The sequence below is a fragment of the Microtus oregoni genome, unplaced genomic scaffold (genome assembly GCF_018167655.1).
Source record: "Microtus oregoni isolate MIOR12 unplaced genomic scaffold, Mior012 000024F_ref0000369, whole genome shotgun sequence".
NCBI classification, from domain to species: domain Eukaryota; kingdom Metazoa; phylum Chordata; class Mammalia; order Rodentia; family Cricetidae; genus Microtus; species Microtus oregoni.
This window is the reverse complement of record NW_024543083.1, coordinates 26,366,917-26,439,005: the sequence shown is the minus strand read 5'-3', so window position 1 is coordinate 26,439,005 and position 72,089 is coordinate 26,366,917.

Below are 72,089 nucleotides of genomic sequence, written 5' to 3'. Positions count from 1 at the left end.
TGCCCACATAAACTACCCTTCACAGAATGGACTTATATCCATCCTATGTGAACAGATCTCCACAGATGTCCGTAAATGACAGGCTCACGCACTTGCAAATGATACAGGGCAGGCACTCAGCACGGTGTGACCTAGCGCAGTACGAATAGCAGCATATAAAGATTCTAGTCACTTAGGTCGCTAGCACGGTGAGTTTTGTGGATGCCATGATGACACAGAAGGCACATAAGGAATTATCTGAGCATGCTCACTTATAGCCTCTCTTCCCCAGCTTGGGTCTAGTGCACATTTTAGCATTCCTCTTTTTATTTTATGTGCAGGCAATGAAATACTGTTTATGCTGGCAACTTAATGCATGCATATGATATATTTTAATCATACTTCTTTTCCCTCACTCATTCTTATCTACCTGACACCCCACCTGAACCCCTTGTACCAAGAAAATCCACTCTAAATGTATGTTTTCTCCGTGGCTCAGCGAAGACAATGTTACTTTTGTTGCATGTGATAGTGGTCTAGAGAGAAATTGTGACATCATAGGGAATGGTGAGAGGAACAGGAAGGGTGGAGTAGAAGGAAGGTCATTTGGCTATGTACACATAAAGACAGGAAGAGGAACTGCTGAGTGAGTCCTGAAGCAAGGAGCATGACGTGTTGAACATTTTGCTGCTGTCAGTTTACCTCAGCTCCACATCTAAGGATGGGACACAATGCATGTCTGTCGGGCATCCTTGGCCCTTTTGCTTGTTCTCCCGAAATGTTCAAGCAGGAAGGGAACCATCTATAATTTTTATGTGTGACTGAAATTAAAGCACAATAGGGAAGGAGTAGCTAGCATTTATAGCAAGTACCGGCTGGAATCTGTACCTGCGAACCCTGAGCCCGAGGGAGTGCCCCATCTCCATGCCATCGTGCTCCATTAAGTACAGTTGGATCAGAATGGCAATTCGACGAGAAAAAAAAAAAAAAAAACACTTTGACTTTTCTGAGAGTGAAAGACGCATGGTCCCAGTATGAAAATAATTCATTTAAACATACAGTAAAATCATAGGAGAATTAAATTGATGGAGGGAAAAACTTAGTGCTAAATAGAACATTCTCATCAAGACATTAAGAAAAGCAGCCTGAGTAAGTAGATGACACACAACACTGATGTCTCTCATGTCAATGATTCACAAGACGTATGGACCATTAAGTACACTATTTACTGATAACGCAATTTAAGAAGAAGGAAGAGAAAAAAAGATAAAATCCTCAAAAAAGTAAAAAGACCCAACACAGTCACCCAAGACCAAGTAATGACATGACAGATAAATTTCTCAAAGGAAAGTGCAACGCAACATGTATGTGTAGCTGACATGCGTGAGCATCTACATATATTTTGTTTGATGGGCCATGTATTGCTCCTGCGTTTGTGATGAATTCCAAATGATTTATAAACTTCTCAAGGCATATAAACATTCGTTTTTTTTCAGAACTTTGTAAAAAAATTCATTTCCTATGAAACAGCTGTTGGAGGGGAAAATTTGTCTCTGCAATATGTTAATAAATATTAGTCCACATGAATTAAGAAGTTTAGCAACACAGTGCAATATGGCGACTGTCCTCACGCGCCATTCTCAGAATCTGTCGTATGCTCACGGTTTGGTCCTGTGTTTGCTTTTGTCACTTCTTTCACAAATGAAACAGCAACGAGAGGGGGAAAAAAAGACAACAACAACAAAACAGTCCAGAAATGTGTCAAGAAAATTGCAAGCGTTGTGAAGTGGGAACAGCTCCTCCAGAAGAGAAACGGGAGCCGTAAATATGTAGAGACGGGGGCAAGCAAGAGAACGTTACCGTGGGAAGTGCTGTAGGAAACAAGAGCAGTGTTAAGAAAACAAGTGGAGACCCTCCTTTTCTTTTCTCAGTACTGAAGACACGGGGAAGGCGCTGAGGGAAATCAACCAGCATCAGCTCTAAAGAGAAACAGACACAGAACACTGTGTCTGCAATTCCACTGAGGTTCCTGTTTGGATTCAGTTTGCCTCAGACACTTGGAAACTGTTGAGAAAAGGCATCCGCGTCACTCTGAGTTCTGGCAATCTATTGTCAAGAATAAAATTACAAGGGTACTCGATTCTGTTGCTCTGGGGCATGTGCTGCAGCTCACCAGCGGGTAACTGGCAGGAACGTACCCCTGTAGCCCCCCCCCCCCCGTGTATGATGGGGACGGTTACGTGTTCTGTGGCATGCAGAACTGGCTTGACTGGGGACCAGGGTAGCAGACTCCCGTCTTCATTGGCCTGCTCCAGTATAGCAACTCTTATGTACGAACAATGCTCCTTTAGGTTCATAGGAGTGCAGCTTTATAAAGGCCAGAGTGGGGACAAGGCTCTAGTCCCACTGCCACCACAAAGTTTACAGGCATTATAAAGACAGATTGAATTTCTGAAAACAAAAGGGTTTCCCCAGCCCTGGGTGAAAGTTGATTCTTCTGAGTCACTCAGAAAACTTACATCTAGTGCACTTACTGGCCTCAGCTGTCACCTCCTTTGACAATGCACTTGGAGATGCTGACCCAATACAAAGTGCCTTTACCTCCCCGAATAAGATCTGTTGGCATGTGTACAACTTGATGTCGCTAAGAGTCTACAAGCATATTGAATGATATCTTTGGGATCCATTTTCACATGTGGCCAGCTAAATTAAACACTATTGCTTCCCAGTTTATAAAAGGATTTGGATTTCCCAGGGATGAAATAACAGAGCTCTTCTGAGTTCAGTGAACACCGGACTGTGAAGATAAACCTGGAACTTTCTACCTAGAAAACTAACTCTAAACTTGAGTCTTTCTGCATAATAATAAGAGATTGAGGTTCCTGTTCTAAGCTATTGTAAACTGTAAAATCAACTGAGATACCTGAATCAAGATTATGCATCATTTGCTATCTAGATCCTGACAGTGAAAAGCTGAGATGCCAAAATCAAGGACAATAGAGCAATTGTAAACAAGGAATCTATAAAGATATATGTTATTTAGAACAATCCATTTTTCATCAAGTTCCTTCTATATCTGTTAGACTACAAAATCACATGTATTTCAAATGTGAGCTATGGTTCTGATGACTACTTTAGACAATTAAAATTTTTTGCTTTCAAGTATCATTTTTACTCCTAATTCCATTAGCGGAGGAATTTCCAATTTTTGAAAATGCATCTGGCTCTCTGAATAAAGGTTATCTGCTGTACGAAAATAGATTGTGTTGGCTCACATTGTCAGAGCAGGGCCTCTCTTGCATCAGTGATTGGAGCTAGTGATTATAGTGACTAATAGAGAGCCTCCAGTCAGGCTCCACCACGTGTCCATCAATACCAATAGATGTCATATGAATGGGATCAGGTGAGGAAAAGCCATGTCTCATGTGTGCTGAAGGCTTTTTCTCGGCTGTCTTCACAATGGTCATTTCGGTGGTGGCCCAGATTGCCGATGTGGTATGTTCTAAATGCTTAAGAGTTGATAAGTTTGTATCAGTGTCTATATGTCTTGGTGTCTTGAATTCAAGAGGCCAGGAAAAAATGTTGGGGTATTTCAGCATGTACGGTACAGTTTGGTACCATTCAGAGTGTCAAATGGAAGGAGGGAGTGGCAATGATATGTCTTTGCAAAGATAGGGGGTGTTGAAACAAGCAATGATTTGTTGGTTTTACACCAAAACAGGCTTAGCTTAGAGTGAAAATGTTTTTCAGGATCACTTAGTAAATTTTGTTCATTTTTCCATCATTTTGGGAAAAATATTATTTGACAGTGCAGAAACTGGGCGACACTTTATAATAATATCATTGTCTATGGTATCTGCTAAGCAGAACTGTGGTAGAACAGAGATAATGTGGCATCTCAATCGAGTTGGATCAAGACAAGGTTACAGGTCCTTAAAAGTTGTACCTGGGAGAAAAGTCATAGCTGAAATGGAAGGAATTCTGGTAGGAGTGATTAGCACTGTGTGAGGGGTTTTGACAGCAGAGGCAAACTTTGTTTTTGAAAAGTCGCTCACTAGACAAGTCAGGTAGACATTTTCAGAGCATGTGGGCTTCTGATTATAAAATCTGAGGAGATTTGATAGTGGGAAAGGAATACCTGTCACTCACAGATTTTGTCTGATAGCCTCAAACTGGCATGCCTCTCAGACTCGCTAAATTCCCAGGATGCTGCATTACTAATACAGACTTCCTGAAAGCGAAACCAGACATACACGAATTGATAATGTCTGCTTCATAATCCTGCTATTAGAATCTGAGAATTCTGCTCCAAGTAAGGTTTAAACTTTAGAGAAAAGCATATTTAAAAAAATATATGTAAGAAACCAATATACAAACATGTAGTGACACAGGGTGACGTAAGGCTTTTTAAACCTTTGTAATGTGTCTAGAAACTTCTACGTAAGAGCCTTTTTAACACTCAACATAACTATGTGAAGACTGGTAATTTTTTTTTTGTTTTCTGTCTATCTCAGATGCCATGGCTACAATCACTTGGTTTTCATGCCACCTATAATTTTGCAGTTCTTATAAACAGTATTACCTATAATAGATCGGCTAGGTTTCGCATGCAGAGAGAGTGCTCCGTGATTCACTGTTGTTTATTTACCTTGGGTATCATTTTGGGCCATTAACTGAATAACAGAGATCTGGACATTTCTAGCAGAGATAAAGCAGTGGGAAGGGTAATGAGAGAAGTACAAGGTGGGAGGAGTGATGACTACTCAGTTAATGATGAAGAAGGGGCAAGTGTGAAATTCCAGATGTGCACATCAAAATTGCATGTAATATTGGGAACGCAATGGAATAGTTACAGTTCGATCTTTATTATGGGTCCTATCTATTTAAAATCAAAAGCAAGCTACTGCTTCAGAAATATCTTACATGTGTTCAATTCCTTTAGCTCTTGGTTACATTCCTAAGATTGGGTAGAGCGGCTTCTCTAGCCTTGTAATGAGCAATGGATGCCTTCTTGCATAGATGGCCAAGTACAGAGATCTTAAAAAAAGTTTTAGGAAAGGATAAAAGTGAAGTAAACATTAATCTATGGTTAATGAGTGCATTGTAAACTTTATGGTTCCTATTAATGGTATGAATTTAAAGATCATAAAACCAACATGAATATGAAAATTAAAATAAAAATTAATATGGCTTAAGTTCTCCAAAACTTGCCTAAATAGGGACATTGTTTAGTAATCATTAACTGTCATAAGAAGCAACAATGTCTAATTCCAGTGTGATAGCAGTAACTATCACATAGCAGCGTGCATAAGTAACTGGAAAAACAGTACTATTAAAGCAAACACCGTATGCTGGTTTGAATAAGATTATTCTCCCATAATTTTGGCATTTGAATACTCAGTTACCTGTTGATATCTGTTTGGGGAGGCTTAGGAAGTATGCTGTTACTGGAGGAAGAATGTCCCTGAGGTTGGACTTTTAGAGTTTAAACACTCATGATATTTTTCATTTTCTCTCTGTTTCCTGCTTCTGGATCCACATGTGAGCCCTCAAATTTTTGCCTCTGTGCCTGGTGCTTGCTGGCTGCTTTTCTTCTGTGGTCATGATGAACATGTATTCCTCTGTCACCATAAGCTTTCCTTTTGTTAAGTTGCTCTGGTCATGATACTTTGTAACAGTAACAGAAAAGCCAGGGATACACATCAAGAAGGTCTGAAGTTTTAGAAGTTTTAAAACTGTGAATAAGTTGGTATTGTCTTTGATATGTTACTTGGTATAACTCTTTGGGTTCCTACTCAACTATTATAAATAAAACAGATTCTCAAATCTGTCTAATACACACTTTATTAACAGTAAGAGCCCCTTGTGCAAAGGAATCCCAGTTTATTTTGACTCAGGTTCCACTTCAGTTACCTTCATTGCTATTCTAAAGAGGTAATTTTTAAAGATTTTCATTTTATGCACCAATGTAATACCTGTTCATCTCAATAGTTTTCTTCTACTAAACATAAAATCTTTTGGCATGTATTTTTTTTTATCCTCTTGCATTGAAACAAATTGTTCCTCATCTTTACCTCTCATTCCTTTTGCCTCTTGGCAAACCACAGCCACTTTAGAGGGTGAACCACAACTCTAGTTGCTATAGTCATCTCTGGGACATGCTTGAAGGAGGCCCATAATTCATTCTGACATTGCTTGAATGGAAAAGGTTTCCAAAGTCATCATTACTTGCCCAACAGAACTGTTGCAGTTTGCTGGAGTCAATAGTCTCATTGTGAAACACAGGCTGCTCTAAGTATTCTGACATCTTTCATCCGGGTTTCTCACGTATCCTTCCATTCTTTCTAAAAACGACCACATGTCTCCTTCATTAAGACAAAGGCTAATTGATGCAACTCATGTGCCCTTTGGGGATTTTTACCTTGAAAGTTCTTTGTGTTCCTATCTCTAATGTATGGTCACGTGAAACCTATTATATGTTAATCAAACTGCATGGATCCTATGTTGGACAAACACCACTCCAACACTGACTTAGGAGTTATATATTCATTCCCATGCATCTTGAATATGCATAATCGTTTCTGTTACTTTGGCTTCTCCCTCTTAATGTGGAAAGATACTGTAAACCTCATGTCCTTAAGATATAGAGACAACCACCAATATGCTCTGCTACATTCCTCATGGCTTGAAAGAGATGTCACCTAAGTCTTGGGTATTTGAATACTTGGTTCCCAGTTGGGGTCATTTAAAAAGAATTAAGAGGCATGGTCCTATTGGAGAGGTGATGTCACCGGAGACAAACTTGAGATTTCAAAAGCCTCCCACTATCTCCAGTGAGTTCTTTTTGCCTCCTGCTTGTGATTGAAGATGTGAGTTCTCACATATTCCGCTGCCATGCCTTTTCCCCATAACTATGGAATCAAACACTTTGGAACCATCAGCCTAAATAAATACCATTTTTGATTTGGTTTTTTTGAGACAGGGTTTATCTGTATTTTTGGAACCTGTCCTGGAACGTAGCTCTTGTAGACCAGGCTGGCCTCAAACTCACAGACATCTGCCTGCCCCTGCCTTTGCCTCCCGAGTTCTGGGATTAAAGGCATACACCACTGCCCAGCAATAAACACCTTCTTTTATAAGCTACCTTGGTTACAGCATTTTATCACAGCAATAGAAAAGTAACTAACACAATGCTTTTTTTTTTAAAGCAGCTTTTTCATTCAATGGCTTTCCAAACTTATGAGAACAATACCTTAATTCAGTGAAAAGCAACAGGGTTCTAAATATCTTAACATTTAGGGTCATACTGAATCTTCACCATTCCACAAACTGGCCATTGATAAGACTTTTGTACACCCTTTTAGAAAATTAAGGTTTAAAATAGAGACCCTACTTTATTGAATCATTATGAAGATTATTTACTCCAATTCAAAATTTCAATGTATCAAATAACAAATAATGACTCGAAGTTATTTATTTTGATGCTGCTATCTCAACATTAGTTCTTTCTTGAGTTCATAATTAAATGACTTCTCCAGGTAGAGCACTGAGAATACTTGAATGCCATTATGGGCAGTAACTGAGAAGGAACCTTTAGGCAGAAAGCATTCAATTTTGTTAGGGATTCTCAGAGTTCCACATAATTCACTAGTTCCAAAGACACGAGGTAAATCAGATTGTTGAGCCCACCCCAAACTCTATGATTCCATAGATCTGTAGTAGGTTCCCAAACCTGCATTTCTGAAAAGATGAGAAGAGCTGTCAATGCTACTGGACCAACCACCCCTCTTCAGAAGTTGCTGGAGGGGTATCATACCTTTGCCTTTCTTGTTGTTACTATAGCTCTAGCACCTGTTTCTATTTGTTGGAATCACCCTATCATTTAGTCCGGAGAATTGGGCAGTATCTTAGAGTATCCTTAAAATTACTTTGTGCCTCTTTCTTTTGAATGTCATTTTAGAACTCATTTATAAAGGCTTTCTTGCTACTCTCTTTCTTATTCCGTTTTTCAAAGTTTTCTATTCGCTCCTCCCATGCAAATATGATTAATATATGTGGCAATTTTGTATCCACCAGTTCTACTCTGATTCTCTTTTGCCCATAGGGGCCAGGAATAAACTCCAGATACATGACCCCAGAAATTTTAGGTCTCTGTGATTTATCCTCAGTGAAACTCCGAGGACCTAAATAAAACGCCACAGTTTGGAGACATTTGAGCTTGATTAGAGGAAGATTATTACAGGATGTGAAAATGTTGTGTGCTCACTGGAGTGAAATAGCATGATATATTTATTTGGGTTATATCAAGAAGTTTATCTTGGCTACACCAAGGTTTCTCAGATCACTAATTCATATTTTCACCAGCTTAGAAGTGTTTGCTTCTTTTATATACTGGAAGAATATTTTTTAGAAGCCCCTTCACTCAAGGTGAGAAACATATTGGCTTAGACTAAGGTCATAAAAATCTGTAAATGTAGAAATTATAGCAGGACCATATTTATTGTGAGATAGAATATTAGCTAACCAATATCAGATATCTGCAGTAGAACTAGAGAGACTTCAGTAAGATGGATATCAGTATAATCATCTATGGTAGTTGTAGAAGAAAACTTGGAACACATGAAAACTATTATAGGAAGGGAAGTGGGAATTGAGCTATTGGCGAGTTCAAGTAAATAAAGGCAGTGACAATTAAAAATCAAGAAGATGTAGCCAGTATATAAAAGGGATCTTAACAATAACTCCATGTAGAAGTAGAATGAAAAGTGAAGAAAGGGGAAGACAGAGAAGTGTTGGTATCTCATTTTCTATTTAGGGTAACTGGAGAGATGGAATTGCCATTAACTAAGACATAAATCATAGGAGAGAAAGCAGCTGGGGCTAAGGAGTGAAGATAATTAACTGGGGTTTGATCATGCTGAGTTTGAATTGAATCTTATACAACAAAGATGTATTGAAGGTCTATTTTATGCCAGACAACCTGCAAAGCAGAGAAGAGTCAACTGTGAGATAAGAGCAACTCCTGGGTTCCTGAAGGCTACCACTACCACTCAACACAAATGATTTAAAAAAAAATCACTGGTGTTCAGTAGCTTGACTGGAAAAAACTGGATCCTTGGGAGATTATGTCCCAGGCCCCTTTGACAGTCTGGAATGGAGGAAGATGGTCCTGAATATATCACAAAGGAAGTATCCTTGCAATGAAACTTGGAGGATATACTACAGTGTAATGCAATTCTAATTAGCCTTATTAAATATAAACCTGGAGTCAGATATTAGGCGTGAAAACGGAAAGATCAGAGAAGTAAAGAGGCCATCCACTAGAGAGACCTTTTACATCTACCTAATCCTCAGACCAAAGGGGACAAGATCCTGTCTCCTCGAATTCTCAGACTGAACGTCCTAGCTCCTTTCTCTTCCCACCTTATATTTCTCTCTCTGCCCAGCCATATCCCTTCCTGTCTCCACCTTCCTATCACTCTTTTAAAGGACTGAGATTAAAGGTGTGAGCCACGAATGCTTGACTCAGTTTCTCTTTTAGACTGGCTCAGTTTTGTGTAGCCCAGAGTGGCCTTGATTTAACTTACAGAGATCCATCTGCCTTCCGAGTGCACATGTTGGGATTAAAGATGTGTACCACCAATAACTGGCCTCTATGGCTAACTAGTGTGGCTAGCTCTTTACTCTAATCCTCTGGCCAGCTTTATTTGTTATCACAAAAACAAAATATCACCACAGGCGAGTTTCAGGTTAAGGAGAGAAAGATAATAGGAAATATAAGCTAAAAAGAAGGAAAAATACATGAAAGGCCAGAAGTAGTCAGTGCACGAGACCTTTGAGGAACAAATAGGATTTCACTGAGCTGGAGTGGAGTGACATAATGACCTTCAGGGGACAGTTATTTATCTGCCTATGCTTCAATAATAAAAGACCACAAGCCCAAGTCTTTAGATAGGATAGATTCGTTTTTCTTCCTAAGAAGGATATCAATGGCCATATTTGAGTATATCTCAAATAATGGTGCTTTTGAGAGGCTCCTTCACTCTTAACCCAAATTTCCATTTCTGGGTTCATGGTAGATCTTGATAGGTAGGTCCTGATCTCCGGCTAAAAAGATTTAAAAAGTAGACAGATTAACAAGTGTTGGCCCTCTAATGGCAAACCTTGAGAATGGCATGTAGAACTTGTTCTGTTACCCCATTAACCAGAACCTAGAACTACCTGTCTACAAGGGACTCTGTGAAAAACAGCCGATTGCTCAGCTGTCAGTAGTGCCCTCTAACAGTTGCTGTCAGAACGAATGTAGACCCACAGTGAGACACTGCCCAGAGAGAAGGGAGTGAGTCCTTGGGACGCACAGTGGTATGTGAGAAGTTCCCAGTAAATCTCCCTCCATCAGAGCTCAGGCAACTCTGCAGAAGAGGAGGTGGAAAGAGTATAAGAGCCAGCGTGGATGGAGAATATCAAGAGAACAAGGTTCTGTGACACAATTGAGCAAGGTTCAAACGAAATGACAGCAAGACAGGGTCGGCACAGGTCTGCACTGGGTTCTCTGTGTATAAATTATAGCTTTCATATTAGTGCTTTTATGAGACTCCTGAGTGTGTCAGTGGGTAGGTCTTTGATTCTTGTGCCTACTCTTAGGGCTCTTTTCCTTCTGTTGGATCCAGCCTTGATGTGATGATGTTTGCTTTTTTTTTTTTATTATATTTTATTTTATCAGGTATGGTTGTTACCTCTTAGAAACCTGTTCTTTTCTAAAGTGAGACAGAAAGACAATGGGGCAGGGGGTAGTGGGGAAGAGCTTGGAAGGGTAAAGAGATGGGAAATTGTAAACAGGATATATTATATAAGAAAAGAATCCATTTTCAATAAAATAAAATAAATTTAAAAATAGAAACATGTATGTCAAGGCAAGGACTGAAGAATGATAGTGAGGAATTCAAACTGTATCTTAAAACAACTTAAGGACAGATGTAAGGATAAAGAGAACATGGTATCGGATAATAGAAGGCACCGTAGAAAAGACTAAACAATAGTGAACAGTAAGACAAAGTGGTTAGTTAGGATAGAGGGAATACAAATTTCTGGGTGATAAAGTACATGAATTGTGGTGTCATTCGCAAGAAATAATGTGAGTGTAAGTGGGTCCCTGGGAAGAACGGTGGCAGGGTTACTTGAATTCACTTCTTAAAGAAACACTCCGGCAGTTTTAAAAGTGGATCTAAAGGATCTAAACATGCCTCCTGGGGAACAATAAGGAATAGGAAACAGTTGGTTCTTTTCTCTGTTTTTCAATGAAGAAGAATACAAAAACAGATGGGCCAGAACCAAGAACTGAACATTGAGGGGAAGGAAACCAAACACTAAAGGGACCATCCGATCTTAATGCAATAAAGTATCAACCAAGAAAAGGTGGTGCCAAGATAAAAAAGACTTTAAAGGTATCATGGGAAGTGAGAGTTTCAAGAAGGAGGGGGCAGGTAAATCTTACTGTGACTGAAGTATATATAGAGATTTACATGTGCCACATAAACTCATTGTTGGCATCCTTTGTAACAACACCGTGATGTTCTGGTCTTTCGCGTACTCCTGATTGACAGTGAGGAACCGGAAACTTTGGGAGCCTAGTCCTCTAAGCACATAAGATGCTTGAGGGAACAAATGCAGGAAGACTGGCCCCACTGCCTGTGTTCTAATTACGTGGAACACAGAGGTAAATGAAAGTGTTGGAAGTAATTATTGAGAAGAGTCGGTGTGAGGCCAAGATGAGAACCCTTTAGACTGCAGACCAGTAAATTTAAAAACAGGAAGGAATTGTGAAGTCTAGTGAGTTTGGGAAACAATGTATAGCAGTCCTTTTATTTATTTATTTATTTGAGAACTTAAAATACTAACTTAAGAATGTGTGAGAAATTCAGAATAAAACAGAATCTTTTTGTGTTGTATAGATTTTGTTTTATAATGAAAGAAATAATAGGCTGAAAAATATTTCAAGAGATTGGTAGGCCCACTGGTGGATAAAACAGATGAGACCTGTAGAACAGATCTCAATATATTTGCGCATTAGAGGAAACAAAGGAAAAGCCATTGCTCCTATGGACTGGGGTAGCCTCCACTTTCTCCCAATCTTTGCAATGGGGAAAAGACTCTGAGGATCTCCATTCAGACATGTGTGCTGCAAACTCAAGCCCTCATCACCCTAGTGGCCACCACATGCCTTGTTTCATGTGCTACATAGAAATCCTATTCCATAATGAGCAGAGTTCTGTATCACTGTCTTTAGATTTTATTGCACCATTGCCATTTATCAAATGTACCAGGTAGTCTTCCTAACACCTCACAGGCCTATCATTGTGTGTACATAATAAGTAGATGCTATATAGTAATGACCCCACATTGCAGATTAGAAAATAAAGGCTGGAATTAAATAAATCATAGTCACCACTGGATAGAGGTGGCACACAATCTGAACACTCAGGAGGCAGCAGCAACTCAGATCTCTGAGTTCGAGGCCAGCCTGGTCTACAGAGATAGCTACAGGACAGCCAGAGCTACACAGAGAAACCCTGTCTCAAAAAACAAAACCAAAAGCCAAACAAAAAATCATGGTAACAACTGCTGAATGAGTTTTGATTTTACCCCAGGTCTGTAACCCCCACCGGTTACATATCATCATTTTCTACAGAGTAGAATCAAAGCGCTATTTACTGAATAGGTGAGTGAACAAGGAAGCAGACAATTCTGGTGACCTGCGGCCAATTTTCTGGATTCATTTCCCTTAAAATTAAAATGAGACACTACTTCTTCCAACTGACCATCCATCACTGCTCCTCCTGACCTGAAGATTACTCAGGAAGTGTTGAAACATTACAGGCTACAGAATTTCTTCTGAGCAAAGAGCTGTTTTCATTTTCCCTTGAAGCCTGGGTTTAAGGCTTCCCCCTGAACACTGATATGAAGGGAACAGCCACACCATAGCATGTTGACTAGATAAATATCATATTTCCTCTTTATCACCTTTCCCGCAAGTAGTGCTGGATTGAGTTATAGGGTTATTCATTGTGTCCTCGACAGAAAAACACGTTGAAAGATTGGGTCTTTGTAGTGAAATTGACAACGAAAGCAGGCGTTGTCACCTCCCATTAGCATTAATTTAACCGTGATTCGCTGTAATAGACAACTAAAATACTCTGTGTGGGCCTTCCTAGAAGAAACGGAGAGCAGGCAGGATCAAACACCATTGCAGACCATGTACGTGAGGCAACCTTTATGGGAATATTAAGCATACACTGAACCAATGTGTGTTTTCTCTTATCAGTAATGAAAAGTACCTAATTTGTTCTGTACTAGGAAGACCATTGTGGGCTATGGTTAATTGGTCTTGGAAGACAATTAATATCTGTCAGGAGCATGTAGGAGACACACAGGTTTTGCAAACATTCAATCCCTTTGCCCTGTTTTCTCTGTTGTTGTGTTTATTGTGCCCAGTTCATGTGCTCTTTTGCCATAATAATCTCTCGCTAAATGGTAATTGCTCTATTGACGGCATTACTGTACGTTTCTGACAGATCATTATTCATACTTAACCACTTGACCTGGAATAAATGTTAAAGCAATTACCGCCGAGAGCTTTTCTAGGAGAAAATTGAGGCAAAGTTTAGAGATAATCAAAATGCAAAGCTGATCGTGATAGCAATTGGAAAAATGGCAAATCCTATTAAACAGATTTTTATTAGCCAAGTTGATGCCAGTAGATATTATCTGGTAATTTAGTCTTATTAAAAAGAAAATAAAGCAGCTAATTGTTTACTATTTTAGAACTTATTCCAGCTTGCAATTTGCAACTGAAATTAGGCTTTATGTGGCTCATCTATTTTGTCACATTGAAATATGAAATCATTTGGTACAAAGCACATCTGCTTGGTGCCTCTTACATTCATAGACAAAAATCCCTAATTCAATATAGTTTGTACCTGTTGAGGCATTATGAATGAACTAGTCTACAGGAACCAATGTAAAATCTAATGTTCACTGTACTTTATGTTATGGAATATTCGAGTCTTCCTTTATAGGGATCCAATTCTACTCCTGATTTATCTTACTTTATATTCAAATATTGACAAAACTATTTTCTTTCCTTAATAAAAGTTAGGGGGTAATGAGCTTTTGCAAATACTAGTAATATATGTGCCAGTCATTGGAAATAAGAAATTATATTACAGTTTGAACCTCACCTTCAGTATATAAACTGAAGGAAGAATGGTAAATTTTTCAACTTATTTGAAGATAAATTCTTTTAAAATTTTGAAAGCAAAATATTAAATCAGTTGTATAAAGGTGAGAATGTTTAATGACATAAAATGGCTTTCTGCCATCCATGAACACAATATTTTTTTGCCAGTCTTACTTAAACTGATTGACAACTTTGCAAGTTCAAGAGAAAACCTTTGACTCTTAGTCTAAATAACCTGCTTCTTTCCCTTTCATTTTTCAAACTGCTAAAAGAAAAGCCACAAGAAAAGATTCTTTGGGGGGGGGGGGAATGAATAAATTGAATAGTGTGAATAAATTGAATTTTGACATAAAAATCTTACAGAAATTTATGAAAATTTTAAAGACAACACTTAACAAAATTGCACTTTAATTTCTCCCTGAAACTACCTGTTGCCCCCTCGCACTTAAAGGCTGTTCTGTTGAATGTCTGGTGTGATTTCGAGTCTTTGGTCTAGTACCTTGAGCAAGCTGTAATCAAAAGCGTGCACAAAGAGACAGAAAGTCTTAAACAGACAGTGTAAAATTTGACTGCCCCCCAATGAATCATGAGCCCTGTTTGGAAACCACCGTTAAAATTCAGAAACCCGATTACTGATATGCAGATACGGTTACCTTGGGAGGTGAAGTTGCCGGTCTCTGCTCCAGTTCCCTGCCTCAGTCTGTATATTAATGTAGGTCTTTTCCACAGCTAATAGACGGAAAGACTTCCTCTTAATAAGTCCATAAAACATGAAGTAGATTTTCCTTCTTTCTTTTGCCATTTCCACTCCCCAAAGAGTCCTCCTGCATGTCCAAAAAGGTACACACTTGGCAATCAGACGAGGACTGGCAGTTTGTAAAGAGCACATTTTGCTTTTCTGTTCTTGGACTTGGCCTTATCAAAACTGATAATGCATACAATAACAGACTGAAATTGTTTCAAAATGTCCACATAGTAACTTCACTGCTTTTTAACGGAGGAGGTAGGGTTGAGGAATGAGTCTAAACCTTTCCAGACCTTTACAAACTATGAGTGAGAAGAACAATAACTATCAAAGGATTGGAATTCTTCTTTTGGTCTTCTCATTAGCCTACCTTTATTGGGAGGTGGGGCATATTTACTTTCAATGTCAAATAGAGATTTTTTTTTTTTTTTACAACCCACTCTGGCCCTCCGGCTTACATGAAATGCATGAAATGTTTTACTTTGATCTCAAAGCAAAGCTGAGGAAAGCCAAGGTATTCTTCTAACATTTTTATTCAGTTCTAAGTCGACAAAATACCTAACTAAATAAATAAATACAACAACAAAAAATCAGTTAAAATGACTTAGTTGCTTCCAGTTGATTTTCTTAGTCAGAAGTCCCTCCCACCGATACACCACGCCCATCATGCTGTAATGAACATCATTCATTTCCAGTGACCATGGTTACCCTGCAGCTTATTTAAAACCATCATTCACCACTCAGTACCATTCACCACTCAGTACCATTCACCACTGCCATTTACAGCTTTCCAACCAGCACCCTTGTCCCTTCTCTTGCACGCTGGCATCCCAAAAATCTGAGGGTAGGACTCTGTTCTTGACCTTGGTCTGGGAAGAAGCCCAAGATTCTATTCTCTTATTATTACATCATGTCATAATTCTAAATGATGTTCTCTGCTGAATAATTTTAATACCAAGAAGACACAGAACAACTGAACCATATGTGTCTCATATCAGCTGCTTAATGAATGGTCTAAAGAAAGTCACAGAACAATAAACCATTAAGTGCTTTGTAGTGTCCTTGAGGGGTGCAAACATTGATTTTCTACAATTTCCCTTCAGATTACTTTCACACCTTCTCATTTCTATTAACACAAACAGGGTAAAGGAAGTTTAACTGTTCTATGATATACCAGAGCTTTCATTTGGCCCACAATCCAGCTCCCAAATCATGACATTGAGACTTATTATTAGTTTTGAATGCTAGGCCTCAGCTCAGGTCTTATTTTAATGTTTTACTTTATCTACATTTTGCCTCAGGGCTTTTTACCTTTCTTTCTGTCTGGCTTTCTTATGTTTCTGCTGCCTCCAAATCTGACTGGCTAGTGGCTGTTGGGCTTCTGCCCAAGTCTTGGCCCTCTCTTTCGCCCTGGTTCTCTCTCTCTCCTTCTTCTCTAGGGGACCTAGATTTCTCCTCTTACTTGGTCTCTCTGACTGCCAGCCACACCCATCCTTCTGCCAACTAACTATTGGCTGTTTAGCTTTTTATTAGACCAATCAGGTGCCTTTGGCAGGCAAGGTGAAAGAAGTGCAACACATATTTACATAATTAAACAAAGGCAGCAGGAACAAATGCAACACACATTCACATCATTTAAGTAATATTCTGCAGTGTAAACTAATGTAACACATCTTCACAACACTGAGATCTACTAAATAATATAGAGACTAAATGCCACTGAGCAATTAAAGATAAGTATAAAAATTGTAAAACCCTGAAAGATTAATGACACCCTAAAATTAATAAGATAAATGGGCCAGCATAGTTAGTGAACATTTTTCCACCCCTAGATTTTACCCATTTTTCTGTTATACTAGTACAATTTCCAGTCAATAAAATTATTTTAGACCACCCATTGCCTCAAATAGATTTTAAAGAAAAATTGTTCATAGTTCTACATGACCTGGTCTACAGAGGCTCCAATGCATCAGGATTGCCAATAGCCCAAACAGTTCCTTTATTTGCTAGGTCCCAAAATGCCTGTAAAACCCTAGGTAGCCTCCTGACATTCAGTCCCCAAAGGGCCCCACAGGATAGAAATAGAAAATGACTCTCTCCTGGATTTTTAGCCTCATACCTACCACATTCCCAGTTTCTCCAAATCCCATAGATTTGAAGCCACTCTTCATCCTGTTTTTATAATTTAAAAATCCATCAATAGTTCACTTTAAATTATGAACACCTGCCCATTGTTTCTTCTAAATCATTGCATCCCCCCTTTCTCTTCAGATGTCTGTCTTTAATCTCTTCTGCACACTTTATGTCCATTCTTGTTAAGGTCTTTTTACCCGTGAGTGAAAAGATGTGCTACAGTTAGATAACAAATGGCTTGGAAAAATTAAAATTTGCAAGTGAGAATATTGAGCAATACTTTGAAATATAACTGTTTATCTTGGCCTTCAATTACTATAGATTTCATCAAGCTGAAATCGGGAGAATACCTTAAAAACCAAAGGAAGACATTTTCAGAATGAAGTCTGACTCCAACATCTAGGGTTGGAGACAGGAGTTGGAGATGAGGGATGAACTGAAGCTTGTAAGGGAGAAAGTCAACTTCTTAAACTGCACACTCTTTCTTCCTGACATTGTTCAGTCCCCTAACCTCTCTTTTTCTGGTTATTTAGTGTGTCATATCTTCTTTTATCTTTCCAGATGACTATGGTGGTCTTCTTCTTCGGGAACTCCACTATTATCTTTTATGACCAATTGCTAAGATGCCATTTTCGACTCTTTAATCATATAGTTCTTTGTTATCATTCACTGAGGTTGTGTCATGGTTATGAGATTGGCTGTATCCGTCAAATTCTCGCTGTGCTATTTGCTATCAAATTAGTCAGGGTAGTTTTCTTGATATCCCTATTCTTCACTGGCCTGATCTGTTCATGTGTAGCAGATAACGGTAGGTAGAAGAAATGATTGAGCTTCAAATGGATAAACACATAAGAAGTACTTAGAAGACCCCACCATGAGTTAGCAGCTGTTACTATTGGTGTTATCACTTCATTTGTAGACATTCCAGTTACCTGGGAGCTGCCATGCTTCAGTCTCCTTACAAGACTCAGCAATGGATCAGTTCCACAGTGTGCTCACTCCTGAACTCTCCTCCCAAATAGCTGTGTGTGCCCCAGCTGTATTCCCCTTTCTTTGCACTTGGTCTGCTCTCCATGTGCTACTGGAGACAAGGTGGAGTCCTGCAGTTAATGAATGTTTGCTAAAAAGTGTTTGTCAACTCCTTTAGTTTGTATGTTCTTCCTTTTGTAAAGTAAGCTGGTAATTGAGTTAGTAGAGCCATGCATCTGCCTGAGATGAACTCTTTCTCAAACTGACTCTACTAACTTAACTGCTTATTTCCATTTCACTTACCATGAAACTGAGGCTCAGGGAGGTAAATAATCATCTCAGAAAATCATCAAGTTTTTACTCCTGGAGTTAACCAAATGAAGTCTCTATATTCAAGTTGTTAGAATCCATGGTTTGTTCACGCAGTCACTACAACATAACTCATTAACTTATATAAATTTTTACTTCTACCTTAGAATTTCATATATGAGTACTAGACTTATATCATCTCCCCTTTTTCCAACTTCTCCTCTACCCTCTTCTCATATGCACACACACAGGTCTATAAAACCTACTGAGTTCATTTGGTGTTGCCCACATATATTATTTTAGGGCTGACCACTTGGTATTAGGTGAATTAGGGGGCTCATCAGTAGGTAAAACTGATTTTCCTGTAGTAATAAGAGCGGCGGCGGGGCTGCGTTCCCAGCACCCCGGCCGCCTGCTAGGCTAGCTTATGCCCCGAAATAATTACACGGACACTGTATTCTTTTAAGCACTGCTTGGCCCATTCTCTTCTAGGCTAATTCTCACATATTAATTTAGCCCATTTCTAATCATCTGTGTGTGGCACCCCAAGGTGCGCTTACCAGGAAGATTCTAGCCTATGTCCATCCTGGGTCGGAGCTTCATCGCGTGTGTCTGCCAGGGAGCAGGGCATGGCGTCTCTGCTGAGGCGTCTGCTCCCTAGAGGAGAGCTGTCGAGACTCTGATCTCACTTCCTCTTCCTCCCAGTGTTCTGATCTGTTTACTCCACCTACCTATGTCCTAACCAATAAAATGGGCCAAGGCAGTTCCTTTATTAGCCAATGACCTTCCTCCATCAATTTTCCCTTTCCTATCAGTTATTAATTTTCTATAGTTCCTCATCTAGGAGTGAGTCTTTGAAAGAGCTTCCCCCATCCACTTTGATATGTCATGTGGTCTTGCAATGATATTGTTGACATTTCATGGACATAGCTTTCCTGTCATCCAAAGAAGACATGACAACCCACTAGCACAGAACCAACTAGAAGACAAAATCTCGCATCACACATTCTGATCCTCTGGCTCTTAGAATCTTTCTGGCCCCTCTTCACGATGTCCCCGCATGTTTTAGGAGCTATATTGTGTAATCATCAACTATGGCTGGGTTCTCTAAACTCAGCTCTTCTCTGCATTTTTATCAGGTTGGCTTTCTATAATGGTTTTATTCTGCTGCAAACATAAGCTTCTTTGATGAAGAGTAAGGAGTACACTTATTTGTGGATATAAGAATAAGCATTTAAGATGAAATTCAAGGTTATATTGCTTTAGGAATGTGGCAGTGCCAGTTTCTCCCCTAGGTTCTATGCCATGGGTAGTTGACTATGCCTACAGCACCAGGCATGATTTCCATCTTGTTCAATGGGCATCCAGTCCAATCAGATGACTGTTGAGTAAGCTCAGGATAGAAGTGCCACTGTAACAACTCTGAGGATTTCTTGCCTTTCTGGTCGCTGCTGTAGTTTATACATAGCTGAGCTGAAAGGACTATTTATGATCTTCTTGCTTGGCAAATTGCATAGCACCTTCCTGCTATGAGAGTTATTCTTCAGGGTAGGGGCTTCCAGGTCAGTGCAATGCCTCCAAGGACTTTGCAGTGTGTGGTGCCTCCAGCAATAAGAACTTGTGTAGGAGGCACTCAAGGACAATGGCAATAGCCTTTATTGTTTTGGGAGTCTATGGACTCCTGTGATGAGCAAGGAAGCTTCTGATTCTGGTACTGGGGATTTTGTCAGTCTATGATTCTTGAGGAAAGCCTTATTACCCCAAATGTAATAACTTCATTTAAAATATATACATATATAAATTTAATATACAATAATTGTAAATATAAAATGTAATGATTGTATATAATGTTAACTATTAAGAGGGTATAATTGCATATCACATGTTATATTAATGATTATATATCATTATTATAGCTAAACAATGAATGACCAGTCATATTGTATTAGGGATCAACCCTATTCCAGTATAACCTTATATAAAATCCTATCTGAAATGAACCTACTAGAAAATAAGGTCATATATATTATATATTATATAAACATAAAATAATAATTATCTATACCATTTTCTGACATATTTACTGTTATTTACCTCCTCCCTGTGTATTGCCCTCTTGACCCCTCCCCCACTAACGCACCCCATCTTTTCCATTTCCTTTTTATAGCATCTATGTCCTGCTATTTCTCTCTCTAGAGATCCTTCTTGTTAATTTCTCCGTTGATATTTTTGAAAGTTTGTAGGTGCTAAGTTCTTAAAATATCACTAAAGCAGCGCATAAACAGCTTAAAATACAAATAGAACAGAAGATATAATCTCAAGTTGCATTAATGTCCAGATTTTCCCTTTAAAGGGACACTAGTCATATTTACTAGGGAATCACAAGGTACTAGTATGATTTTATATTAATTCATATCTAAAACTGTTCTATTTTAAAATAAGTTTACTTTATAAAATAGTGGCTGTTAAAACTTTAACAAAAACATAAGTTTTTTTTTAAAGGATATAATCCAGCACATGACAATTTCTCCCCCTTTATCTCTGCCACTCTTCCTATTTCTTCTTCCTGGAGTGTCCTGTTGGGCTCTTTACCTATGTCTCTTTCTCAAGGACTTCAACTCTCAAAAACCCAGGAAGCTAGCTTTTAATAGCTTGATACCTTTTCATTTTGTCCTTTCTCCTTGAAAGCAAGATCCTTGAAAACAGAATCAGAGAGAGATAGAAAATATTCTCTTTTGCCTAGTGGAGAGATTGACTCCAAATAACCACCAATGACAGGTAAGTAATGTGTAGCAGAGGCTTCCTCATGATTCACAACATTGCCAGGAACGAAGAGCATACTTAAATGTAGTTCTCCCTGCCATAATCTACCTGATGTTTAGATAGCAAAGACTTAAATCCCTCACCTTAACAAGATTATTGATAACACTAATAGCTAAAACTTATTAAAGACCCACTATAGACTGAACAATACTCTGCATTCTTCATATACCCAGATTTAATCACCACCATGACCCTGAAAGACAGCATAGTTATCACCAGCTTTTATTTGAGCATGGGATTCCAAACAAGATTAAATAGCTTGTTCAAGGTTCTATACTAAAGCAAAATATAGTGGCACACGCCTTTAATCCCAGCACTCTGGAAGCAGAGACAAGAAGATCTCAAGAGTTTGAGGCCAGTCTGATTATAGAGCTAGTTCTATGATAGCCAAGGCTACACAGAGAAATTCTATGTCAAAAAACAAAAGAAAAGAAAAAAACAAAATTAAAATGAAACCCTGCAACATCCTATAGCACTTGAAGATTTCTTGGAGATTGTACCTTAGGTTATTTAGCCCCAGGCACCATGTTTTCCAAATTACTACTATAAATTGTAAATTGCAGGTATGTTGTTTATGTGTTTATTGGAATAGTGGCTCCCTATGTATCATAGGTTGACCTCAAACTTATAATGCCCCTGTCTCAGCATCCCCAGTGTTGGGATTGCAAGTGTGCACCATCACAGCTTGCTCCATTTTAAAAAGCTCCAGGGCATACTTCAGAATCATGCACTTTATGCTTTGACTAATAGAACCTGGCCCTGAATTATGGGTGACCTCTGGGGGAGGAGCTCTTAATAAAAGAATTTCTTCCTCCTTCTCTCTGCTCCACACTTTCCCCCATTCAATCTGGAAATTCCATGAACTCTACAGGAGTTTAAGACTGTGGTTCTTAGCCTTCCTAATGCTGAGACTCTATTACAATTGTTCATGCTGTGGTGACCCCCAACCAATAAAATTACTTTCATTGCTCCTTCATAACTGTAATTTTGCTACTATCGTGAATAATAATGTAAATATTTGAATTTCCTGATGGTCTTAGATGACCCCTGTGAAAGGGTCATTTGACTCCCAAAGGGTCATGACCCCCAGGTTGAGAACCACTCAGTCAAGAGGGCTCATTGTCTCTGGTCTCTTTGAAATTTGTAAGCTTTTAGACACATCTCTCTTCTACCTGGCAAACCCAGATACCCACTCAATGGATAATTCTAACCCAAACTTTGCAGTCCAGAGATAAATGCCACTTGGCTAAAGAGTGCCATAATGGTAGCGAAATTCTTGATTCTGCCCCTACTTGCGAGAATACTGCAACACAGACGCAGAAGCAACAGGTTGGAGCTGGGCATAGAAATGATGTCAAATTGACTTGGCTGGAAAGCTGTTAATAAGAACCAATTGGTGATTATTCCATTAAAGACAGTTTACAATTTTAGACTAACCAAAAGTCGACCTTAGCCAAAAAAAAAAAAAAAATGTAGACAGCAAACAGCTTATTAATATCACTTCTAGAAATTGATCTCCATGCTCAAGGTAAATGGATTGCAAGTATTGATTAACACTTTGTAATGAATACCATTCTGTAAGTTTTAATTAACCACTAGGTAATATTTAATGGAAATGATCTAATGTAAAAATGTGAGTTTGATAAACGGTGTGGTAAAAGGATTCTGTCCCTGAATCTCATGTGGTAAAAAATAATTGCCAAGAGTGACCACTTTCCTAGTGTGTGTTCCTCTTTGGCAATTCTTTCTTATGTATGTCCCAAAGCACAAAGTGATAGTGTTGTGTGAATTCTCCTGGCCTAGAAATGCGCTAAAGTATAATATAAGGACAATGCATTTGTCACCACTTAAAACTGATTGCTCGTGACCATGAAAAAAGTACATAAATAAGAAAATTTGCAGAACTGTAAAAAATTCATCCACATGCATGTATTTTTTAAGTAATAGCAATGTTAAATAATACTAGCTTGTCATAAATGAGGGGAAATTTATATTTAGTGGTAGAGCATGAAATACCGTATTTATATTTATATTTAGTGGTAGAACATTAAATATTGTACTTATATTTAGTGGTAGAGCATTAAATACTGTAGGCCATGCACCAGCATAGAGCAAGCAAGCAGGATGGAGAGAGAATAAAGGTGCCGTCTTTCCACACAGGACTATCAGAAGTGCTGTGTGTGCTGTTGGAAGAGCCCAGAATTTAAATGAACCATTTGTGCTCTGCTGCCCTAGGGCAAGTACAAGCCACATTAATAATGCAGTGTTTATATGAAATATTTTATTATAATATACATTTATTACTAAAAAAAATCTAAACAGCAGGAAAAAAAGGCCAGTTTTGTACTGGTTCAGCATTCTAGACAAGTTCCTTTTGAAATCGAATTCTTGGCAAATCATATCATCGCTTTCAATAGCTCACCTGTGACACTGTAAATAATACATATTTGTTTGAGGTGTGGTGTTGTACGCTGTACTTCTGTTGTACATAATTTATAGGCAATGATCTAGCAACACAGGAAAGCAACTGGAAGCGAGTGATTAGAACTGGAAAATGATGGAGAACTCTGAGAGCTTAATGGAAGATAAACTATTTTCCCAAGTCACAACATGTTTTCTTAGTTATAATCATCTGCTTACCTCCTACTACTGGTACAAGACAGTTATTACTGAAGATGGTCATGAATAAAAAAATATTTCATATTTAACTATACACTAAATAAAGACAGAATTATAGAGGGGCCTTGAGTACTAGCCCCAGCACCCCTACCAGGTCCAGCTAAGAGTTGCCATAGCAGGAGAAAACCTGGCTAATCAGATCTGAGAGTAAAATTAAATAAATCAACTTATGTGTGTTACCTCTACATGTTCTTTATTCCTTTGGGCAAAGAGGCAGAAAGTAGGAGAAAGGGGAAAAAGGGGGCGATCTCCACTAGGTTTTAGTTTTTACAGATGTGGTTGGAAAATTCCATAGGCAAAATAATGATCTCACGTGCATTTTAGAAACATAAAAAGGGGCAGCGTGAATCTACAAAGCAGCACTCCAGGACAGGTGAAGCCACCTAGGAAAGAGCCACCACCCAAGGGAAATACCTGACATTCCAAACCATTAGATAAAGTTGCTAAATGTCCCTGAACCTGGACTAACCCACACCCAGACCATCTGTCTGGTAAGGACAGTGTATTCCTATCCTTTTGAAATTCTCATGCAGTCTGTTAGCAGGTGATTTGGAGGGATTAAATATGTAATTTGACTGTTAGAACAAAGAGTGAATGTTCTTGCTCTAAGGCCTCGGAATGGAAAGGTCATTCCATTGCCCTTACAGCAGAAGATGCACTGCTGAGGTGTTTGGGGAATGATCCCATTTTGAAGGAAAAATCATGGCTTCCCTAGGTTTTTACAGACTTGACAGTGACTTTTCTAAAAGACAGGTGTTTTCGTAGCTCTGCAAAACACGTTACTCCATGTGGATGTGGAAGTGTACACTTCCGGTGGATTATTCTGATAGATCTGTCAACTGTACATCTACTGTATAATACTTGTGGGCTCCAGCAGAGAATTCCACTGTAATTATCTTTTGGAGATTGACTTACACAAGCTATATGGGCTGACAAGCACAAAACACTGAAGACAGTTTAACCTCATCAGGAGCTTCCTCCAGTAATTCACAAAGCATCATCTCAGGCGTAAACAGGCTTAAATAACTCCTGTCTTACCTGCTTATTACATGTATGAAAAGAGCAGGCCTCCCAGGGATATCAACCAATCAAGGCATAACAAGTTACAATAGGGCTAGGTACAAATCCTCACATCAACGATGGTCAAGGCTACTCAGTAGGAGGAAAAGGGTCCCAAGAGCAGATAAAAGAGTCAGAAGCATTTCCCACTCATCCAGAGACACTCCTACTCTAAATGCTAAGCATTATTTGAACAGCAAGTTTACTGCATGCTAGGTTTTTTTTTTTAGATTTTCCTTTCTTTTCTTTCTTTATTTATTTCTTCCTTTCTTTGATGTATAGGAATGCTCTATCTGCATGTACAACTTTATGCAAGAGAGGGTATCAGGTCCCACTATAAATGACTGTAAGTTGCTGGAATTTGAACCCAGGACCTATGGGAGAACAGACAGGGCTCTTTACCTCTGAGCCATCTCTCAGCCCTCATGATATTTCTTAATGTGGACATTTCTTGTAAGTTCATTGAATTCAAAATCTCGCAGCTACTATGACTTCCCTAGGGTAGATTTTAGCTGGTGTGATGGTGGGTGGGCACGGTGGAATGACAAATGTGCCAGCATTAGAGTAATAGTAGAGAGACTGCTGGATAACATATGAGTGCCTTCTAGTGGAATTGATTTCTCACCTGATTGCCTTCAGGCTGGTGCATTAGCCATAGCTGGGCTATGAGGCACTTCCACACAGAACCATATAGAAACTTCACAATGACAAAATGTTATTAATGTGTCTAGTGCAAGTTCTCAATAAAATGTTCCTTAGTCACCTATGTAAAACATGTCTTCATAGGCTTGGAAATTCTGAGCTAACAGTCATTTTTCTTCTGTTTTATTTGGCACTTGCTAATCATACAAACTAATCAGTTCTATTTTGATATTTCATATATACATCTAATATGCTTTAATCATCTTCTATCTCTTGTTACCCTCCCCTACTTCTCCATCCTACCATTCATCTTTCTGTATTACAAAGCATGCCTGCTTTCATATATTATCGGCATCATATCATCTTCTTTATTATTATTTTTCTTATAAATACAAATAAATCTATAAATAGAACCTGATAATTTAGTGCTTCTCATATTTTTTATGTTTTTAGGACTAACTACCCTGTATTAGATAACCAATTACAGAACTCATCCTTGGGGAAGACTGATTCTCTCTCTCTCTCTCTCTCTCTCTCTCTCTCTCTCTCAGTAGCCATAACTGCCTATAGCTCCTTACCAAAGAGTGATGCATTATTAAAGGTCCCCCTGATGTTGTCAAGTCAACTGGTATTGTCATTGTGTGAGTCTTGTTTATGACCCACATCATACTGTTAAGATATAATGAGCTTGGCCTCCCTTTATATAGAGAAGTTGTGGTTTCTCAGTGGAAATTTTGGTCCTCTGGCCCTACAATTTTTCCAGTCCATTCCCATGAAGTGGAATGGGAGGGTTTAATTGTAGAGCTATCAGTTGGGGCCGGGATCACCAAAGTCAATTATTCTTTGTATTTTAACCAGTTGTGAATTTTTATAATGGTCTCTATCTGCAGCAAAAAAGCTTCTTTAACAAGAGGTGGGAAATACACATATCTGTGGGTATGGGGACACATATTTAGGATGGAGTTAAAATTGTACTGGTTTAGGGAAGCAGCACTAGTCGTTTCCCCTCTATGTTCAATGGTGGCCTCTGTCATCGGTAGTGGACTAAGTTTACAGTACCAGGCATGATTTTTCCCATATTGATAGGAGCTTAAAACCAACAGAATCCTGTTGGTGACCACCAATATAAAAATGTAACTATCGTGCCCTTGGCATATTTTCTCATGCTGATCAAAGGGCTGCTGGTAATCTCACTTAGTTGGAGAACAGTGCTCGTAACAATTTCCTCTGTTTTATGAGGGTCTTCTCAGAACTCTTGTTATTTTGCTGAGAAAGTAGCATTTCATGGTCCACGTTTCAAAAATTTTACCGCACCATGTTGCCTTTCCTTCTGTCAGTTTTCTATGAAATTTTCTCTTGCACAGACTCTAAGAAATGCTGTTTTGGAAAATGAGAGATGAGACCACTGACGAATGCTTAGACCCCAATTATTCTGAGCGTATCGTACTTTCTTTAGGTCAGTACCCACACTCTACTAATGTTTAGGACCACATTTGCAGAAATACCAATTTTTAAATTCTGGTTTGCTCTTGTTAAAATATAATCACTAGAAATTTTATAGAAATCTGCAACCAGGGCCCCTCACATTTTTGCATGGTGATCAACTCCTTCCAAATCCAAATTGCTCCCAAGCCCTTTCTCCAAAGTTGAAATGGAAACAGATTCAATATGTTTAATGCTGTGCCATAAATCACTCCAACACCTGCTTCAGTGCCACAGACACAGAAGGTCCTCAGATTAAATTTATTTGATGATAATGACTTATGGTCCCTAAATACTTCTCTGGTGCCCTACAAACTAAACTTCAAATCCGGGCCTCTGCGTCCTGATGCACTTGCCTGAATCGAGGTTCATTTGAATTGAAATGACTTTCTAGAAATATTATCAAATCAAAGAGCACATAGAATGCCCTTTTGAAATCATAAGATATAAGTCTGGTGCTTTGTGGGGAAGACATAGCTTTTTTAAAGTAATCATTCATATTTTATAACATGAACCATTTCCTTGCAGTTTGGAAAATGAGTTATATTGGAAGAATTGTGGCTTCTAGGTAGTAATAAATATGAATGTTTTATATGGCCTTTTCTATTGCTTCAGAACTTAGCAATATACTTTAAATTTTTTCTCACAAATATGATTTACAGACTTGTATTATGGGTATTATGATATGTCACAATTTGGGAATAAACATTAATTAGACACAGGCAAGAAGAAATAAAAATATGGTTGAGATTTTAATGTTACAGTCTATTTTAGTATAGTTTTAGCAAGTAAATATTAAGTGCTCACCTTAGCAGTTCTTGTTAGGGGGCTTCAGAAAAAAATATGGCAGAGGCATGCTTCATGTTATCAAAAGCCCAACAAGACAGTTTTTCTCTCATGCAGACTCAGATGAACAAGCCTGATTTTCATGTATGCACAACATGAATGCACTGTTGTTTCAGCATTAGGGCTAAACATTTTTCTCCAAAAGCAATTTTTGCATATAAATGAGAGTAAAAATAGTAAAGAAATACAGATGAACTGCTTAGAAACAACTACTTCCTGTTCCAAATGGACTGCTCTGGTGTGAGTTGGCTTAACTTGACAAGATTAATAATAAAAATTACTTAGGGAAATATGGAAATATCATAAAGAGAAAATTATCTAACATCGTAACTCACAAGGGTTAGAGGAAGGGTGTAGTGGAGGGAGAACTTGCTCTCCAGGCGTGGGGACTTGAATTCAGACCTTGCATGACAACACTCTGTAACTCCAGTGCTTGGCAGACACCAGTAAGACAAACATATCACAGGGCCTTGCTGGCTATCTGTCCTCAAGTAAAAACAGTGATTCTGGGTTTCAAAAGTAAGGTGGATAGCCCTGTGAAATGTTTAAGTATGCAAAGGCACTTGCTGACTAGCCAGACAACCGGAGTTCATCTCCAGGACCCATATGGAAAGGAAAGAAAGAAAGGAGGGAGGGAGGGAGGGAGAGAGGGAGGGAGGGAGAGAGGGATGGAGGGAGGGAGGGAAGGAGGGAAAAAGTGTTTCTCTGACCTCCACAGGCACACATGCATGCCCACCACACACACACACACACACACACACACACACACACAAATACACATACACACATAGAAAAATTTAAATTTGTCATTTACAGACTAATTTTCAATAGTTTCCTAGAAGAACCAAAGTTCTGTCTTCTTCTGGAGAGCTATGTGGGGTTTGTGGCATCATTATCTCTCCCTATACTTTAATTTGGAGCTACCATTATTTGCAGAGTAATTTCTAGCCTGAAAAATCTTTTTTTTTTAATTTTTTAAGTTGGATTTAAAATTCTACCTTAAATCTATTGAAATGAAATGCCCAGTGGCTGAATTGGTAAAAGATACACTATCTATGTAGAAACAGATCGACAAAGAACATGTGAGATAAAGAGTAGAGGGCAAAGATTTGGGTAACATGATTGCAGGAGTGGATCTGCACTCTGGTTTAGACTTCCTGGCTAAAGGAATGTGGAAAAGATTTTTGTTTCTTTGTCTTCTTTTCCTTTTCTGTCTCTGCAAACCAAGACTTGAACCAGAATGGATAACCCATTTCATTACTAAAATACAATTAATCTTTTTAAGTGTGACACACTCATTATAAGAGTTTACCAATGTGTTAACATTAAGACAATTTTCCCACAGACTAGTGCGGCTAACCACACAGGATGAAGTCAAAACATTCTTTAACACCTGTGGTCCAAAACAACTGACCTCAAATGTGTTCCCCAAAGAGACCACCGACATCCAGGCTACGAATCCAAGGGGCAAATTAAATTTGCATTCTGCTCTCCTGCAAGCCGTTTGATCTTGGCTTCCCTGACACAATTTACTCTACTAGTTTTCATTTCTTCTCTTGGGATCTTGCATTTTCCATCTGTGGCTACTCCTATCAGTCATTTCATCGGCTTACGTCATTGCCTTGCCTTTTTCTACAAGGAAGTGTCTCAAAACCTGCTCTTACTGTTGAACGAGGAGGAAAGACATCTGTGCCCTTTGCTCCCTATACCATCAGGCTCCTGTCACTCATAAACATCTACCACCCCAATGTCTGACTTTTTCATCCATGATACTTTCTTACTATCCCCCTTTTTGTTACCTCTTGAAATCCTTCCTAGTGTGGAGAAGACAACAGAGCAAAGAAAATGAAGAATGCTGGGGGGGGGGGGGGAGGGTACAGTGTGAGAGAGGAAGGAAGAAGAGGAAGGAGAGTGGGGTGGAGGCAGGTAAACCAAGAGGAAATGTGTATGAGAGTTCCATATTGAAACCCTCACTTTGCAAGCTACTTGCAACTCATAAATAAACATCTGGAATTATCTTTGAGCTACATGTTATATAAAATACAGCTGCATTTTTGCATTTAGACTTTGGCCCCCACCCTCAAAATATCTCATGTATATGTAAATATTCTAAAACTGGGGGGAAATATAAGATCTGAACAATTCTATTCACAAATATTTTCAGACTTCAGAGCTATTCACTCTATATATGGATCAGCCTCTGATTTTCCAAGATCCTCATTTACCATACTACAGCCAGATTCCTCTACAAGTTAAATCCTGTATTTAACTTGTATCCTGTATATTTTCCTCCCTGTTTATAAATCTTGAATGGACTCATATCTTTCTTTAATAAAAGGAAGCCTTAAACAATCAGTTAGCACTTTGCCATTACGGTTTTATGAGTTTCAGAGCCATCATCCCTAATTCAGATTCTAGGATAACCTGTACTTTTTGCTCCATAAGAATTTGAACATGTACCTTTCTCTGTGTTTGTTCCTTTTCCCTAATCCCTTCCTAAAGGAAGTGGTTTGTGTACCTCTGGGCCACATTTCCCTTTTCTATAGTAGAGACAACTCTTAGCCAGGCTTTTGTATTTTAAGGTTTATTTAAAACATCAATCCAGCCAACATTTATTAATCTCTCCCAAAGTGCAGAGTCTATTAATAGACATCATCACTAAACAAAACAGATGTGGTGAAGAAAATTGACAAATATGTAAATCTGAGCTGTTGTGCCCAGGTCAGAGGATACAGAGTTCCATGAGAGAAAGGAGGGCTTACGGAAAGAGCTGCTCAGGGAACCAGAAAAGGCCTCCACGAAGGCAGTTTTGATGTTAAGTTCTGAACATCAAAGTAGCAAGAGCTTCTTTAAGAGAGGAGGCTTCTGCAGCAGAGGTAGACTATGGAGGAGCAGAGGTAGAGTACTGAGGACCGGAGGCAGCAGGATTTGGTTAAAGGGAGACTCTCCTCTTCCTTCGTTATATGTCTGCACTCCTTGTTCAGATTCAGAGAATGTTTCCGGTTTGCCTTTCACTGAACTCCACAGCCAGAGTCCTTAGCTGTCTACACGTTTACTGAAGAAAGGACATAAACACACAGGCTCAGGATGCCCTATTAAATGATTGTATCCTAAAATAGTAAATGAAGTTTAAAATAAAGGTACCATAAAAAAAATAAGGGTACCATATAGTAATCATTTCATAATAAGAAAATGATCAAAATTTTAAATTATAACGTATATACTTTTAATTTTTTGAGAATTTTGTGTATAAACACTGTATTTACATTACTCCCCCATTGTAAATCGGCCATGCCCCCACCATCAGTTTCTCTCAAATTCATTGCTGACTTTTCTTCAGTTCTTTTTGTTATAAAAGCACGCACACATATATACACACAACTGGATTACCCATTTAGAGAGGAATATGTTTTTAGGACTGACAACGTGCTATTAGATAACTAATTAGGGGCCTCATTCCTGGAGGGAATTGGTTCTATCATCCTTCAGTAGCAAGCATTAACTACATGTAGTTCTTCATCTAGGGTGGGGCTTTGTATGATCTTCCCCATCCATGTTGGCATATTAACTGGCGGTATCATAGTGAAGCACTTATTTAGATGATGTGCCACTAAAATTTCTTGTGTACAACTTCCCTTTCATATACGGAAAACATAATGACAGAACAGATGCCCTGGTCCTCTGATTCTTGCCCTCTTTTCATCCCCTTTTCTGCCCTGTTCCCTGAGTCTTGGGTGTAGGGTGGCCCCTATAGATTTACCTAAAATATATGTTTGCTTTATTTCTGTCCACATTATGTATTCAATGCTATTGAGTGGAAAACTTTCCAGGAAGATTTTTTAGATAAAACACCAAAAAGGAGGAAAATACCGATTTTTTTTTTTGTTAGCATTATCTAGCACAGAAACTTTCAAAGAACAGCAATCTAATGGAAGTACAAAACTATAAGCTTGGTATATTATTTTGGTTTGGATTCATTATAGTCTATCTCTGTAATAAATTATAAACCTTCAAAGGACTCAAAGAGAAAATGCGCTTACTCTTACATAAAGATGTCTAAAACCAAATACATTTAACAAGCAAACAAAATACATGTTTTGATAGTGTTTGAAATATACTCGTGATTAGAGTCTCTGTCCTATGTGGAAATTCAATTAAACTGAATTAGTTTTGGGGGCTTTTTTCCCTATCAGAACTGACTCATTCTCATAACAGCTTATCTCCTTCCTGAAGGGACACCTGGAAGAGACTGACTTAATTCACTTTAAGACTATATAATTTCATAAAATATGACAAATTAAAACATTTGATCAAGTGTATTATTGGGACTAAATTATGTTAAATAGAGCATATGTTAGAGTACTATAAATAATACATAAATCTAAGGTTCTATGTTGAGAATAAAATGGAAGATTGTCTGGAGAATTTAAATATTCTCCTCTGCATTATTTATGTGGTTAGTTCAAGGTAGCGCACAGGCAGGATAGGACTCAATGCTCAAATCATTGTCTCCTGGCTGGTTTGCTTAAGATGACAGAATTTTATCTGGCAAATTGCTAATGTAGACCACGATCACATTGAATCAATTTCCTTTCTAACATGAATTTCGTTGTAAATACTTCTACCTATAAAAATTCTGGGCAAAGCACTGGGTTTGTACCTAGTGATAATCTTTTGCCATAGGATGTTTTAGATGCAGACATTTGTGGTACATTCGTGAAATTAGCCCAGGGTCTTGCTTAAACTCTATTTCTGAGTTAATGGTCTCAGAAAATATATATAGGTGAATGTTATAATTGATCCAATACTGACTGAGCAATCTCTCTTTCTTTCTTTTCCTCTTAATTTTGAGCAAGTATGCCCATTGTTCATGAGAGTAAACACTGCCCTCTGTGCAGCAGGCCTATAGAAATCAGAGTCCTGTAAAATCTGAAGTCCAAGATAGATGAGAGACATTGACTGTTTTCTTTCTGTCTTTCTGTTTTTCCAGGGGAAATACCCCTGTATGTGGAGGTATGAAAAGTGTTTACCTCCAGTTTTCACATATTTATTTTATCATTTTTATTATTACTTTTTAAAAATTTTTTGAAATTATGCTATAATTACATTATTTTCCCTTCCCTTTCCTCTTTCCAACCTCTCATAGATATTATATCTAAATATATAAATAAAACCTGCTGTGTGTATGCTAAGTGAATGTATATTTTTTTAGGGCTGACCTTTTGCTATTGGATAACCAGTTGGCATGCTATTCTCTGGAAAAGATTCTATCTCCTCCCCTCAACACTTGTTAATTGCTGTCGTTCTTTGTCTGGGTTTGAGGCCTTGTAAGCCCTAACCCCTCACAGCTTGTCCACTTTAGTACCTCTATGGCTGCCTTCCCTGTTCAGGTCATGTTTATGTAGCCATGTTAGTGAGATTTCTTCAGGTTCAGGGTCTCTGAAAATTCTCCCAGTAAACTCCCAGTTCTCCTGCATCGTACAGTATGTCTGCTCCCCTCTTGCTCAATAACCCCTGAGCCTTTCGTATAAGAGTCATATTGTAGATGGATCAGTTGGTCTGCCTTTTGATCAGCTGTGGTTTTCTATAATGGTTTCCATCTGATGTAGAGAGAAGTTTCCTTCCTGAGAACTATACTTATCTATGGAGAGAAAGACAAATATTTCGAATGTCGTCAGGATTCGTGCTAGGTTAGTAAAGTAGAAACTGGGTTTACCTCCTAGATCCAGGATTTCACTAGCTCCAGGTAGCCGGGGTTTCCAATACCAGGCAACTAGGTTTCCATGTGAGTGGTTCTCACATTCAGTTAGAGAGTTTTGGTTGCTGTCAAGGTCTGCATGCTATTGCTTCATCCTTAGGAGCTTTATACCATACCAGCTGTTGTGGTTAAGAGGTGTTGTAGCTGGGTAGGGTTATTACTTCCTTCCTTTGGAAGCTCCCATGATGCTTTTCTGGTACCAGGACAACTAGCCTTCCAGGAGGAGGCTTTCAGGTAAGATTTAGTTCAGGCCATCTCTGTATTCTATCCAAAGTACATGAGGTCTTCTGCAATAGGGACTTACATTCTCCCTCCAAGAAGAATGCATTTTTCTCTATTCCTTCCACGTGTAAGAGAATGGACAGAAACTGGCAAAGAGAAGAGCATTCTTGTTTGGTGACATCAACTTAGGTGCAAAATTTCCAAATCTGACAAAACAGTAGAGAAGATGGAGGGAAGGGACAATGGATATTAGAGTCTGTCTCCATGGGTGGCCAGGATTATGTCTTTAAAAAAATGAAATGATTGCTGTGTTTCAATTGGTGGGGGCTTTACCTTTTTATAACTGGAAATAGCTAATGTACCTAGGAGTTATTTTTTAAATAAATAAATAAATAAACACCCCAATGCTCACATACTTGCATTCAGGGATTAGGAACACCAGCCTTTATTCCCATTGTTCTGAAAGCATTTGCTATTAAAATGACTCAGGGATTAGGAAAGCCAGCCTTCATTCCCATTGTTCTGAAAGCATTTGTTATTAAAATGACTCAGCTTTTTAAAACCTGGGCATTTCAGGAGGGCACGAATGGGTAAAGGAATGAATGGATACTGTTTATACCTTTATCATCTAATGTCCATTTCACATAAGAAACTTCAAAATAAAGTTAAGCAGGCTTACTCTTTTCACACCAGAATTTCCCACCATTCAGAAAACAATTGCTTTAACCTTAGAAGTTCAAAGGACTGAGGAATTTCTACCATGATTACATATCCAGAAAATATTTTCTTTTTTTTTTTTTTTTCAAAACAGCGTTTCTTTGTCTTGGCTCTCCTAGAAGAATCTCTGTAGACCAGGCTGGTCTAGAACTCACCGGGATCCGCCTGCCTCTGCTACACAGGGGCTAGGATTAAAAGCGTGTACCATCATACTTGGCTCTTTTCTTCCTTCCTTTCTTTTTCTTTTCTTTTCTTTTCTTTTCTTTTCTTTCCTTCCTTCCTTCCTTCCTTCCTTCCTTCCCTCCTCCTCCTCCTTCTTCTTCCTCTTCCTCTTCCTCTTCCTCTTCTCCTTCTCCTCCTCCTCCTCCTTCTTCTTCTTCTTCTTCTTCTTCTTCTTCTTCTTCTTTTTCTTCACTGAGCTACATCTTAGTTCAATCTCTATGAGAAAGAAATCTACATACATATTTCATTTTAAGTAACTGTATTTTTGCAGTTAAAATAAAACATTATAAAGTAATTTCTTTTTCTGGATATTTTTAAATTATTTCCACTAATGTATTTTAAAATCTGGTCAGATTTTGATTGACTACTATATCTGTGCTATTCTGAGTTTCCAAAAATCTCTATACATGAGTGATGTAACTTAAGGGAACACGCTAATTCACCATACTTTAGTCTCAGATAATCTCATAGGAAACAAATCTTGATGACATTTCTACAACGTTCACAAAGAACCAGTAATCCTTTCCTAAGAAAACCATATATTGGGGTATTGACCAAGCCTGAGAGCTGTCGGGGTGACTCAGCAGAGGCCTGCAAGTCACACCCAAAGGCTTCCTAAGGGAAGCACAAAATAAATCAGCTGTAACAGTTAGCAAAAAGACATTTCAATAAACCTTCAAACAGAAAGTCCTTGTGAGTATGCCACCATGGACACGGGCTGGTACTTCCCTCCAATCAAGGGTCTAACTAACCTGCCATAACCCTATCATTTGACTTTCCCTTTTCAGTAACCTCAGGTTCACTGACAGCAAATTTTCTTCTAACTCCTTTTTTTACTTTCTCTTCCTTTATATTTCCAAGTACAAGTAGTTTACCAATCAAAATCAATAATCTAATTCAGAAAAAAAAAAGTTGTTTGGGCAAGCTGACTTGATTTATTGTTAAGACAGGTGCTCCTGTGACCCTCCCATGCCATAGATGCGCATGCTCTGTTAATATTGGATGTGACCCCTCTAACTTAAAGTAACTTGACTGAGGTTTCAGGGTGGCTTAGGGAACTTTTTGTGACTTTATGTTTTGTGATACCCCTGTTATCATTATTTAATTTGGAACCTGTGCATGTTCTTGACACCAGCAGGACAGACTTCCTTATTAACACTTTGTATAACTGGTCATATAACAGGATGGCTGAGTAGAGTTAAAGACTGCCAGTTCTGTAGGTGACAACCTGAGCTCCAGAGCCAAACCTACTTCTCCATTTGCTGTCTGCAACCTGATGACACTTTCCCTGAGTTCCAGCCAAGCAAAGGATTGTCCTAGGGAGAAGAGATTTCTTGGTAATAGAGGCATCACTGCAGAAGCCCCTCTCAGGAAAATATGTCAAGAGGGTCTTGAGGAGACAGAGCTGGGGAAGGCATGTCTTGGCCTGTCAATAGCATAGTTGTAAATCAAACCCCTACCCCATTGCAGGAGAGGCAGGTGGCTGCCTCCCCTGTCTTTAGGTTATGCTGTGGTCCTTCACTAAAGCCAGATCTTGGTCAAGATGACTGAGGAGAATACAGTTCTCTTGAAAGTGGAGTGTCAGAGCCTTAAAAGCTGATACTCATGGCAGGTGGAGCTGAGTAGGCCACCAACCCCGTGTCAAAGTTTATGTCATCATACCTAGTAATAAACTGAAGTTGTAAGAGACGACACAGAAAAAGAGAGACAAGTGAAGCCACGGATAAGCCAAGTCATCACACATGACAAATTTTTAATGAAAATGGGTTTGTTTGTTTTTTGTTTTTAATAATAAATATAACCGAATCTTTATGAAGCCACAATGTGTAGGATTGTGGGAAGGGGCATATGCAGTGACCAGAAAGATGTCCAGCCTAGAAAAATCTCATTCTACAACAGGAGGCAGATAGGAAACATGATAATGCAGAATTAGGATTCCTAGTAGAGGTCAGTTCTCTCCTGGGTTTGGAGGAAATTGAGTTGTTTATTTCCCCCTCTGGTAGAGACTAGATACAGAGTTAATAAAAGGACAAGTATTATAGTTAAACAGTAAATAACTCAGTCATGCTCAGTAGCAACATTTGATGTGTACAGGACAATATGAAGAATTCAGCAATGCTAACACTTAGGGTTGTATGTGATAAGTGGCAGAGGATGAAGAACTAATAACAATATCCTGAGCGTGTATTGAAACTAGCTATATACCATACACAGTGCTTTGATTTGTGTTCACATAAAACCTATGAAATAGCTTCTGCAGATAAGAAGATGGAAATGACAAAGGTGACTCATATGTTCTCTTCGGGAGTAGATTCTAATTAAGCCATGTGATTGCAAAGTGTATTCATTTAGCAGGAATTCTACTCATCCACCTGGCATTTAGCAATAATGGCTTGTCTAAGAGCTTACATTCTGCATCAGGATCTTGGGAAATTTGATAAAGGATTGCTGGACTGACTTCCAGCATTTTCTTCCTCTTCAGCGGGTCTGAGGTTGACCCCAAGTATTTGTTTTCCTGCCAGATCCCGGCCAGTGCTCCTCCTGGTTATCAGACCCTGGAAGACACTGGCCATGGAAAACTTTGAGCTTGTAAAGTAGTTTAATCAAAAGGTGAGATATGTCAAAAGGTACATTAAGATCCCGAGGCAAGTGTTGAGCAGACAAAGAGGCTCCATTGTCAAGTCTTGACAAAAATGGAAAGTTTGGAAAGAGCAAACTGAGAAGGCTACTCTCCTGGTGGCAGTGCCTGCTCTAGCTGGGGCCGGTGATCTTCTCAGGTTCCCAGGGGTCTCCATCCTGAGATTAAGTTGCTCCTACCACCCATGCAGCCACGAACCTGTAACTACGTGATTCTTTCCTTCTGTCTGCGAATGCTCCTTCACAATGTCTTTGTGAGAATCAGGCATGCTAATCCCTGAAAGTAATTAGTTCTATACCTAGCATGGGCCATGATTCATGAGTATTGGTTATTGTGTTGCTGGTTTTCCACAAAACACCCGAGTGAAACAACTTGAAGGGGAGATTGCTTTTGGCTCAAAGTTGGGAGTTTCAGGCCATGGCAGTGACACTCTGATGCTGGCAGGGAGACTAGGAAGGCTTTGTGAGCAAGCCTTATCTTCTTAGAAGGCAAGTGCCCCCAGCTCCACCACCATGACCTGTCCCTCCAATTAGGCCCCACTCAAATTATCACATCCAGATGTGAGAACTCACCAATGGACTAATCCATTGATGAGGTTCATGCCCCCAAAGTACAATTACCTTTCAATAACACCAGTAGCTAATAGTCCATAAACCTTATGAAGAGTAGGGGTGATTGGGGGTGGCAGTAGATGGACGACCCTTCAACTCCAAACCATAATAGCCAGCTAGCATTATTAGGAGTAATTGTGGTAATTGTGGGCAATTTCTGGTCCTGTCCTAGTGAACTGGACTTCTCCTAGAGTTCCTGTTCCACACAGGGTTGCACTTTAGTGTGGGTGTTGTTATATTGCCTGTATGTCACCCACTCCACTTTCTCTTGTGTGTGATGACAGGCGTAGCAGCAGGAGCTGAAGCCAAAGCCCACACTTTGTTAGCAAACAGTTGGCGCCTAAGCTAGTTTGACCTTAAGTCCGTTACTCTTCATATCTCCTATAGGAACTTCTTGCTTTTCAACTTTCCCAGCCTTTATCCCTTAAGAACATAAGGAAAGAAAATCCTACAGGTTTTCATAGAAAGTTTTCCTATTGTACTCATTTAAACGCTCTCTAGAGAATCTACTTCTGCATCAATGTGAGAACTGTAATTTTAAATGAAATGAATGTGAAGGTGTGGCATTACAAGTGTTAACTGCAGCCAGCAAAGGCACTGAAATGCCCTCTCTACCAAGAGCTGGATGACATTATGGGTCATCTAACCCTGATGACAACCACTACTCCATAAGGACTGACTTCGGCGGTAGACTTGCGTGCACACACACACACATACACACACACACACACACACACACACACACACACATACACACACACAAGAGTCAGTTCTTGACTTCTATGTGGTTCCCAGAAGTTAAACTCTGGTCCTTAGGCATGACATCAGACACTTTCACCCACTGAGTCATTTTGCTGGTCTCTCAGTGGTGGATATTTTAAGATTAAAAAACAGAAAAAGAAAACATGAAATGTATAATTTCCTTTCCTCTTTGGAAAAAGAATATTATACATTTCTGTTTTTCTTTCTTATTTTAAAGACATCCATTCAAAACGATGTCAGGAAATAAAAAAAGAATATAGGAATTCAATACTTTTGTTCAGTTTTCAGTGTTTGATAGAAATGATTGTATTTCCTTAGCAGTGGAAAATGTATTAATTTAAGGAGGATATTCTGATCATCCCAGTCAGTTATTAAGTAGCCACAGATCATTAATTTAATTGAAACCTTTGATTCAAATGAGTATCTTTGAAAATCGTGTTCCTAGGACCATGCCTTGACTTCTCAGTTTATTAAGTAATAAATACCTTAGTATTCAGACATTTGCACTATTTAATCTCACTTCCGATTTTAGTCAACTAAACAAATATTTCACAATTTCCTCTAGCACCATTTGGAATACCTCACCCAGTTTAGAGGCTTGCATAGAGCATCCATGAGTCGGGATCTAACAAAACAATTATTCCCAAGGCAGTAAGAGTTAAAAGGCCAGCAGTATAGCACAAACCCACCTCCCACCCTGCCCCACCCTCTCTAGGAATAGCATTGTGACATTGCAGATGTGTGTGTAGGTCCTGTTGCTAGGAGAACACCATGTGATCAATATGTCAAGTTTTGTCCTAAAATGCTTAGAAAGTTTTCAGAGATTTCCCACATTGGAAATCACGTGATATAATCCATGCATCTTTCTGGGTTCCTAGTGGGTGTTTCTAAGAAACAAGTTTAATTGCAACTTTGAAGATGCTGTTCCCGTCCTATTAGTAATACCTGTCTGTACTGTTCTGACATTTAGCGACAAGGGGGTGGTTTTGAACGGGCAACAGAATAGGGTGCCAAGAGAAAAATCACCCGAGTCGTATCAGGATGCAGTTTTTCTCTGAGTCACTGTGCATTTTGTGGGGCTCTGGGGAGCTAGTTTTACTCATCGTTGTGGGTGTAACGCTAAACAACGGCTCTAACCTCTATAGTTTAGAAGGCAGCAGCTGAGTATAAAGAAAAATGATTCAAATGGCAGCAATGTGTTCCTCAGACAGTCTGACAGAGTAAATACCAGTGAACAAGATTTTTATGTCGGGTGTTTAAGATGACTCTCAACTTCTTAGTCGCGTGTTTTTTCTGCAGTCATTTCTTAGTGGAGAATAGGGCTTTAGAACCCATCTTAGTTCATGATTTAAGCAGTGTCGCTTGACCGTCACTGAGCCAGAAATATTTTTCTTCTTTTCCTTCTGTGAGAAGCAAGCACTGAAACCGTTTTCCCTCAGACAGAACCTTCTATTTCAGACTGTTTTCTGAAACATAATTTAAAGGGCAAGAGTTCCCTATAGACTTCTTTATTTTGTCAATAAACGTTTATTGAGCCCAATTATGTGGAGGTACTATACTAGATGTTACTGAAGTTTACAAATAAGAGAAACAAGGAAGGCTCCTGGCAATAAAAGATTTACTACTTAGAAATGGAGGTAACATATACCTGCCCTTGGAAAGCTTAATAAAAGGACAGCTCTGTAGAATTAATGCCGCCACATTCTTGGAATAATTCTTTTTGTTTCACTTATTGTCACCTCTTCTGAAATTACTTAATAAATCCCACATTAACCTTTCCTAGGGCAGTGTACCTTAAAATTAAAATCTCAAATTTCTGGTAGATATATTTTATGCTCTAAAATATCACCCACAAATATTTGTTTCTGAAAAATGCCTCTTTATGTAGAAAAAAAATCTCCTTTTTGTGAACATCATTTTCTTTTTCCATTGTTCCATTCATTAAGTGAATGGTTGTTTTCTTTATTAAAATTAAAAGTGATCCATTCCCTACTGTCTAAAAGATTATATTCTCCTCTGGGTCTCCTAACTACAAGAGAGATAAGCTTAGAGTCTACATATGGAATGAGTTTTAGAAATATACCCTGTCACATGAAATTAGTAATTGTACAGGCTTCTGAAATAAAATTTCATTAAGCCACTTCCTAGCCATGTAATGGAGCAAGCACACCGATTTAAGCAAGGATGGCCATTTTCCATATTAGGACAAAGACATTAGGGCAGCTGCTTCTGGAAATGACTATTATTTTGTGGTTATTTGGTTCCTTTTTACATTGCTGTGAAACTATTTAATCCCACACTCTAATGACTAATCTGTGAAGCATACAGCGATTTCCATTTGATCAAAATTAGCGTTGCCAAAAGGATAACACCAACTTTCCCCAGAACGACAAAGCAGTCCTTTTCCTTTTTTTCTCCATGCAGCTGCACAGTCGTACTGAACACTGCCTCCTTAGAATTATTTTTAATAGTATCTTGTCTATAGTATTTCAGAAAACCTCCTTCAGACTTTTTTTTCCCCTGTCTGTCCACAGTGAAAGAAAGTTGGATACCCTTGGCCACCTTTTGCAGCAGTCAGAGTGAATCTGTCAGCCCAGAGACATTTGGGATGCCGGCTCATTCCTCTGAGTGCAGCTCAGAGTCTTAGTCCTGCATTAGTTCTCATCAGAAAGCCCCTTGTAGTCTTTGTTTCCGTAGCATAAAGCTGAGTTTCTTTTTGAGCCCTCAACACCATGATGGACTTGAGGCATTTCCCAGAAAGATGCCAGCTTCGCCAGCAACATTAGGCAAACTTTTGCGAGATCTATGCATGCCCATATCCATTATGGGTGACTGAAAGTAGAATTATTGGCATATTGTGAATGTATAAATGTCTTTCACTCTGTGTAAGGAGCATCTAAGGCAGAAAGATGCTGGCAAGCATGTTTTGAGTACTTACTGTATGTGACTGTGTGCGTGGATGATACTATCGTGCCTTCATAGATGAACTCACACAAGTTCCATAAACTCGAAAGTTAGCTCTCCACCACACTCTGTTCTTATGAGTGTATGGAATGAGCTGGAGAAATATTTCATGAAAAGATTAGAAAAGATAAACGGGATATTGTCATTACTTCCCCATCACCTACACATACATCCTGTGAAATTGTTGTAATCTCATGCCCAGGGTAAAGAAAGTCACCATCTTTATTCCAAATATAAACAAGATGGTAAATTTACCCACTTGGGTGAGATTCTTCAATCATGTCTAAGCTTTCTTGTAAGCTTCTTTTTAGGTTCTATATATTTCAGTAAGTATATTTAAAATTTTACATTGATAATAAGATGGAGAGAAAAAAAATATCGGTAACTTTAATGCAAGCAGTATCTCCAGACTCAGCAAAGACAAGTTTTTCTCATGATAGAAATCAATTCCTGCGGCTGTAGTCTGCGGTTAAAAAATGTTTTTTGATCTTGTTCAGAGTTGGCCCTTAGGGTTTTGCAAGTAGGTGTCATTGTGTGTGACGTCTCCTACTGTGAAAATCAACTTGCATTTGAATGTGCATCTTGACCCATAAATGTCACTGTGGTCCACTGAGCATCTGACTTCAACATTTCCTGTTGGAGAAACGGACAATGGGAAACAATATTTTTCTTTTCCTCGCAAAGAGAGCCCGTGACAGAGTATGTGCCTCTGTCCCCATGAGTGTGTGGAATACAGACAAGAAAAGCTGCATCCGTCAGAGTTTAAGTGCCTGTCTGCAGCTATTGAGTAAGTTGACACATGGCGACAAAGTTTCTGGACAGCTTTGGGGGAAACAAAACGAAACGGATTATCCTTTCTGTTTCCATTTCGCTTCTTCTGTTCAGAGGACGGCGTTGATCTATCGAGGTAACCCTTAGTCTTGCCAGCTGAACAATTTGCCTCAAAGTAAAGAGATATGAAATTCTCTCTTCGTGTTCACTTTTCTGCTTTCTGTTCCCCTCTATTCACCACACATAAGCTTTATGTTGTTTAGATCCACACCCACTGCCCATTTTGTAGGATAACAGCCCTGTGCTGAGGACAGAACGAGAGCACTTCAAAGCAGCACACGACACACAGCCTCGTTTCTTGTGTGAGATACAGGAACCCATTTGGGAAATCCCCATTCCCAGTTATTTACCGTAAAGAATTTTGGACTTACAGATGGCTTTGTAGATGGAACAAAAATTCTCTAAAATTAGAAGTCCCAACCAATTTTTTTAAAAAATTAATTTCTAAGAGTTGTTTATTTACATCTAACCAGTCATCATTATTACTAAGCTTGGAATTTGGGAGCATTTGAATCCACTAGAAATTCTATCTCTATTAATTACTAGACCTGTTGCTTGGACAGAATGTCCCAACAAAAGCAGCTTAAAGGTGGGCTGGCCTACTCTGCCCTCTAGTTCCAGGATATAGTCTACCAGGTCAAGAAGGTCATGGAGGCAGAACCTTAAAGCACCAGGTCCCATTGCACATGAGGTCAGGAGAAGAAAGGCCAGGGCTATTAGAGCTCAGAATGCCTTCTTCCCTTTATTCTATCCAGGACCCATGGAACAGTCCTGTTTGCAGTTGCAGTGGGTCTTACCTCCTCAGTTAGTAATCTAGGTAACTCCTCACAGACCTTTCCAAAGGATTTTAACCTGGGTGAGTGCAACCCTTTCAAGTTAACGGTCAAGAGCATCCATCACTCACCTCCAACTTGGAAAAGCCATGTACGTCTCAGTCTATGTCCTTACAAGATCTTCAGAGTGAAGGACAGGAAGATGAGAGCAAAATATTATTTATTGAGTCGGATTCTGCATATGGGGTAGATACTTTTTTATGTCTGAGGTTCCTCGGGCAATATTTATAGCTCTGGGAAATATCTGTCAGGGGGACAAATGGAGAGTATAGTGAAACTCATACTGGTTAGTTTAAAAGATATGTACGTAAGGCATGATCCTCCACTGTAATATTAAAGAACTGGTTTTTCTTTTGAGAATTGCTCCCATGCTTTTACTGGCTAGAGGACAACCATGAAAACGAGGATAAAAATCACACATCAATGGAGAAAGAGTGTTTAATTTTGAAGTTTTTATGGCTAACATGTCCCCTTGTTGGTGGCGAGGTTAGGGTTATTTTACCTACAACACCAAGTCAAACTGACTACTTGCACAGTGAACACAGGCTTTTAGAAATGTAAATAGTAGGCTGATATCAGCTACATGATCGGTAGTGGAGATGTAGGTGGCTGGAGAAATGATTGAGGAGAAGAGGGTTTGAGTCTTTTGAAATATTTTCTCATGCTTATTGGATTTGTCAGTGTGAAAGAGAACATGATCCCAGGCGCTCAAAGCAACAAGGCAGTCTAGTTGATGAGCTTATTAAAGCAGCTGAAAACATCTGCTCACCTCAATCATAGGACTAAAATTCAGGGACTGGTGTGTTCGGTATTCATAGTGAGAGTAACACTATGAGTCTCTGGGAACCTGAAGGAAAGAACGGGACGAGAAGAGCAGTCTCACACACACACACACACACACACACACACACACACACATACACACAAACACACAGAGAGAGGGACCTATGCTTGCATAACACATATACACATATCCATATATTTATAGACCTATGCCCACATACACACACATGCAATTGCATACACAAACATACACATATTTATATATTATATATTCATATATCTGTTCCAACATACACACATATACGCATGCATTCACACGAACATAAACATATACACAAATTCATGCCTACATACATATGTATATGCCCATATACATACATACACACATGCACAAAAACAAATACATGTACATATATATACATATACACATACAAATACACACACAAATGCCAATGCATATACTTACATCCACATACATATACATACACACATATACTCATGCACAGAGACACATGCAAGCATGCACACATATAGCCACATATTATCACATGTACACATGCATAAATACCTGCACACCCCACATATATGTGTACGCTATATGTACACATGAATAGATAATTAAGTACATTTGTATCAAACACATAGATACATATCTAGTCATACACATATACACACTTGTACCCAAATACATACACCCATGCACACACAAAACAGGATTACTTGACAATTTTCAACCAATACTTAGAATCAAGATATTTTGTGGTCCACCTCATTCACGCTAAGGTCATTTGCTTTGTACAAGAATTTGTGGTCCTCCTGTAATGTCATAGCCAATAACTACTGTCACTAGGTCTTGTCAGAGCAGAGACTAGATGTTTCTGGAAGAAAAACGCTGGAATACATGACTGAGATAGGCAAGGATATTTGTAATAGGAATAGAAACCTTTAAATAAATAATTGTCCTTTCTTAGCATATTTAAAAAACCATATGTATAAAAAATCATACTGGAGAAATTTATACTCAATGAAATTGTGACATTCGCTCATCTAAAAAGCTTTGCTCATTCAAATCAGAGAGATTAATCACTGAAAGGAGATAAAAAAATTTTTTCCCTGAAAGAGAAGGGAAATAATTTAGCAGTAAATCATAGAGCAGGGCCAACATGAATCACAGAAAAAGGTACCAACTCTTATGATTTAGGTGACATATAAAAAATAGCCCTTCGTGGATTGACAGTTATAGGTATAAATGATAAAATTATTCAGCAGTGGTGTGTTCTCTTCTTGCCATTTGTCATTTTGCATCTGATTACTTCTAAGAATTTAATTAACGGGGCAACAGAGCTACGTAGACCTTTGGTGAGCCTAACACTCGGATACCTTTCCAAACCTTTTTAAAGAAAAATGGATGGCTCACCCGTCCTTTTATTTTTGTGCAGGTGATATGTTTTTGGAGTGGCTACAAAAATGAAAAGCCAACCAAACACACAAACAAACAAAAAAGCAAACAATAAGAATCAAAGGTAAAGTCTATTAATAGGAAAGAATATTTCAATTTAGACACACGCTGGGAGACTGTGAGTAAAAAAGCTGTGAAACCGCTTTGTTCAAAGCTGCTAAACAAGTTTTATTTTTGAACTAAAATCAAAAGTCATTGTAGTTTTTTTCTCTGACCTCCACCTCCTAACTGAATAGAATGTTGTGAGCCTCCATAGAGTCAGGCAGGGTGTGTGCTCCTGAGTGCTTGTGTGTGTGTGTGCGTGTGTATATGTCCGTACATTCATATTTGTATGTATCCGTGCATATGCATTTGTTTGTGTCTATGTTTGTATGCATGTGTGTGTTTATGTGTGTGTTCAGACACACAGATACCTTACCCTTTATAGCTATTTTCTTCTCACTAGAACAGCTATAAATCAAAAGCTGGTGTTAAATAGATAAGGTGAATCATGTCGTATATGACTAAGAAACAGTGTTATACTCTGCATGAATCACACTTTAAGCTGCCTATGAAGGGGAGGTTTTGTTTCACGTTCTGTATATTGCAGTGATAAGTAGGCTTTGAACAAATACTCCCTGCAATAAAATCGTCACCATTGAATTTTTTATGCGAAGGCTCAACTACCACCATGACCATTAGACAATGGACTCAACCAATACGTTCTTAAAAATACACCTGTGCATGTGTTCTTATTTGCAATTAAGAGCAGTTAATACTACAAAAGCAATTCACCATCACTTTAAAGTCACTCCCAAATAACTTCAGTGTGCTAAGTGCCTAAATTAGGGCCTTTCTGTGTTTCTCCCCCATCTCCCAGAACAGAAATTAAATCAGTTTTAATTTATTTTATTTGCTAACACTGTGGATATAATTATTGCTGCCAAGTCTTTTTAATTGTTTTCAACTAGGTGCTCGCCCTTAAGTTGCAATAGACGATGAAATCCACACTGTCAGAATTCCCCAGTAGATTCTGACAAAGTATCATAAATCCAGGTATTTAGGTTTATTGAATTTTGAAATGAGGTGATTAGTTGGTGCATGGATGAATGAATTGATGCAAAGCCAAATGAATTTTATGATTTACTCCAGTTTACAGGCTCCCGAGGAACCATTAGGTGTGAATTGTAAGATGTATTAAGAGTAAGATACCACATTTATAATCAACTTGGCAAATTTTGCTCGAGTAAAGATATTGAAGCATTCTGCAGAGAAGTCACTGCCGAATAGGTGCTTGGCATCCACAATTAATTTTCCCTGTGTTGTCTCAGCCTCTCTCATAAGTCTGAAGGGCTGATGTGTACCCTGTTTTGAGATCAGTGAGCAATGCTGCTTGTGTTGTGCTTAGGGCTTTCGGCTGTAGTCACCGTAATTACCAGTTTGACATTTGGATACGATACATGTAACTAAGCATTCTACTATACAAGATCCTCTCAGATATCTGTCCCCTGTTGGAGTTGGTAAGTATATGGATTTTACTCATTGATCCTCTTATATACAACCCATGTAGTTTATGTGACCTGCCACTAATCATACCCATAGACAGCATCTAATAGAGACATAAAATATTAAAACCATCCCGTCTTCGTTAAGCTTTCTATTGTTGGGATAAAATACAATTACCAATGCAACTCAGGAAGGAAAGGGTTTATTTTGCTTAAACTTCCACATCACCGTCCATTGTTGAAGGAAGTGAGAGCGGGAAGTCAAGGAGTGAGCACAGAGGAAGGAACTGATGCAGAGGCCACGGAGGAACGCTGCGTGCTGGCTTCTTCCCCGTAGCTAGCTCAGTCTACTTTCTTATATACCCTATACCACTTGCCCAGCAGTGCGAATGGGCCCTCCTACATCAGTCGTTAATCAAGACAATACCACACCACGCTTGCCTATAGGCCAATCTTAGGGAGGCATTTTCTCAATTAAGAGTCCTCCTCTTCTGAGACAAGGCTGGGGTTGTGTCAAGGAGACCATCACATCAGAGTCACAGAAGTGGTTCTGCATAAGCCAAGCTCCTTGCATACAGAGTAAGCAGACAGTAACTGATAGGGTAAGGCTTGCTGGGGAACTTTGCTGCCACTGTAATCACACCATTAGAATATAAGCTTTAATTTTGCTTAACATGTTTTACTGAGACCCCATGATACATCCAGCTAGGCTCAGTCTGCTGAGAGATGATGCTGTTGCCATAGACACCGGCAAGGGCAGGGCTAAGTTCTAGAAGAGGAACTGGGGGTGCAATGGATTCTGGACAGCTGGGAATCTCCTCTGAGGGTCAAGAGAGAAGAACCAGAGGAATAGTGAGGAAGTTTGTGCAGCCTTGTTACCAGCCCCAACCATGCAGGGTTGATGTACACACACACACACACACACACACACACACACACACACACACAGTCCTCACATTTTTTAATCACTAATACTGGGTGGTCATATCCTAACCCTCCTTCCTTTATAAGTATTTTAACTTAATTGGATTTGCAAAAACCATGTGCTCTGTTTAAGAGTGAAATGGTAAGTCTAAGAACACCATTGCAGATATAAAGGATGGATAGCCTAAAACCCATAATACCCAGTTCACAGTGACTTATCTTACAGACTTCAGAAGCCTTCAGAGGTGACCTGTCAGGTTTATTTGTGTCTAATCAGAGCCACCCCCCATGAGTTCCCTTTTTGCATGCTGATTACTATTGGCACTTTATTCCTCAGACACCCAAGGGGATGGCCCAGAGTACCTAGTGTGTTCTCAGCCTGCCTAACTTAAACATGGAGCAAGCCAGGAAGCCTGAGGTTAAACTGGTCTATTGATTTTGAAGATCAGGTGGAGACAAGAAATAGTTTTCATTCTAAAGATAGAAAAAGAACCTCAGGACCCTTGGTTCCTCGGTGCTGGAGACATGGAGCTTAGGAAGCCAAGTGGAGTTCTGCAGTCGGAATTCAGCCCAAACTGCACTGCAGTCTGAGACAGCATCGTTACTGCCTAATGCAATAACAGTGTGTGCGCTTCTCAAACCGTACCTTTAGGCAGAAGGCTATGGGGACTTTTCTTGTTTCTACATGGAGCAGAGAAAATAAGAATTGCCATGAGTGTAATGGGCACCACCGGAGATTTGATTGGAAGGGACATTGCTATGCATCCTTCTGTAGTCTGCTTTCGGAAAGCGACGATGACACTAAGTGATCAGACTGGTTAATGACAAGAAGCCTGCGTTGAGATAAACATCTTAACCCTCCTGGACTTTTACGCAGTTCCCCAGGACTACAAATAACCACAGTCCCTATTTCAAGTAGTTATTAGGCTATTCTATGGGATTATCCTACTGTGCCAAGAGCACCAGTAACTTCTACCCACTTCATGGTGAGGCTTCAGCAAGAACAGTGGTGCTTGTTAGGGGACCATTTTTCTTGTTTAGGCAAAGACCTGGAATAAGTTAATTTTTGACCTGTGTACAACACGGAGCCTACATCAGAATAGCCTGGAATTTGCCTCCTGGTTTTCTTTCTCAAACTATCACTGTCAAATGTGACATCAGTCTCTAAACGTTTAAAACTGGAACTCAGATCCATGACTCTGCACGACACACTTGCAGCCACTCCTCTTCCAGCTCTAAGGGCCCAGTGGCAAAGGGGACTTAATCCTCATCTTAAGGAGTTATCAAGATGGCTGGTGTCAGGCACAAGAGAATAAGTAACCAAAATACTTTTAAAGTTGATGTAGCTCGTAGACTTAGAGTCACATAGCAATAAATGCCCACATGACTTGGCCACAGAGTGGAAAGGGCCACAGAACAAACATGGATTTGCTTTTATACCAATCATTTGTTCAAACCAAATTTGTGATTGATTTAAAACTCTGCCACCCTAGAAGAAAGGGAGCCATCCCTTCACTTTGGTAGTATTTTAATCGCCTCTCTGTCACCTTCACATCAAAGTCAGATGCCTTCAAAGGTGGTATTTCCTCTTCTGTACCCTGCCACTCGACCCACAATTAAGGTCTTGATGGATTAATTTCATTTGAATTCTGTGGTAGGCTCTCTGCTCACTTCAGAGGGAGTGGAAACGGCAAAGCTGGTTAAATGGTTGGTCCTTAGACAAGTTAGGAGTTGTTCTCCACATCTGAGAAAAGGTGATTTGCCTCTTCACTACTTCTGGCAATACAGTGTTTATGCACTTAACTCTCGGGATAACTAATCTGGAGAGGTCTGGGGAAAATATATGGCTCGGTTGGCTTCCGTGTCCCTGAACCACTAACAGGCTGTCTGCTAACCCAGAATTTACATGAAGACAGTTCAGCCAACATACCCCACTCTTAGGTAGGAAACATGCCAGAGGGGTGAAGTGTGAACATTTCAGAACTATCTAGCCCTAGACAGACTACATGTAGCTTTCTGGTGTACTTTTATTGCATGCTGCACCCTTAAATAAAGAATTTCTAATATTTTAGAATTCCATAGGTGAACAAGCAAAATCATGCATGACTATTAGTTAGATTCCTCGACATATTTTTTTTTTCTTTCTGGCATGTCCTCTCCAACTCCTGGCCATATGCTGAGGATGAATAATGTCGCCCTCAGAACTGTGAAGGGTTTGGATCTTCTTTGCGATATTTGCTTATTCATGTCTTCTCTGGGGCAGGAGATAATTATTTTGGCTTGAAAACTTTCCAGCTTCTGAGGCGGAACACACAAAGGTCATTTTATGCTAACAAAGTACTTCATTATAAAACGTGCATAAGTATGCAGATTTTTTTCCTGAAGACTCCTAATCTAATAAATAATGAGGATTTTAGCCCTAACCAATTGTCACCCTGATCACAAGAATGGAATGTACGTGAGGAAAGTCGTCATATTGATTATATAGTTTTAATGAATAGGGGCTTTCTGGGAATAAAGCCCTTGATTATGGTTGGTACTGCATTCTTTTATTGGTTTTGTTTGTTTGTTCATTGCAGGTTTTGTCTTGTTTCATCTTTTGATGGACTTTCATTATTTAGCCCAGGCTGGCCTAAAACATACCTTGCCTGCTTCAGCCTCTCCAGTGTAAGGTTATAGGCATGTGCACGTCAAACAGCTACATTTCTTTTCCCCCTTAATGTACAGAGTGAAAACATTGCCATGTGAATGTACTTCCTGCTGTAGGGACTTTGCTCATAAAAATGCAAAGTAAAAGCATCATCAGCGCATCCTCTGAAGCTGGACATGGGTTTGCATCCTCAAAGACTCGTGTTTCACATCAACCCAAATGGAGAATTTTAAGTGTGGAGGACTTATTTCTCTGATATCACCAAGAATTAAGAGAATGAGACATTGTAGTGACAGAATGGTAGTCTGGCATAGTAGAAGCCTTTGCTGATAAAGGAGTTCATCTTTGAGCACAGAGGAGGCAGCTCTGTTCTCCACTGCGGCCGCCTCACTTTCCTCTCTCTCATCAATACTCCCTTTATTATCTGACATTTCTCTACCAATGTACTGAACAAAGGAGAAACTGTCTCCAGATGGCCACAGTAATATGCTGGGCACATGAAAAATGCATAAGGAATGCCCCCTCATCTTGTCAATAAACATATTAACATGAAACATTTTGTCCACTCTAATAGCACAGTAGATTTATGTGCATGCGATTGTGTATCACAAGTAGCTCACGGGACACTTTTATTTGGTGCTTTCCTGTGTTGCTAATAAATCCTCGATTCAGTAGCATTTTCAAGTCATGGACCAAGTTTGATTTATGTCTACACTGCTGGTGCCTAGTACAGGGCCTGACTCATACTGCTGGACATACGTTACCAGTGGATAATCAAACTGAAATATTGTGAGTTTTATCTTACGGATGACAAGACCAAGATTCAAAAATTTGAAACACAGCATGGGAGCTGAGTCATGGCATTGTTGGGGCAGAGACTGAACTCAGCACTTTTGGGGGGAGGGGTCAAGACAGAGTTTCTCAGTAGCTATGGAGCCAGTCCTGAAACTCACTGGCTGGCCCTGAACTCGCAAAGATGTGCCTGCCTCTGCCTTCCGAGTGCTGGAATTTAAGGCTTGCTCCACCACTGCCCAGCCCAACTCAGCACTCTTGGCACAGGTTTTCTTGCATTTGTGTTTTGTGTTTCAACACTGATCTCACACAAGAGGGCTGTGGGGAGCGGGGAGTATCAGTCTGTGTGAAGTATGCATAGCAGGTTAGGGTTAAAGGCGCAGCACCTCTCACAAAGGAAGAGGAGAGAATAAGAGCTCTATTAAACCAGCTCATCTGTATTTCAAGTGTTGCTCTAAACTCGGGCCAATCATTAGCTCCTTTCCTGAATCTCATCTCTGCCTCATTCATTCCCGCAGTTCAGGAAAGAACTGGGTTGCTGGTGGTTATCATTCAGATCCTGCGGAACCTTGACATTCAGAACCAGAACCTCAAGGATCATCAAACAATAAACACTCTGCCCTATGCTGGGGACAGGCTTGGTTTTGTCCCACAGTTAACTGTTACAATCTTTTAGACGCCATTCAGTGCAGACCAGTGAGGTCTGGAGAGCTGGTTACAGGGTCTCCCGACAATGCAAAGCCAACATAGTGAAGATTAGCCTTTTCCTTAAACGTTGTGGGAGGACATACCAAGTACATCAGTTACAACTTTTCTTCTATACCCATGCTTCTTACTTATAATACAGATCCCCCATCATTTGTGTTAATATTATGTGAAGTGAGCAGAATAGTCTCATTTGCCAGCAGATTGTGTTAATTTCTAAGAGCAACAAATAAGCAATTAGCTCAGACTGAATGCCTTCTCTCTGTAAAGTATTCAGGGACATTTTCTGAGCCTATTTGTAAAAACAATAAAGTAAGAGGGGGCAAAGTAGCTCATGCCAGCACTCAGCAGGCAAGGAAGAAGGATTATTACGAGTCTGGGGCAAGCCAGAACAACAAAGCTAGAGCCCGTGTCAGTGCAAACAAAACAGGCACTTGTTTTCTGTTGTCTAGCTAATTCCTCCAGATCGCTACACTCCATCCTGGAGAGAAGCTGTTTAAGGCTCAAGAAGAAAACAACTCATAAGCCATATAAAGCTCATGAAACCAAGTAGAATCTAGACACTAAATGGGCTAGAACTCTTCTTCTGCATGCCCGTATAAGTAGAATCTTGTCACTAGATGGGCTAAAACTCTTTTTCCACATGCCTGTATAAGCAGGAAGGACGGTGGGGAGGAATTCGCAGAGAACCAAGCTTCCTCGAAGAGATACTTCAATGACCTGTCAAGCTTCTCGCAAGCCAGCTAGGCCGCCCTTGTGCATGCTGCGGTGGGATTTCAGTAAGGTAGCCGATGACTGTTTTTTTTTCTTTTTTGTCTAAATAAATTAAATTATAAAAACAAAGGAAAGCTCTTAAGGCAGAAACTACCACCATTTATTTTGTGAATAAAAACCTGACATTTCAGATACACAGGGAGCACCCAACCATAATCAACCAAGGATTGCCGCACATGGTTTTCAAGAATTCTTGATGTTCTTCATTGCCTGGTCCAGGTCTTAAAGATATTTCTAGTGATGTATTTTAAGGCCAAGAAACTTTTCCCTACATAATTTTCCCATAAGCCACACATTAGAAACTTTATTTTGGAAATATCACTCTGGCACACTTCAAATACAGAAATACACTCCAGAATGGCAGCTCTCTCTTTCTTCCTCAACGATCTGAGAGCCTTAATAAAACTCCATGTTTTCCGTGTTGGAAGGCCGTATAAAATAACAAGGAAAATCCAGCCCTGAGATGAAACATCGTAGGCCAAGCTTCTGTTCTCTATTCTGCCAAAAACTCGCAGTAAGTTCTTGGCACGTCACCTCCCTTCCTTGTGCCTTAATTTCCACCCCCTCCTATTCAACATGATGAGGAAAGAGCCCTCCCTTTCTCGATGTTATTTAAAATTTCACGGTCATAAGAATGGTTTTCAGTAATTCACAGAGTGCACTAATGTATTTTGCTTTGAAAACTAAAACCACCAAAGACAATAAAGTTGCATCTTCTCAGATAGAACTCACCAGTTTACACAGTAACAGAATTAAGTTTTTTTTTTTAAAAAAAAAAGGAGAAGGAAAATGACATTTATTTGTTTTAGTATTTTTGTTTTGTTTTGTTTTAGAAACAGATTTTAGTGGAATCTGTTTTGCTGGAGACCGTATTGAAGAAATAAATTTGACTTTAAGTAGGAGAACAAAATGAACATCCTTAAGATGAAGTTTATGGCATGCTATGGGCTAAATCAAGCATGATAGCAGATTCACCTCATTGTCTGTGCTGTTCTTCCATCAAGATTCAGGTTCTGGACAACAGAAGTGAGACCTTAGCACTGCTATAGATGGGCTGGGGCTGTATAGATCTGTGGTGGAGAATGCCTCCCACATCTGAGGCCCTGAGTCCCATCGCCAGCATAACAACAAAAACACTAGGATCAGAAAACATTACCTATATGGTTCTAATACACCATTTATGGAAACTAGTTCCCTGAAGACTTTATCACTGTTGAAAATACAGCTCTCTTTATATTTGGAAGGGTTTATAGGGCAGCCCCCCCCAATCTATTCTGAGGTCTTCTTCTAAAGATTCAATGATTTCAAGGGATCTGAGATAAATTTCAAATCATCTAGACATGATTTTGCTTCCTTTCATAATAAACTGAATCTTTATAGGAATTATCTTAATTTGAATAACTGCAGAAAGAATATTGATATTCCCTGTACGACAACTGGTAGCCACTGTTAATGATAGGTTGCTTAACTAATGGGGGACTTAGATTCAGATGAGGATTAATAAGTCCTTGGAAATCCTCATCCTTTTCTCTGCACAAAAGAAAGAGAAACAAAGATCATTGGTAAATGCATGTCCTGTCATGCTAGTGAGCGGTAGGTCTATTTGTTGTGCGTGGTGGTTTTAGTGTTCCCAGAGAAATCTCCCCCGACGTGGAGGAAACACTCCTGAGGCCCTGGCAAGTGATCCACTGCTGAGGCTGTCTCACCATTCATATTCAGAACCAGTGAGGGTTTCCATTAGCGTCGACATTGACCGCGTGAAACAATGTCGCTAGATTGCGCCGTTCGCATGTGGAAAAATAAAATGCTTGTGAAAATTGCCTCTTTGAAGCGAATGTCAGCATTTCTAAGTTTGATTCTTATTTTTATTTCAGAGCCATTCTTTTTCCTGATAGAAAGCACTCATGCGCACACACACACACACACACACACACACACACACACATACGCACTTTGCTTTTGGAAATGTTCTTATCTCTTCAATTCAATCAAGTTAAAAAGAATCAATTGCTTCCAGATGAATTTTCAAGAAATGTTAAATACTGACCCATAAAGTATCAATATGCTAAGCATTGTGGGACAAAGGGATTGGGTGAACATATTTTAGCATCCAGTCTTACTCAGCATGAACTTAGGCTTTGGCAGTCCCGCCAACCCCCCCACTCCCACCTCCCCACCCCAGCAGTTCACTGGTTTTATCTTGTTTGACTTGGCAGTCTACTCTGAGAACCTGAGGAGAAGCCTAGAAATCTTGACAAAATCTGTAACCACTTTCAAATTGTCCTCTGTCCTTCCCTACTGACGTTTATGTATTGTAAAAACAATATCATTTTTGTCCGCATATGTGACTTTATGAACTATGTCTCCCTGTGCCTACCAGGGGATGATACAGTGTCGTCATGTCTGAGATGCAGCACCATGGAAACAGGGGAAAGCAAAATTTTTGGTAGAATGAGACATGAAGTGCAGTGCAGGGATTTGCCCCAAGTGTCTGAATAAACTCCGGCTTCGACGGTTCACGTGTTTTGAATATGGAGCTTGATGTCAAACTGTCAGCGCCTCCGCCGTCACACGTTCCAGTGGAAGGCTTGTGATCTTTTGTTTTTAATTCACCCTTTAGGACTGAGGTGCAAACAGTGTTAGTCTGTTCAGATGGCTTCCCGGGGTTCATTAGTGGAGGCAGAGTCCCCAAGTCATCTTGGGGCACTTGTTACAGCTAATCTCCAGGCTCTGGGCCTTCTGGTTGACCTTGTTAAAGGTAAGGGAGGTCAAACTTGGGTTCAACAGCGCCACTCGCTCACCCAGGAGATGGGCAAAGACAAAGTGCTCAGCGTGTGTCACTTCCCGTTAATCACAACACTTTCCTTTTCGTGAAATACCAGCAGATAATTGTTCCTAAATGCAATTTGTAACACTCCTGTGCAGTGACTGAAGAAGCAAAAACAGACAGACAGATAAGAACATTGTTTCGCTTGCAGGCAGCAAGGGCTTGCTATTCAGAGGCACATCATGCATAAACATTGATTTAGCCATGAGCCGACACTTAGAAAGCTTTTGCTCTTTCCAGAAAGCCCTATGGTCAGGCTAAGCCATAGCCAAGGGCAAGCGCTTTTACCTGCATGGCAAGGTTACATTCTATTTAAATTGCCTGGTCGCAAATAAATCAGTTCCCCTAACATTTGGCCGCTACAGACTTGCCATAGGTGGGAACTAAGCACACTAAATGAAATGTTTGCTTTATCGTCAAAGACTCCTGGAGGGCAGCTTGTTGATTTTGAATAAATATTTCATTAAGTCCAAGCTGCTGCGTGTAATTTGGGAGCGAAGGGTTCATTTAAATCAATGGAGGTGTCCAGCTTTCCTTAATAAATTGGCACATTTGTGCACAGCGAAGAAAATATTCCCTTTCCTCCCGGAGCCTTCCTAATTTCTAAACCCCTCCAAAATGATCATTCTTCTAAAGATGTAGGCGAGGGATGACAGTTTTTCTCCACAGCGCTGTGTAATCCCATGGCTGGCCCCTTCTCCGACTCGACGTTAGCTTAGGATCTATTGCCATGAAGTAGCTGGGTTCTTTACCGTCTAACCGGATCCTTAGCTCTAGGTACAAAGCGCAAATCTGTACTGAACAGAGCTAAACCCACAGCCGTGCCCATATTTCATGGTACAGTACAAAGCAGGTCAGGAACCCAGCACTTTTCTCGCCATGCTTTGGGATTACGAACTCAACACGAAGTTAAGATGGCGATTGGGAGGAAGCCTCTGAAGAGCGGAGCAGAACTGGACCCTGTTTTTGGCCTCGGCTTCCTCGCTGTCATTCATTCGGTTTCTCCCATTAGAGTCACTAAAAGTTGGAATCAGTTCAAATGTGCATGCCTGCCCTGTTGTTATTAAGGTTCATAAATCAAACAGGTGCCTTCAGCGCTAACAGAATGCACCAACTGATGAGGACCTCTGGGGGTCATAAGGCTGAAAATATTTTCTTTTCCCTTCCAAAGTACAAAAGACAAAGTTTTGAAGTCTATTCATAGGAGTTTACCCTCAGGGTAATATGCTCATTCAACAAAACAGCAGAGCTTGTTACAGACGTATTTTGTCAATATATAAAACATGATCTGATTTATTTGTGAATTACGAGATTTATTTGCGAATGTAATTGAGTTTACCACATAAAATTGATTTTGTCGATAGCTCATTGACTCTAAGAGTTTTCACAGAGAGCTTCAGTTTAAAATTTTAACCAACAATGATAAGTAATCTAACGCATAAGTTCACACACGGTCAAGATGAGCGACAGGATTCACCTTAGCTATGCAAGTTCTGTGGAGCTCGGATTTAATCACGTGTTCACTGTACATTGCTGTAACTTCTGCGACTGCTACCCTTTGTCATGTCCAATCCTGCCGCATGCTTTTAAAGCATTTAGCATCTAATGAAACTAACACTGCGTGATTATAAGTGGGAACCATTGCTAACTTGCATAAAAAGGCATATTAACTGCATCTGACAGACTGGCCCCTTTGAGCTTATTTAACCAGTGCGACTGCATGCACACTGAAGAGCGTCATCATCTTGGTTTTTTTTCCCCAAAGGGAAAAGTGCAGAGAGAGTGAGTATGTGATAAGAATCACCCAGAAAGCATTGAAGCTGCACACATGCCAACGTAAAAGAGCAGTCTGTGCCCTCTATCACTGAAGGACACCTCCCACACCTTCCATGTTGACATGCCACATCTGAAGCAGGTCCCTCTTGACTTTAGTTATGGTTGTCATACACATCTTAGGAATATCCTCATTCTTTTTAGTGGACTGAACACATCTCCTGTTAGAGACCTTCTGTTCTCTGCTAAGTGCTTGGGGATTTGAATAACTTACCCTCAGGCTTTCTTCCCTCCAGATTAAATGTTATTTATAACATGCACAAAAGAAGATGACCGGAGATTGAATATGAACAGATGCAAACAGACTTAAGAGGAGAAATAGATAAGACAATAGTAGAATATTGAGTCCAGCCTTGTGTATAATATTGGTGCACTGAATTCTGGTCCCTCTTTGCAATGGTTGTTCTCCTTCTGTCTCAGAAACCCTATTAGGCGCTTTTAGTCTCCTGCTCTGGGAAGCAGAGCACACAGCCTCATCGCAGGGGCTCCTCTGAGGTTGCTTCCTGTTTCGAATAGCTGAGTTGGCGAACTTCTCGTTTCCTGAGTTGAGCAGGTGGAAGCAATGTCTGTCTGCCGAGCTAAGCTAATTTTCCTTTTCCTCTTGGCATCCAGGGCTTCCCTTCCTTCCTCTTTAATGGATGGAAGTTCTTTGGGGAGGCTTTTTCCCCCCTGCCTGTGTAAGTATACAGAAAAGCAGTGTAACATTTTCTTCAACCTTATTAAATTGCATTTCACCCTTGAAAAATGACCCGGCGATTCAGTGACTGCTTGGGTGTGAAATATGGCAGCTTATGGGGATGTGGTGAAGCCCTTGCTTCATGCATATAGACCAGAATTGGAATGACACATGGAGGCACAAAGTAGTGCCAGATCCGGCAGGAAGATGGGCGAATGGGGTCATCTGGCACCACAGGGACTTCAATTCAACCACAAAGAAAACTGTAATTTCCATTCTTCTGCTTATTTATGAGGCTATAAACTTGCCACTCATGCCCTCTGCTTTTATCGCTTCCCTACCCACTTGCTAATCCAACCCAAGAAGAAAATCCCCACTTAGCAAAGGGGAGAATCCCCTGGTTTTCAGGTTAGGACATTTAAAAAGCATCTTGAATATTAATTTTCATTTCATCCCTCAAGAAATTGTCACTCTCTTCCTTCCCCAAATCCCTCAGTCATTCCTGCCAAGATAAGTTTTGTTGTTGTTGCTGAGTTACAAAGGGTTATGTTGGCTTTCTGGTGAACAAAAGAACAGACATAGAGGAGCTTAAATCATAATGCAGAGAACTATGGAAGAAGTTTCCCATTTTGATAATGACTGTTTTAAATTTTTCATTTCTCATAATATTGACCCTGAGTCTGATCTGAGTTATTTCTCTAATGGGAGATGTGCTACATGTCGTGGTGGAATTGGAAGCACAGAGCACAGACTCCACACACATGACTTCCCCGGGTATAGGATTAATTGGTGGATGGGTGGAGAACACTGATTGGAACAGTTAACCCAGATGTCTTAGTTAAGGTTCGTATTATGGGAATAAACGACAATGACAAAAAAGCAGCTTGGGAAGCAAAGGGTTTATTTGGCTTGCACCTGCTTCACAGTCCCTCACTAAGTGAAGTCGGGGCAGGAATTGAATGTTGCTACCAGTTTGCTTTCCGTGACTCGTTCAACCTACTTTCTTATACAACCCAGAATCACAGCTCCAGTGGGCCAGGTGTGCCATCACCCACAGTGGGCCAGGTGCTCTCACTACAATTAGTAATCACGAACACACACCAACCAGACTTGCCTACAGGTCAAACATAATGCTAAGCTACCCAGAGGAACTTCCCCAGTTTGACAATTGTTTGAAAAGTCTTTAAAAGGCAGCATATAACATCTGTAGTTTTCATAGTATTAAAGTTGGGGGATAGAATTATAGACAAATTGACAGACATATGAAATTATGGTATTACAAGTCATACTATAGGTCACACTACCTAGATTAGTATTCTTCTCCATTGAAATACAATACATATTAAAGTCATTTACACAATGGTATCCATCTTTCTATTAAATGTGATAAACTAGTAGGGAACAAACCTGATGCAGGGTAAGAAGATTCTGGTCTGTCTAAGAGAACACAGAAGAGTTCCACTGTGTTATCTCGCGTATTGGGTTATTATAAAGAGTCCTGGTAGTCTAGATCTTCAAACAGAGACATTTAAGTAAACTCAAGCTTCTGACTTGATTTACCTCATCTGCGGCCACCTCAAGTGTCTAACATGCTCATCATCCAGTCTTCCACAAGCACCCATATTATCTGGCTATCAGCCCCTTTATGACATCTAGTCTCAAGTGCCATCAGACTTAGTGATCACTGAAGTAACTATCTTCTTTGTTCAAGGCATTTATGAGGAACTTCAGTGGGTTTTACTTCTTGGTTTCCATAGTGAGAACTGGATGGGAGTGCTAGACTGCAGTCCACAGTATCGTGTTCCCCTGGAGATATATGTGAAAATACTTGACAAAGAACAGAGGAAGGCCTACGATGTCTCCTTTTTCTGTCTTTACGACTGGAGCCTTCTTCAGTATGGGTTTTGTTGTTTTGTTCCATTCTGTCCGGTGTTGCTTTACATGCTATTAAAAATGGGCTTGAATTCAGGGCTTGCCAGGTTCTCTACCCCTGAACTACACTTCTATATCAAATTACTTGAAGAAGTAACAGTATGGAGTGCATCTTAAAAATAAATAGATACACAATAACCAACAAAACAGAGCACTACTTAGCAGCTTTTGTTTTGTGATGTGGTGAATAATGATTTTGCTCTGGACCCATTTTTTCATAGTAGATTGAAAGAACCCGACATCTCTAAAACAAGCAAGACATTTTAAGACAAATAAAGAAAAAGAGTAGAAATTTAGAGATGATGTCACACCTGGGTAGAAGAAACAGCCATTAGTATAAGTAGCCAAGCACTCATGCTAAAGACATTGTATCAGTTAATTTCCTGTTGCTGTGATTAAACAGCATGACCAAGGCAACTTACAGAAGGAAGAGTGTATTGGGGACTCAAAGTTCCAAAGGGATCGGAGCCCATGACCAGCATATGTTCTTATAAGCTTTTGGTGGCAAAGTAATAGTAGCTGCATAAAATGAGTCTAGTAGGAGTCCTTCCTTTTCCGTTTTATGAAAGAGTTCAAATAACATTATCTTATTCCATGTTTAGTGCAATATAACTGTGAACCTATCCAAGCCTGTGCTTTTTTGTTGATAAGCTATCGCTGCACCAAACAACCCATTTCACTGTTTATTATAGATATTAAGTTGTCTATGTTCTCTTGGTTTAATTTTGGTAGATCACTTGCGTTCAAGAATTTCACCCATTTCTTAAAGATTATACATGATGTTGGAATCTAGATATTCAATGTGTTTCCTAATTACCCTCTAGATTTTACTGATATGTTTCAGTGTTCTCTCTTTCTTTCCTTATTTTATTATATTGGCTCCCTTCTTTACTTGGATACTTTGGCAGAGGATTAGTCAATTGTGTTACTTTAAAAAGATATACACGACAATTTCATTTATTTCTGTGTGCTGTTAAGTTTCTGCTTTATTTTTATCCATCCCCAGTCCTTGACGCCTGCTGAGTATAGCTTTGACTTGTTCTTGTTTTACTAATAACACTTGATACTTCATAGACATATTTGTTTGAGGCCCCTATGGTTTTCACCATAAGCCCTCATAGTCACGAATACGCTGGTTTTTGCTGTATCCCAAAGACCCATGTAAGCTTTATTTTCATTTGATTCAAAGATGATTTAATTTCTTCCATGATTTTTTTACATTGACTAACAGATTGTTTTTCAGTACTGTTCATGATATATGTTTTAATATAGTTTCTGTACTTTCTTTCATTTTAGTCCTATAAGCTCTGATTGGTATTTTTTATTTTTATTGTTTATTTAAAATGTGATTTCCTTTTTCAAAAAGTTCTCTGCATACTTAGAAGAGTGCCTCTTCTTCAGTGGCTAGATGGAATGTTCTATGGTTATGTTTCAATTAGCATGTGCTCTATGATTCAGGTTAACATTATACATTCTTCATTGAATTATTTATCTGGATGATTTATGTATCATGTGACTGGATTACTGAAGACACCTACATGATTATATCGACATTTACCTGTCTCTTTATACCCAGTAATGTTGGCTTTATAAAACTGAGTGCCCTAATATTTGGTGCACATTTATTAACTATAGTTTTATCTTTTTAAGGGAGTGTTCCTTTTACTAACACAAAGTAACGATGTCTATTCTTATACTCAGAGGTGTGTCCCTTAGTTGATTTCAGAGCCAACCAGTTGACAATCAAAACCAATCATCACACTTTCCTTACTTCCTGAGCTTCTCCTTAGATACCTGCTCCTGCTCTTGAGGGGTTGCCTTAGCGCATTGGTGCTATTTGGCACCTTTTAATATTCTTGTTTCTAGTTGGGTAACTTGACCATAGTGCTGTTTGGAGCTTCTTCTCTAAGTATATCTTATATATTGGCTATCTATTTCTTTCCCTGGATTTGAGACATTTTCTGGTATAATTTTATTAGTTTTAAATTTTGTTTCCTTCTTAGAGAGTGTTTTCTTAAGTTTGATCTTTAGATTATGTCTCAGATACAGGGAGTAGACGTTATACTTTGTTGTTTGTTTATCAGAGACTGAATGTTGTATTTCCTTTATCTTGTCTTCTATTATTCATCTTCCTTATTCTGTTTGATCTAGTCTATTGGTAATGCTTTCAACTTAGATTTTCTGAATGATTGACTATGTCATTTCCAACATTTCTATTTGTTTTTTTCAAGATGTCAGCTTCATTGTTAATTTCTTAACTATGATGTTGTTCTCAGCTATGTTACTGATTTTCTTGTTTATATCCTGAATTTATTTCCTTACTTCATTCACCTACTTGTTTGTTCCCTCTTTGAAGTCATGGATTATTTGGAAAGCAGAGTTTGGATTGTTTGGAATTTCAACCCTTTGCATGTCCTTGGATTGGCCACTGAGAAGCAATACTCTCCTGGAGGTCTCACATTGTCTCTTCCTTCTCATGTTTCTCAAGCTTCTCTGTTTCAGTCTGCATATTTGTTGATTAGGACATCTTAGTTGTTTTTATTTGTGGGTTGTCTCACTTATCACCGTACACTTGGGGTTTAATTTCCAGCACCACCAAGAAAGGAGAAACCAAAGTCTAACTGAGCACTGTACACTTAGCGGTTAATCTCCAACAGCACAGAGAGAGGAGAAACCAAACTACTTTTGGATAAGGCTTCTGAATAACCTTCTATAACCAAAGAGCCAAGGTTGTAAACTATGTGTCGCTAGCTCCTTTGGAGTATTGCCCTCTGTTTCCCTGTAATTTTCAGCTGTCTTAATCATCTACTTGGTGATTTACCGTGTTCTTCCAATCTTTTTCTCTTCGATGTTGGGTCTAGTCTTTTTGCCCTGACTTGTTTTATTTTCACCACGTCACACAGAGCAGCTTATAGGTTATGGGTACCACATTTTGCAGTCATTATCTTAGAGAACCCCTGTGCCCAATTTGTATTTTAAGTAAATCTCAATTCCACACACATCTCTATATTAACTACAAAGTAACCCCCTGTGGCTCTAAATACAATATCAGCTAACACAAGTCTACTTAAAATAAATTTCTCAAGCTTTAATCTTATTCTCCCTTACTAACCATATGATGATCTTCTGACCATTTTCCTCTTCTCTATGTCGTTTCATTTTATCATCTATAAAAGAAGCCATAAACACAATATGCAACCCAAGTACTGTGTGGGAATTGTGTTAATATTAATAAAGCACTGAGAACTGACACAAAATGAGCTCTCATAAAGTTTAATAAATATTATATACATTTAATATGGCATTTATAAAAAGATAACCCAAAATAACATCTACATCTAGACTATAAAACAATATAACCAGATCAGCAGTCATCATAGCAGTGAATTCTACTGTCTTCATCTCACCATATATATATAGCAAAAACTATTTCATATGACATTTCTTTCTGTTTGGGATTATTAGAACATATTCTTGGGGGATAAAAGGAAGCATTGTCTTTTAGCTATCGCTGGTACTGAGTCTTCCAGCTTTGATTTGATTTTGATCCCTTACCATGCATGCTGTTTATGAGATGTAAGGATTTGAAGCTCGAAGTTGCCTGCTGGTTTCTAAGTAAGCAGGAATTTGTGCAAGCCTGATCATTCCCGTAATTATTTCATGGTTTAGACCCTGGATAAAGCACATATTAGAAGCCTGTGAGTGGTCAAGTAGCTGGATATAGATCCACAATTAATGGCAGGTCCCCATAAAACAGGTCTAGCCTTATGTCTTTGTATATGACCAACTTTTTCACGTCAGGTTGAAAATCGCGGGAGATCGTCATGGGCTGTGAAATGCCCTAGTGGAGACTTTAAAATTCTTTCCTTTCATCCCATACACAACAGAAATTCTTTTCTTTTCCAACCTGATGGTGCCACTTTCTATTTTCATGTGATGGCAATAGGCGCTGCAAGTAAACCAGATAATAGACTCTTAAAGTTTCTGTGTGGGGACTGAAAGAGCACATTAGAGTGCCTGCCTTTGCCGAGGTCTCCCAGCCTAACCAACCCCGTATATAAATACGACACCAGCAGAAGCTATAACAATAGATCCTGTCAGCCTGTCTTAGATAGTTAGAGAGGAGCAGTGGGGAATAGCACAGTAACCCAGAAATGTCCAGATTCTTCTGGCCCCTTTTATTGTGATAAATCTCCTATGAACTTGCAAAGAGGTATTGTTTGCATTCGGTGTGTCTATGTCTAGGATGTGGCTGTGTGTATCAGTTCGTACTTACTGAACTCTGTGGAGCAGAAGCCAATTCAATTTATATGTGAAAAAAAATGAAATACTTAGCAGGAGGGGAGGAGAGATAATATATGTGAGCAAGATGAATTAACTACTTTCTATACTTCCTCTGGATAAGTTCTGAATAGTGCAAGATTATGTGTTTAGAAATCAGAGCGCTGTTCTCTTGTTGTACCAGAAGAATAACCCTCATGGATGCTGCTGTATTGTAAGGTACATCAGATAACTTACAGCAAGCTGTGAAAATTGAGGTTATGCATTGTATATAAGATTGTGTTGTTACTTAATAAAAGAACTAAAGGAGATAATTGCCATAAATGCAGACATAACATTGCGTTCAATGGAGGATCTCGAAGTGTGTGTTGCAAATACCAGAAGATGTATAAAATGCAAGAATTGAAGCTTAGAATGACCTTGTGTCATTCTTTTATGGAAGTAAAAATTCAAAGATTTTCTGTCATTCTGGAGTTTGGTACTCTTTTCTTCTTAGTCTGAAACCTCTACCTTTCTATCATAATTCTTTCATACATTCCCATTTTCAAAATGTGTAGGTCCTTTATACCCAAAAAATCTGCCTCATTTCACAAGCCATCTAAAGATTATTTTGAGTCCCAGTCAACCCAGTAAGTTTTTCAAAAATTCATGTAATTCATAATTAAACCTCCTTCTGGTTACATGTCTATCGTGGCCGATCGTCACACATACAGTAGAGAATAAAGTCAGAAATTCAACTCAGAATCAACCCAATACCTGTCAGTGGTCTGATCTCAGTGGAATCTGAGTATTCTGACACATGACGTATGATGACTCTCAGTTATTCCAGTATTTCCACATGAAACAGGGGCAGCTGAACATCCATGATCATAAATGCCTTGACTTTATGGATTAAATGAAGGAGAATGTGTCTTGTGCCACACGTAGCATCCCGGAAGGCAAGAATGGGGCATTACTTTCCGTTGGCGGATTGCCACAAAACCCTTTCCCTGGTACAATCACACAATGCCGAAGACTGTGGTATTTTCTCTGTCATCTCATATGTAAATTTCTGTAACTCAAACCTTAAGATTCTCCTGAGGAAGCACACATGCTGAGAGTTGGAGACAATGTGCTCTGCCCAAAGTGGGGAGTCTTTAACACCTCACTTCCAACATCACCAAAATACAGGGAGCATTGAGTAAGAGCAGAACAAAGGGATGGAAGAAGGATGAGAAGCAGTGGTACATGCAGTGAGAGCTTCTGCTAATCCTGACGTGGCGATTGCACTCAGGAGCTCACCGCAGCTGTGGTTGCCCACACACGACCCACACAAAGTAACCCCACCTCTGGCATAAGCAGGGGAGATGCTATCTAGGTCCCCATCCTTCCTTCAGTCCTTTAGGTCATTGATAACTCCTGCAAGTGTGAGAATCGTTCTTCTTTGGTTTTGTATGTTTGGTTTTTGTTTTCAAGACAGGGTTTCTCTGGGTAGCCCTAACTGTTGTGGAAATCACTCTGTAGACCAGGCTGGTCTTGAATTCAGAACTCAGGGATCCACCTGCCTCTGCCTCCTTAGTGCTGGGATTAAAGGTGTGCACCACCACTGCCTGGAGAATCATTCTTTTTTCACATACGGACACTGGCAGGTTTCCCTATTCCATCAGATTACTTCACCCACATACACATGTGGAGATCATGAACTGGATTTAGAGGATTATCTGAAAGGGGGAACAGATGAAGCCGGGAGGGAAAGGAATGTGTTGGGGAAGGTGGGGAGGAGTTAAGAAGGAGGAAAAGGGGCTATATATGGTCATGTTTCATTGTGCACATGTGTGAAAATCTTAAGAACAATGAACAACAACGAAAAGAAAAAAAGCACATGTCCAAACCAAAAATAAGCTGAAAGTCAAAGTGAACCTGGAAAGGCCTCAGTTCTGTCATAGTTTGCCTGCTAGAGCAAGGGTTCCAAAACATCCAACTTGAAAGCAGAACTTTCTCATGGTTCTGGAGCTTTGAAAGCCCAAGACCAAAACTCTAGCACGTTTGGCATCTTGCAAGGACTTTCTCATGAGTTATATCGGTTACCTGCCTTTATGTAGCACAAGGAGAAAAGGGAGATCTTTAAAAAAATTAAATAAATCCCAGAGAACCTAGACAACAATGAGGACACTAAGAGGGACACACATACATCTAATCTATTTGGGAAGTAGAAAGTAGAAAAAAGACAAGATCTCCTGAGTAAATTGGGAGCATGGGGACCTCGGGAGAGGGTTGTAGTGGGGAGGGGAGAGGCAGGGAGGGGAGCAGAGAAAAATGTAGAGCTCAGTAAAAATCAATCAAAAAATAACTGAAAAGAGGAAACTAAGCACATTCATAATGCACTTATTCCTCCCTGAAGCCTTTGTCTCCATTGCCGAGTTACAGTTTTCACACTCAGAGTAGGGCCATAAACACTGAGAGCATAGAAGACATTTCCAGGTGTTAGGAAACACTTCGTTCAAGGCTAGGGGTGTAGTTTAGTGGAAAGGCCTTTACTGGCATTCATTTCCATGATGCTGGGTTTGATCACCAGCCATTGTGCTTGGCCAGGAAGGGGGAGGGGAAGGATGGGGGGGCTGTTGTCTTATGCACTAGTCTAAAATCCAATCCAACTTGCACAAGAATTCAGTGACGCTTCATCAGTCATTAAAATTAACTCCAAATTCAGGAAAGTAACAACTGTGTAGATGACTTTGAGTCTCTTTTGAGTCACCCTGACTCTCTCCTTTTCTGATTCAAATCTGGTATTCATTTTCACAAATATGTGTTAAGTGTCTACCGGGTGTTCATATCATGGTTTCATATTCACGCGATCCTTGTGCTGTGTGAATAGTCTTTAAAGATCTCTATATCTTAATTTGCTGAATAAATGTGTTCTGAGAACAGCTCTTCAGGAAGTTTTACAGTGTACATATCTTAAATTTATCATTTAGATTAGATTAAACTATGTAAGGTTTAGCACATGTATATATGTTTGTATTTCAAGCCAGCTTTTGCCATCTTTTATAAATACTTTTTGAGACTGAAGAAAACCACTGATAACTAATAACACCTTATATGCCAGTTTTGACACGAGACTGAAAATGAACATACTGAACCATGAGTTGGCTTCCATGCTAGCACGATAGTGTTTTTCCATTAACAATCTGAATTTAAGTTGTCATTCTTCAAGATATTTCTAGTTTCTATCATTTTTGTTTATGTACCATGAATCTCATTATTTTGATATGTATCACACTATGCTTTAACTTTTGTGAGGTTTTATTGCTATAGTTTTATCCCCTTTTCTACATTCATAGATTGAAAGAATTTATTTCAGGAATCCACATTCAGAAATTTTTAATTGTCTTGGAATATTCATTTAAAATTGTATTTTTGCTTCTTTGATTTTTTACTGTTATTTTGGCTGGTATACGTACATTTAAAACTATCTGATTTTTTAAAACAAGCATTCAAGAATTTTTAATCTGACAACACTCTTTTTGAGTAGTCTCATTAGGAGGAAATCTTTGCCTCTGAGAGCATATTTAGATTTTTTTAAAGCTATTTTTCCAATGCCAAATCTGTTAAATAGATCCCATGATTACACTGAACAATCTTATTTTTGAAAAAAATGAAGTTGAACCCCAATAAAATTTTATTCTTATGTTTTATTCAAACTGTCTTTAAAAGAAACATTGGAGGATATTAAGCTTCATTGAAAGGAGGTTTCTAGAGGGATAAGCTGGAAGTGAGTTTTATATATCTGGAGGAAAAGATGTGACGACAGAGACTGTTCCAAGCACAGAGGATAAAAACCAATCCATGTCAGAGGAAGGGGGAGGGGGAGGCTTCCCTGCTCAACAAACTTCTCCAGTATTTGATCATAGTTGAGCACCTGCTAGATTAAAATATGCAGATCTAACTAACCAAAACAAAGACACCAGGATCAGATCAAAAACATCATGAGGAAATCGTCAAGGTACATAAAGTAATGATTAGGTCGAACTCTGCTGGACAACCAGATCGTGCAATGATATTAAATATGATATTGAATTCAGCCCTTGCATTGTCTACCTTCCTTCTTCTTGCAATCAAATGCCTGAAAAGAGTCAACTTGAAGATACTTGCTTGCAGTTCTAGAGAATATACAACTTTGTGGAGGGTAGGCCTGGCAGCAGGAATGGCGGGCAGTGAGCGAGCGCCTTGCATTCACAATCAGAAGCAGGGAGAAGAATGCTACTGTTTAACTTGCTTTTCTTATTACTCAGCTTAGAATCCCAGGCCATGCCATGGTGCCAGAAATGACTGCAGTAGGTCTTGCCACCTCAACCTAATCTACCTTTATAGACACATCCAGAGTTTTGTTTCTGTGTTGATTTATCACGTTGATAGGAAAGATCAATTATCACAGATATCAAATTGTCTCTTAAGTCCCTGGCTGGAGACTTAAGAACTAAGTGTCATTGGGAATATTACTTAATTATTTTGTTGATGGGTGTTTGGGGTCTTTTCTCCATGGGCTTCTCATAGTTCAGTAAAGTACTTGTGAAAGCACCAAGATCTGAGTTTGGCCCTCAGAACCCATGCACAAAGGCTAGATGTGATGGTGTGTGCTTGTAGAATTAGAACTTTGGAATCAGAGATAGGCAGACCCATGGTGTATGGGAGCTAGATAACCAAGACTAAAGGAAACGGTTCAGGCCAGTGTGCTCCCCCATCTCTAACCAAAGAAAGCAAATCCACACTTGACCTCTAGCCCACAGGTAAATACACACAAAATAAATATATTAAATAATATACCTTAAATCTATGTATTCTGTACTGGTTATCTACTGCACCTACATGAAGCTGTCTTCCCGGGATACCCCGTTAACAGCTTTGTTTGAGCTATCAAGTCCTCTCCTGATTCCTTGGCAGGATTCCTAAGTTTTCTTTTTTTCATTTTGTACAGCACATTCTCCAGTATAGTAAGCAGTATGTTGAGGTTTTAGCTTGTCTACAAACTCTGAAACACCAGGGTGATAGGAACTAGTGAGGGTTTATATTCATATATATATATATATATAAGGCTAAGAACTAAGTGTCAGTGGGAATATTACTTAATTATTTTCTTGATGGGTGTTTGGGATCTTTTCTCCATGGGCTTCTCATAGTTCAGAATATGACTGTCTGCATTTTGATGGAGAAGAACTGGGCATGACAGACCTTGAAAATTAGAGAAAATGTTATCTCTCCAAAGAACTGTTACCACCTTGAGATAACTCCAGGGAAATGTATGAAGGCTTCTCTTTATCCCTAAAAATATTTACTTACATTCAAGCATGACTTGCATGCTCAATATAAGAAAAGAATTAACAAATATGCTTGTATAAAAAAAAACCAGACTGAGAATTTGGGAATAGCTCTCTAGTGAGGCACACAGAAAAACTAGTTAGCCTTTACCATGGTATCTTCTAGGGTTTAGAACACAGCAAACCAACACCAGATGTTTTTCCAGATCCAGGTCTTTCAAAGACAAAAAAAAAAAATTATTTGCTCCTTAATGCCTCCTTGCAGTGTGAATGTATGAATCTATAGCAGGCCAACCCGTCAGATTTCCAGTAAATTAGCAAGCCCTCACTATTACTTACTGGATAGCAATAACCTCTTCTGCATTTTCTCTATTTCTAGGCATCTTAATTCCTGTAAGTGTTCACTAATGTAAGATTTCTCTTTTCCTTTTTGTTTCAGATTACAAATGTTTTATATAGTGATGTTCTATTGAGTTTCTCATTTCTGTATACTTTTAAGTCCCCAAAAGCTCTGTGTTTTCAAAATATATTTTATGGGCAATAACCCACTGCTTTTGTGCATGGATGAAATTCTTAATTTTCTCTCTTGGAGGAAACTAATGCATTTTAAATAAAGCTTTGTTTTCTTTCCTGAACAGTGTCTATTAAATTTGGAGCTTTTGTTTACTTGTTTGTTTTGATCTTTTTCTTCATACTAAAAGCTTGTTTGAATGTCTAATCTTCATTGACTAATTGTTCATACATAAAAGTTGGAAGCTAAAATACGAAATGGAAATACTTCTCATTAGCTAGTACATCTTGATTTTAAATGTGACCCTAGGGAGATCCGGCGCCTTTGCTGAATTTAGTATCATGCACTTTGGATATTTTTGCTTCTTTAATTTTTTTATTTACTTATTAAAAGATTGTATTATTTTCTTAGGATTGTGTGTGTGTATGAGAGAGAGAGAGAGAGAGAGAGAGAGAGAGAGAGAGAGAGAGAGAGATTAGACAGTCTGTCTTTTTAACGTGAGTTTCTTCAGCCTCAGAGGAGATCAGATCTTCCAATATTAGAAACCATACTATTTTCTAAATATTTGTTTTTTAAGAATTTCATATATGTAAACAACAAAATACAACCATACTGCTCCTCACCTCCCCATTCCTATATGTGCATGTTTGTGAGTCCATCCCTGAGGCAGACCAATCTGGCAGTGGCCACACTACAAGGGAACTATTCTCTCCCCCACCTGGCATCTATCAGCTATCAATAGCTCCTCAGTTAAGGACAGGCCCTTGTGAACTCCTCCCTGACGGATCCTGGAATTGTGTCTGGCTTTACATTGCTCATGATTGGTGCAGTTAACCACAGTCAATGTGAGTTCATGAGGTCAGTAGCCATGTCATGTCTAGAAGATAGCTTTTCATGCACTCACCCACATCCTCTGTCTGTTCCATTCTTTCTTCATTCTTTTCTATGACCTCGTGCAACCGGGCTGAAGGACGTGCGGGAGTATGATAAAGATGTCCCATTTGGGGCTCAGTCAGCTTAGTCACTTATCCTCAGAACTTGGGTCAGGGAGGAGTCTCTGCATTGCCTTCTGCCCATTGCAAACAGAACTTCAGTGAGTGATCAGAGTTAAGAGCAGCCAAGGTCGGTGGTGTCATTGTAAGGATTAAGAAGGCAATTTGACAACCTGTCCATTTAGCAAAATAACAATAGAAGAGTCCATAATGTGGCCTACGAGCTCTCTAGATGTGAGCTTTGATCAAGTTTACAGTTCCAGGCATGAATTCGTTCTTGTGAAGCAAGACACAAATCCATTTAGGAAGCCATAGCGGTCAAGTCACACCTTGCCTTGCGGATACTGCACCATGAAAAATCTAGTCCTGGGTAAGATCACTGACGTCTCTTCTCCCTCAGAAACTTACATAGCATGTTTGGGAAGCATGAAAGTTCCTAATTTATGAATTTCGGCAATTTTAAATTAAAGCATTTAAGAAATGAAACTAACAAATTAATAAACTCATGTCTTTTCTGTATGATTCTCAAACTTGTAAGCATTAAGATATACATATTATATATGCACACACACACACGCACAAACCACATACACTTATAAAAAGAACTGTGCTATTTGATTGAACAACATCTGTATGGTCAGCGAAATTCACCAACAGACAAAGCTCAGAAAATGGGTTGTATGTGAGGTTTGGGTTAGTTCCCTGGCTTATC